The sequence below is a fragment of the Marmota marmota genome, unplaced genomic scaffold (assembly GCF_001458135.2).
Source record: "Marmota marmota marmota unplaced genomic scaffold, marMar, whole genome shotgun sequence".
Classification (NCBI taxonomy): Eukaryota; Metazoa; Chordata; class Mammalia; order Rodentia; family Sciuridae; genus Marmota; species Marmota marmota.
In genome coordinates, this window is record NW_025999960.1 from 19,931,204 (window position 1) to 19,996,469 (window position 65,266).

At 45.5% G+C, this 65,266-nt stretch overlaps 1 protein-coding gene across 1 annotated transcript; it reads right to left on the bottom strand.

The window, feature by feature from the left end:
* Nucleotides 1-18,098: 18,098 nt before the first annotated feature.
* LOC107148760 (glycosylation-dependent cell adhesion molecule 1-like) lies at nt 18,099-20,549 on the bottom strand. Its single transcript, XM_015493485.2, has 4 exons — nt 20,355-20,549; nt 19,633-19,677; nt 18,683-18,913; nt 18,099-18,442 (listed from the first exon to the last, which is right to left on the bottom strand). The coding sequence occupies exons 1-4, from the start codon at nt 20,416-20,418 to the stop codon at nt 18,312-18,314; spliced, it is 471 nt and encodes a 156-aa protein (XP_015348971.2). The 5' UTR covers nt 20,419-20,549; the 3' UTR covers nt 18,099-18,311.
* Between the last annotated feature and the right edge of the window lie 44,717 nt (nt 20,550-65,266).

Consider the following 65,266-nt stretch of genomic DNA (forward strand, 5'->3'; position numbering starts at 1 on the left):
TCTGGCCGCGCCGCGGGACGGGGGACGGCGGCGGACTCGGGCTGGGGCGGGCAGCTCCCTCTCCGCTGCGCTCCGGCCCGGCCCCAGCCGGCGCGCTCGGCTCCGGCTCCCGACTCAGCGCTCCCCGCTCGCCGCCCCGGGGACTCGGTGGCCGCCGATTGGCTCCGCACCCGCCCCTCCCGGCCCCCTCCCCTCCCCCAGCCCGGAGCCTTAACCCCGTCGTGGCTGCGCCAGCGGCTGCAGGGGTCACCGCCTCCGGGCGAGCGAGCCACTCCGTGGCCCGGTCACTGTCCTGGGCGACAGACAACCGGGGCGGATACCCAGGTATCTTCGGAGTTCAGAGCAGGCAGTGGGTGTTGGGAGCCGTTACCAAGAACTTTTTCAAGCTGGGGCAGGTTTGAGGGTCTGGGAAAGTGGAGAGGCGCGGCGGGGAGGGGAGGCTGCAAACGCGAGAGGAAGATTTCATTTCTAATCTAAAGGGAATGATCCCATGGAGAAAAGATGGAAAGGGAATTTAGGCTTGCAGCAGGAGGAATTAAGGTTAGACTTGGAGAGGAACTTTCCTCTGAGAGGAAAACCCTAGAGTGGAGGTGAACACTTGGAGGGGAAGTGTGTGTGTGGGGGTCTAGACCCCTGTCCAGTGCTCACTCAGCAACAGGGAGAAGGAGCTGAAGGCCCCAGAAGGTCTTAAAAGGGAGCCTCCCTTCAAGTGCCAAAGGGAGTGGGTGGAGGGCTTGGGGAGAGAGGACCATCTGGGGCTCGGCAGAAGGAGTAATGGGGGTGGGGAGCCGCTAATGCTTGTGAAATAGATTTCACTTTCGGCTTGCTGAATTATGGGGATCTTAAGTGGGTGAAAGGCTTGCAAAGGGAGAATGCTGAGGGATGGAAAGGAAGACTCCTTTGGTGGGTTGGCTTGTTTACAGACCGGGTTGGTTTCCAGTTTCATTATTGGCAGAATAATGAAAATCATCTGCTGTAACCGAAGGCATGGAAGTTAGACTATGTGAAGAACTTACTGGTTTGGTGTAGGACCAAGATGCCAATCAATACTAGCCAGTGAGGGAGATAGTATATTCATAGGAGCTGATGTGCCCTGTGCTAGGGAGGGACTGGGGATCATTGGACAGCTGGAGGGGAGGTGCTGGGGTTTGGGGAGGGAGGGAGAATGAAGTGGGAGAATTGGGGGGAGGAGGAGGGAGAGGGAGTGCTGGAGGAGGGGCAGCCTCCACCCGCTTTCCAGGAGATCTGTTTCTTTTTAAACTTAAGCCAAGCAACTGGCAGGTTCTTTACAGATTTACAGCTGGTTCTCCTGGGGCCGGCGGGGCCATCACTGGTCCTCCAAGGGGTCAGCTTCAGCTCTCAGTGGCCTCCTCTCCTGGTCGGGATTTCACGTGGCCCCTTCCCCTCTTACCTCCCAAATAACCTCTCCTGCCTCCTTCCCTAGCCGGATCTCTTTACACAGGCCGGTCTCACTTTTCTCACTGCCAGGCTGCGGGTGTGGGGACCCAGTGGGCCCTGAAGGCTGTGGCCAGCACTTGCATGTTAAGTGACCCCTTTCTGCTGTTGACAGGTAGAGAAGTGCCTCCCTCTACCTGGTGGCCACCTGCAGGGCCTCTTTGCTCTGTCAAGGTAGCAGGGTCTGCCCCCAAACATCTGGTTGGGCTTCCCAGTCCTCCAGGTCCCTAAGTCTGTGCACCCGCCCCCCACCCCCCACCACCAAGGACATGGAGGAGGGCTTGGGAAGCAGAGGGTGGCGGTGCTGCCCACCCAGGGGCCCATCACCTCCCCTCCTGCCACATACAGAGCAGGACCTGAAGCCAGGATCCCTACACACTTATCTTTGTGGACTCAGGCTCCTCTCACTGAGCCTGGATCTCTTTAGTTAAAAAAAAAAAAAATGGCAGAATGGTGTCTGCCTCATGGGGCAGGGGCAGATCATGTGAGGTGGCTACCTGGCCCCTGGAAGGTCCACGCTCACTGATAGCTGCAGGTTTTGCCCCCTGGTTCTCTCCTGGCAGGATGTCACCTTCCCAGGCTTTCAAGAAGACACCCCCCAACCTACAGCACCAGGTCACCCAGTGTGCCCAGCTCTCTTCCATGATCCCTTCCTTCCCTCAAACTTTGGTCTGGTCGTGGAGAGGCCTCCCAAAGTCTCAACTCATCTTTCCCTTCTCAAGCCCAGACCCTCAGAGCCCCTTGTCCTGAAAGCCACAGGTCGGGAGAGGGGCCCTGAGAGCTCAGGCCTTGGAGAGATGGCTGGCGAGGGGTTTCCTGGGAAGAGGGGGCTTTGGGAGCAGCTGGTGGGGGGTGGAGCAGAGGAGGAGAGAGTAGAGAGGGGGAGAGAGCTCCTGGGAGTGGGGAGGATGGGGGCGGGGCGGGGGGGGGGAGCAGCATCTGTGGGTGGCGTGGTGGCGGAGTGTGTCTGTCTGTGAAGGTGTGTGTGTCGCTTTGACCTTTATTCATGCCCAGAGCTGGGTGAGTAACTGAGGGTGCCTGTTGGGTGTGTGGGTGTCGGCAAGTGTGGGCTGCTCACACAGGCTGGGAGTGGCAGAGGGCCTGTCACTGCACTTGGAACCCATCTTAGCGTGAGTAAGAGTTCGAGGCCAGCCTTTGCAGCCCCCAGCGTTCACGTGTCTGAGTGTGCAAGTCCCCGATGCAGCCACAGCCTGGTGGCCGCAGAGCAGCAGCTGTTCTATGGTGCACTCTGGGGCCATGAATATTTAAGGTTACAGGGATGTGACTCGCTGATGCAGTCACTTAACGGCTCCCACTCTCCCTGCCCGCGTGCCCGGGCCCTGGGCTAATGGGGCCACTCTGGGTTGCTCTGGGTTTTTTGCTTCTGCTTATCTACCCCTCCTCACCCCACTAACCTCCCCACGCCTGAGTTCTCCAATTCTCACAACCAGCCTGGAGGGCGGGCAGGCGTTATTCGTATCTTTATTTTACTTTTTGAGGGCAGAGTGGAAGCGTGGGGCCTTGCTGAGATGGGCCACCTGGGCAGGGATTTGGGAGGCCAGGTTCAGCCTTGGCCTCTGCTACCAGGTCCTTGGGTGCCTCTGGGATCCCCCAACACCTCCCTCCTCTCGCTGGGCTCAGTTTCCTCATCTACAAAAGGGGGGGACCAGGTGACCTGCAGATGTCTTTGTATTTTTATGTCTGCCCTGAGTTAGGGATGTAACGGTCCCTTAGCCAGGAAGCCTCAAAACCAGGTTTAGAACCCTGGAGGCCGGTGTGGCCGAGGCAGACTCCCGTGTGCTGAACACAGGTGCGCAGACCCGTGTTCACACACTGTTCTTTGGAGGTGGTTAGACTCCAGCCTGCTTTGAAACCCCCAAAGGAGCAATGACCCCATCCAAGTGGTCCCCCCCGGGGAAGCCATATGCTGTACCAGGGTGCTGCTGTTTCTCCAACATTTCTGGAAACTCTTTTGGAATCATCTCAGAGCTTGTGGCATATGCTCTGAAAAGCCTCACTGGGGAGTGCATCTCTGTCCTTTAGGGTGGCTTTCCTCTTTTGAAAATGACTGAGGGTCTTTAAGGGCCAAATCTTGGGAAGAAGGAAGGAGGCCAGGTGGGGGGCAGGCCTGGCCAGGAAGAAGTGTGGATGCCCTGCGGAGAGACTGTACCCTACAGGGCCTCACAGGAGAAGTTTCCAGTGCTTCTTGTGGGCTCCAGGTGCACCAGAGGTGGATGTGTGGCCTCACCTGGGATGGGTTAGAAGGCCTGGTGCCCTCTGACTGTGGAAGGCCCCATTGGCCTGTGAAGAAGCCCACGGCTCCAGTTCTGCCGGGCGTGGGAGCTCACCACCCCTGCAGCTGGTGCTCTTGGGAATGGGGCCAGAGCTGCTGATTCAGACGGGCTGCTCATTTCCACAGGGCTTTGTCTCTTCACCACCACAGATACCGCTGGTAGAGGTGGAAGAGACCTCAGCCAACGCCACCCCCTAGAGCTACAGAGAAGCAGCTGCTCTCCCAAGGGCCAGGGCCAGGCCAGCACTTTTCCCAGTGAGACAGATTTGGTGGCTCTGGTGGGGCAATGGCTAGACCTGGAGCAGGGCATGGGCCAGGTGACTTTTTAAAAAAAATTTTATTTTTATTTTTTAGTGGTAGATGGACACAATATCTTTATCTTATTTACTTATTTTTATGTAGTGCTGAGGATGGAACCCAACGCCTCACATGTGCTAGGCAAGCGCTCCACCCCTGAGCCACAATATCTTTATTTTGTTTATTTTTATGTGGTGCTGACGATCGAACTCAGTGCCTCACACCTGTGAGGCAAGCACTCTGCCACTGAGCCACAACCCCAGCCCCCCCCAGAGGGCCTCTTGACATACATTTTAATCATATGATCATCAAGACTCTGGAAGACCCAGTCCCTAGACCCAGTCCCTCTAGCTAGCCCCTTCCCTTCCCAACTCTGTAACAGGTTCAGTTTTTTTCCCCAACAAATACCGATCAGGTATTCATATATGCCAGTCATTATGCTAAGTGCTAGGGATACCGTGAATACAGTGGAACACAGAATAGATACTGTTTCTATTCAGTGACAGTTTTCAGCCTAGTCAGAGCCAGGGGATCAGTGGGGTGGCCAAGTAATTTTCAGCCATGAGTATTACAAAAGTGAAAGCACGAGACGTTATGGACTAAGGGGCAGCAGGAAGGAGGAAGGAGGTCAACATGACCTCTGGCTGCTTAGATCCACTGCTCCTCCTCCACGCTCAGTTCCCTTCATTGTGGTGGTCTGCCTGTGTTCACGTCCCAACTCTGCCATTTAGTAGCTCTGTGATCTTAGATAAGTTGCTTAACGTCTCTGAGCCTCGATTTCCTCAACCTTAGAACTGGCTTAAACAACAGGCATCCCTACCATAAATGGTGAGAGATGGGATGAGGTCATGTCCCGAAGTGTCTGGCACCTATTAAGCACTTGCCATGCTTTCTTGCAGAAACAGGAACGAAGGAGGGGGTTTCAATGTACTCGTACTCGGGAGGGAGGGGAGGGAGGTGTCTGTAAGGAGAACACCTCTTCCTCTTCTCAGCCGGGTCCTGTTCTTCCTCACCTTTGTCGGATCAGCTGTTCTTGATGTCCAGCTGTGTCCTCATCAGCATGGAGGTGGACTGTGGATGATCACCCAGCCCTGCTAATTAACACCCACCCTGTTAATGATTAAATCTAATGACTTTGACTTGGGGGTGGGAGGATGGAAAATTCCCCTGCCACAGGACAGGACGAGGGGAGGTGGTAAGTGGTAGGAATGAGGGGAGGGAAGGGCCCCCTGGGCTGGGGCATGTTGTTGTAGGTGGCTGGGGAGCAGATGCCAGGTGTTCTGGGGCTGCTCAGCAGGGGAGTGTGGTGGGAGGGGGTCATTTGGAAGTTACAGCCCAGCACTCCTCCCAGGCTGCCTCTGGAGGGCGCGGGGCCTGGCCCCAGCCTTACGCTCCTCTTGCCAGGTGAGCCTTGGCGAGATGACTTCCTAGGACTGTGACAAAGTGCCACAACACTGGGTGGTTTAAAACAACAGGGGGTTATCCTCTCACAGTTCTAAGAGTGGGACGTCCAGAATCAAGGTGTCAGCAGCCATAGACTCTGGGAGGGACCCTTCTTTGCCTCTTCAGCTCTAATGACCCCAGGCATTCCTTGACTCATCCCAGCAGGACTTCAGTTTTTACTTTTATCCTTTTTTTTTTGGGTACTGGGGATTGAACCCAAGGGTGCTTAACTACTGAGCCACATCCCCAGCCCTTTTTTATATGTCATTTAGAGACAGGGTCTCGCTGAGTTGCTTAGAGCCTTGCTAAATTGAGGCTGGCCTGAACTCATGATCCTCCTGCCTCAGCCTCCCCAGCTGCTGGGATTACAGGTGCCACCACACCGGGCTTCACATCTGTCTTTTTATGGTGTCTCCCCTCTCTCAGGCTCTGTGTCCTCTCCTCTTATAGGGACACCATCATTAGATTTAGGGCCCACTCATAATCCAGGATAATTCTTCTTGAGATTCTTAACTAACTACATCAGCAAAGACCTCATTTTGTCTTCTGAAGTTCTGGGTGGACATGCATTTTCCTGAGACACTATTCATCCAGGATGAATGGTGCAAATACCCGACAGGGTAGGGAGAGGGAGGACCCTGGGATGCTCAGGGTCTGTGCTGGGACTGGCACAGGAGGTCAGTGGCACCAGAGCTCTCGCTTGTCCCCAAGAAGTGGAGGAAGAGCTGAGGGCCCTGGTTGAGGTTGGGCTGGGTCTCAGGAGATCTTGAAGGGGAGGCTACTAGGGGTGAAGGGGAGAGAGACGAGACCAGGGAGTTCTAGATGGCAGAAAAGAAGGCTGAGGGGCTTGGAGGGGAAACTCTTGTGTCCTTGTGATGCACAATGAGAACTTGTTATAATTAAAAAGTCGCACTTGATCACAGGACGCGAGGCACATTCTGTTTTCATGGTCTTGTTTCCCGCCATCCTTTGTGTAGTATTAGGGGGTGGGCAAGGGCAATTTTTTCCTTGCTCTTGGGTGAAAACCTAGGAAAGCCTCCTCCCTGAGCCTCAGGTAAGGCGTAGTCTCAATTCAGACATTAGGACAACTGGGCTCATGTATGATGCAAATCCTGGACCCACCTACTCCCCTTCTCTAGCCTGCAGGGGTCCCCGCTTTGGTGGCAGCCTGCAGTGGGAAAAGGCTGAGGACTGGCCTCCCTTATCTGTCTCGTTCTCTCTGCCCTCGGCCCCACCCAGCCCTTCTCCTCCTCTCATAGGTGCTGTACCAGAGTGTGCAGTAGTGCAAGGTGGCCGAGGTGGCCGTGGTGATGGTGGTATGGGGGGTGGGAGGGGTGCGGAGCAGACAGACAGCTGTGGATCAGGTTACTGTGGGTTTGCCAGTCGGTGCTCAACCTTCTTTTCCACCACCCAGTATGTCCTCAGAACTCTGTACTCTTTGGGGACCCTTCTCTGGTGGGGGGATCTCTTGGCTCCTCAGAGCTCCCCTACCAGCCCCTTCTTCACCTGCCATCTTTTGTTCTAGAAGCTTGAGATTCTTTCTTCAGCTACAAGGTCCTTTTGTCCCTTGAGGTGGTCCTATAGTCAGTCAGGTCCTGAGCTGGACCCATGACGGTGCACCTCCTCCCTCTCCAGGGCCCATAGCTTGTTCTCCCCCTTCCAGGTAAACTCTGGGAGCCAGGGTGTCTCAGCAGCAATCCCAAGGTGCCCACAGGGAGATTCCTCAATCCTCTCTCTTCTGAACTTCTGTTAGCACTCAGACTCCAGAACATTCTGCTGCCTACCTTAGGTGACACAATCACAGCTCTGGGGGTCGCCTCTGCCAGTGTCCCCACTAGGGCTGCTGTCAGGGTGGGTCGTGAGGAGATGGGGATGACAGCACCATTTTTTCCTCACAAAATCCCTCCTCCCTGCTTCCCCTCCATACCATAATTCCTTTTTCTGTCTTTAATCTGGCTGAAGGAGTCAGAAACTTGTTCTTAAAGATTTCCTTTGAAATTCTTTGTATGAGATATCTCACTTTGAAGTTTCACCTATTGTATTTTGGTGTCTAGTTGAAATTATAATTTTAATTTCTTTTTACAAAAATAATGGGGGTAGTTACCATTGTGCCCAGGGAGAGGGAGGTCAGCCTCCAAGTCTGTACCAGAAACTTCTCTTTGACCAGAGGAGCTAAGCTCTTAAACAAACTGCGATGAAGTGAAATGGCCACCAGAGGGCAGAAGATCCTACTTCAAATCCTGTTTCCTGGGACTCCTTGGAAAGAGATGGCTGTTATTCAATCTCTTAAGGTTAGGTCCCCGCAGGTGCTGAGGTCTCAGCTCTCTTGGTATTGTTACCCCGGTTACCAGTGACGAGTTCTGCTTCCTCACATGTTGAAGTTTGAAGATTAGAGAAGCATGACGATGCAAGCATATAAAGCAGGGTTTATTTAAAAAAGGGGTAACATAGACTTCCATAGATTTCTCCTGGGAGGGAGAAGGGGGCCATAGCTGGTATCCTGCTATTCCAAGAAGCGAGGTATTCTGCCCTTTTTATGTGTCCTAGGCTTCCTTTGTTCGCTTGCCCTCTTCCCCTTATCTTTCTCCATCCTGCATATGTGACTAGGCCTAGGAATGCTCATGGCATGGCTCAAAGGTGGGAAACAGGTGGGCTGAAGGGGGAAAGGCAGGATGGAACAGCCAAGGACACATTAACCACCTCATAGCTCCCTGTAGGGAGAGCAATTTCTGGGTTACCTTGGCAACAGGTTGGAGCAGGGGCAGGTTCTGATAAGGGTGGAGGATGGGCTCTGAAGGAATTAACAATCCTTCTGGGGACAGTCTCCAACTTCCTGGACTCACTCAGAATTGGCCTCCTTGATCTGATCTGACTCGATTTACCTATCTAGGCTGACTGCCTGTCTCATTCTGGCTTCAGTGTCACCTCTCGATTCCTGACATTGGCCTGCTTCTTGGATTTCTGCAGTCTGACCATTGTTCTTCCAGCTGAAGTATCAAAAAGAAATCTGTTTGCATTTGAAACTGATGGTCATTTACCGAGTACCTATATTGTCATGGGTGAAGAGATTAAAGCCATAGTTTCTGCCCAGGAGAAGCCCAACTGGGAGAGAGACCTGAGAGCAAACACTCAGAACTGCAAAACAAGAAATAAGAAATAAGGGCTTTGTAAGCATTTAGGAAAGAGCAATGGAAATAAATTGGGGAAGACTTTTTAGAGGAGGGCACATAGGAGTTAGCCTGCGGGTCTTTCTTCCCTCCCTCTCTTCCATCCTTCTCCCCTCCCTTACCTCCCTTCCTCTCCCCTTCCCCTTGCTTCCTCCCTCCCTCCCTCCCTTCCTTCCTTCCTTCCTTCCTTCCTTCCTCTTCCTTCCCTCCTTTCTCTGGATGAGCGGGACTTTGAGGAAGAAAAATGTGAGAATAAGGGAAAGGCAGATTGACAAATTCCTGGGGACAAGGGAGGTAAAATGTTCAAGGGGGACTGAGGGGACAGCAGAAAGTGGCAGTTTGCTGGGGCTGTGTTTGAGGACTGAGAGGAGATTGGGCCCTCTCTGTAGCAATAGAACTTTCCCCCTGCTCCCCGTTTCACGGAGGAGGGTATGAGGCTCTGGCTGCAAAGATTTCGTTGAACTTGAAGCTTATGGGGGAAAATGGGAGAGGATGGGAGCTTTAGCTTTTCAGAGAAGAAACTCTTGAAGGACTTGATGCTGTTCAGTGGGCAGAGAAGGAGGCTCAGTTTGCTGGGGTGCAGGGAGTGAGTGCAGCTCAACAGAGGGGCGAGGGTGTGAGCTTCAGTCTGGCCCTGGAACAATCCTGCTTCTTCCAGTATGCAAGTGACCTGGGGCTGGCTGGCCGCTTTGCTTCTCTGAGCTTACTGCCTTATCTATGGAATGGGAAGAATGATCTCTACATTCTAGGGATGTTGTAGATATCGAATAAGGTAATGTACATAAAATTTTCCACACAGTACCTAGTAAGAGTTTGTTAAATGGTAGCATTTATTAATGAAATGATAATTGTTTTCAGATATTTTTAAAGTTGTCACATGGATGGCACTTAACTGTGCCACTCATCAGGCTGAACTATGGATATGTGATGGAGAGAGTCTGGGGTTGGCTGGGAGGGAGAGTGCTCCATCCGAGGCCCAGAACCTGGAGGAGATCTCTGTTGCCGGAAGTGCCCAAGTGGAGGCTGTCCAGGGGCTTTTCCCAACAAAATGCTTTGGAATCCTGGGTCTTTCTGAAACTATCTATCCGAGTACATGGATGAAAGACTCTGAAAAAGGGCCCGGGGATCCAGAAAAAAGAGCCAGTAGTGGAATGAATCAGTGCTCTGCTAGTCTCGGGCCAGGTCATCTGAGGCCTCAGCTGTCCTGTCTCCTCGGGTCGGGGAAAGGCCTGCAGCAGGCTCAGTAGAGGTTGTCCTGTCCCTTCTGCAGATTCTGTGAAGGGAATCTGGGTGTGGTGAGGGATGTTCTGTTTTCCTAAGACTCTACCCTCAATAAGAGAAAGTAATCATCGAGGTTCCCCTGCCCCTGTGTGTGTCGAGAAGCCTTCCTGAAGTGGGACCTTGGCCTCCTCACTCTAGTGTCTGGATTTCTGATTCTGTGTCAAATTCCTGGGGCAGCCAGCCTCTCATCTCTCCAGGAATGCAGAGGCTGGGACCGGAGAGCTGAGCAGGATGCCTTCTCAGCCTTTCCCAGGGGTCTTCTCTTCCCAGACACTCTGAGAGAGGAAGGCCCTTATCTGCTCCCAGTCCCTGTGCCCACTTCCATCAGAAGAGAGGAACTGGCAAGTGCTGGACAGAACCCTCTCTTCCTTACTTATGTCTTTCTAACAAGGAAGCAGCTGATTTCACCATTCATTCATTGAACTCATGAGTTCAATTCAGATTCATTCATTGAACTCTCTTTTCCCGGTAATATTGTTCAAGGTCTTGGAGAGAAAAGAGTAAATAATAGCAACTGGTAAGTTCCCAGGTTTCATGGAGCATAGGTTTTGTGAGGCGAAAAGCCTAAGAACAAGTTAACAAATGTATACATGAGATCACTTCAGAGCATAGGAAATGCAAAGAGGGGATATCAAGGGGAGGTGACAGAAGGAACCGGGGAGAAGGTGCTAAACGGTGTGGCCGGGGCAGCTCTCTATGAAGGCAGTGTGTGAGCCAAGGAGAGGGGGCACCTGCGCGAACAGCAAGGGGAACCCAGGATAAGAGCTTCGAGCTGGGGAAGGATGCCCGTGTGTCCAGGACCAGGGAGGATGGCAGCGTGGCCATGATGTATCGGGCAGGAGAGCTGGATGGTGTGAGCTGGCGGGTATTTGGGAACCAGATTATGCAGGGCCTTGTAGGGCCTGGTGGAGTTGGATTTTATTTGAAGTGAAATTGGACACCTCCTAAGGGTTTTTGAGTAGACATCTAATTAACATGATCTGATACATTCTTTACAAATTTCACTTGCCAGAAACAAACAAATAAACAAAAGATCACTTGTCTAAATGCTGAATGGAGGATGGATCAGAAGAAGAAGAGTGGAAGAAATCAGTCAGGAAGTAACTGCAAAAGTCCAGGTGGTAAATAATGGTGGTGGAACTAGGAGATGGGGAGACAGGGAGGAAGTCGAGATATGTTTTGGAGATGGAGTCTGCAGACTTGTTTATGTATTGACTGGGGGCACTGAGGGAAAGACGGGAATCAAGATCAACTCCTAGGCTGGGTGCCGTGGTACACACTTGTAATCTCAGTGGCTCCGGAGGCTGAGGCAGGAGGATTGACTGTTCAAAGCCAGCCTCAGCAAAAGTGAGACCTCACTTTTGAAACCTCTCACAAAAGTAAGACCTCAGTGAGACCCTGTCTCTAAATAAAATACAAAATAGGGCTGGGGATGTGGCTCAGTGGTTGAATGCTCCTGAGTTCAATCCCTGTGCTGCCCACCCCAAAAATTGACTTCTAAATTTTGGCTTGGAAAATGGAACATAGGTGGTGATATTTAATCAGTTAGGAAGACGGGGTGGGCAAAGGTATTCAAGCATTTGTTTAGGTGCAGTACTTAGGTCATAATGACATGGTATGAAAAAAATGGAAGTTAAACGGGGTGACATGGTGGCTGCACAACACCTGGGACTTCCTATGCTGCTGCTTTGTTTCACGATATGGCTTCTCGTTGGTGGCTGCCCCAGCTTTAACCTCGGCATCTCATTCCAATCAGTGAGCAGGGTTTAGAAAGGAGACTGGGAGGACAGACTCCTCTTCTGTCAAGGACACCAGTCATAATTTGCCCTAACATTCGCTCACATCCTACTGACCAATATCTGGTTAGATGACGGCATCCAGCTGTAGGGAAGCTGGGGGTAGACATCAGGTACACGGAAAAAATGGCGGGGTCACTGAACTGGAGGTCAGGAACAGGTCAAGGATCCGTAACAAGGGGACTCTTGGAGTAATGGAGGTGGAAGGACAGGAGGTTGTGGCAAGAGGGTGGGTCCTTGAAATCAGGATTTTGGAGGTTCCTGTGGCACTGTGTGGGCTGAGGTGCAAAGATCAAGGACGGAGAAGCCAGAGTGTTGGTGAAGTGATTTTCATGAATGCTCAATGTCCTCAAGAATGAGGACAAGAGCAAGTGAGGGAAGAACAGGTGCTAAGGTCATCGATGAAGAGTGAGAGGGGCTGAGGGGCAGGGCAGCCTGATCCTGAGCTTCCAAGGAGGGAGCTTTTTAAGGAAAGAAAGGAGATATGATATGGTTTAGAAGCAGTGATACAAAATAAGGAGGCCACCCCTTTGCACCTTCTGGTTCTGAGGTGATTAGCAGCTAAGGGAGTAGACAGTTTCCACTTGAGAGCACTGTAGAGGCTGTGGGATTCTCAGGAAGTCTTAAAATGTTATCAAGTTTAGTTGACAGAAGTCAGGAGCAATGGAACACAAATGTAATCCCAGCAATTTAGGAGGCTGAGGAAGAAGGATTGCAAATTTGAGGCCAGCTTCGGCAATTTAGAGAGACCCTGTCTTAAAATAAAAAATAAAAAGGGCTGAGGTTATCGTTCAGTGGCAGAGTGCCCCTGGGTTCAATCCCCAATACTGGGAGAAAAAAAAAAGATTAAGTGGTAAAATATACAAAATAAGACATTGGGAATATCAAAGAATTGCTGATTACAGGTCAGGAGTTCCACAAGCCACAATGAAAGGGTTTGGGAGGGAGAGACTGGGTAGAGATTGGGTTGGACCAGGGGCTGGCAGAGCCAAGTGGAATTGGGGGTCTGGATAACAAGATCCCTAGAGGCTTTGACTTGGGTCCTTGAGGTCAACATTAAGAGGTGTGACATTAGGAACGTGGTAACTAGCCCTCTTTCCTCTGAGAGCAACCGGGTTAAAGTGTAGATCTCAGTATCTGCCTAGATGGTTTAGAGTATCTTCAGAGACTGATTCCTGTGACCTAAGGTGACGGCCAGTCCCATAGGAGCAGGAGATATGTGCAAACAGAATAAATTTCCCAAATGATGTCTACATCCTAATCCCCAGAACCTGTGAGTAAGTTCATTTCTGTCGTGAGTGGAGAAATTTGCAGATAGAATCGAGGTGGCTGATCCACTGGCCTTAAAATAGGGAGATTATCTAGATTATCTAGGTGGGCCCAAGGTAATAGGAAGGATCCTTTAATGTGGACAAGGGAGGAAGAAGAGAGAACCTGATTGATGGCGGGTGAGAAGCCTTGACCAGATGTTGCTGGAACAGAGGGAAGGGGCCATGGGCCAAAGAATGTTGGAAAGAGCGAGGAAGCAGATTCTCCTCGACAGCCTCCAGGGAAGGAATGTGGCTCTGTTGACACTCCTTGATTTTAGCCTAGTGAGACCCTTCTGGGACTTCTGAACTTCACAACTGCAAGATAATAAACCTGTGTTGTTTTAAACCAGCAAGATGGATCATGGTAATTTGTAATTAGAAAACCGATACCAGATGAAAGGTTCTCCTCTCCTGGTGACCGCTCCCTCCTGTAGGGTTGGATGCTATGACAGCTGGTGAGACAGAACTTTAGACCACGTTTCACAGAAGGGTGGAGTTAATGCATGAACAGGAATGTTCCTGAATAACTTGCCTTTCCCTCCTGCCCTCTCTCACAAGGGCACAGGCTTGGACACAGCTTCCCTTCCCCCCTCTTTCTCCTCTGCTAATTCCTTCTCTGTTTGGTGGCTCAGGCAGAAGGAAGGCAAAGTGGTCCCTTTTGGGCTGTGTCTCAATGACAGTCTCCAGTCCAGCTTTGCCAGCGAGGTCAGAGTGCTCTGGGTGGTGTGGCACTTGTCTGGCCGTTAATAAAATGGACACTTGGGTCTCCTTTTCTGTTCCTGTTCTCGTCCCCTTCTCCATTGACTGGGCTCAGAGGGATGGCATGCAGGTGGAGCTCCCTGGGGCCTTGAGGGTAAGCTTAAAGGGGATTCTATATAGTGGATTTTAATAGGCAAAAGCTCTGAAAGTAACTCTGACCAGCTGCTTTGTAAATGCAGCTGAGGCTGGAATGAAATTTCCCCAATTCCATGGAGTATAGACAACCAGACTGTGAAATTTTGGCTTCAGATTATGTGTGGCAGTCTTCAGTAGGTGATGCTAGGTTGACTGTCCCAGTTTCCTGTCACTTTGAGATTGCACTCAGGGCCACAGCAGGAATCATGGAGGGATTTAATTTATGATCTGATCACAGGCTTCTGGAATTATTTCCTGCCACATAATCTCCAGTTGGCTTGGAGTTGTACGTTTATTAAGCTCTGACTGGGGCTGGGGATTTCAGAGGCCCGCTGTGGGACTAACCACAGTTATAAAGGAATAGGACCCCTGTAGAGAGGAAATGTCATTGTAGGAGAAAGTGGAAAAAACCTCAGTGGAATGATTACCAACCTGAAAGAACAATGAATAAGTCCTGTACCTGGAATGCTCTGTCCTTATAGAACAGACTTATTCAGGGAGCCTGGGGTTCATGTCAGAAACAAGTCTTGGTCTTTTTCCTTTTTTTCTTTTGATGCCGGGGAGAAAACTCAGGGGGGTTTAACCACTGAACCACATCCCCAGACCTATTTTGTATTTTATTTAGAGACAGGGTCTGAGTTGCTAAGCACCTCACTGTTGCTGAAGCTGGCTTTGACCTTCCGATCTTCTGGCTTCAGCCTCCCAGGCTGCTAAGGATTACAGGCCCTCACCACAGTGCCTGGCTCAAGTCTTGGTCCTGTAGTGAGAAAAGTCAGAGAGAAAGGAAAAGAGAGAAGGTGTTTCTGTTGATTGAGCTGGGAGAAAGGATGAGATTTTTCTGGGAGAAACGTTGAGCTCTTAGTGTCCATGCTGAAGATGGATTAAAAGGAAAAATGAAGTGTTTATATGCTTAAGTACTTTTAAGGATAAAACTAGAGAAGAGTAGAAGATTCATTCCTTACTAGACCAGGAGGGTGAAGGAGGCCCCAAGAAATTTAACAAGGATGCAAAAGAGAAGGAGGCCACTAGAGGGAGCATGGACCCAGGAAATATTGTGGACAGTGGCTCAGACCTAGAGGTTTAGTGTAGAGATTGCAAACGCTACTAGGTAAGTTTCAGAGGGGCACAGTTGTTCATTTCTTTCTTTCTTTTTCTTTTTCATTTATTTATTTATTTTTTTGTGGGGATATTGCCCAGGCCTTGAAGAAACATGCCCAGGAGCCTTGCCTCACAGTTACTGAGAGGATGAAACTCGTGCACAAGAGAAATAGGTCTAGTTGAGTTAAATTGGGACTTCTGGGAACAATACTTTAAATCTCTAACTAGAACACGATAACCCAAAAGACAGTGCGCAGTACCACCCTCTAGTGGTAACTTCATGCCAGAATTAACCCTCCTTAGGAGAGTTCTCTGTTTGAGGTTCAAGTTTAAGTGGTGCAGACTGAGAGCATCCTCGCTGGTCTTTCTCAGAAGTCTCCAGGTTTCTGCCACGTGTGTTGCTGGCATTACAAGCCAATTCCTGCTGAGATCAAAGCTTCTGCCTGTCTTTTGGAATTTGAGGAGGAGGGAGAGACTGTCACTGAGATGCCTTGGCATCACCGCTTCCCTTCCAGCTGCATCTGTACCCTGTGCCACCATGAGCTGCCTGCTTGTTGACCCTCAGGAGGAACCCAGTGAGATATACACGGCTGGAGACCTTACAGCCACACCCACAGGAAGTGCTATGGCTGACTCTGGCCTTCCATCTCTTCCTCATGCCCCTTGAACCTGTGTTAAAGGGTTCTCCCCGACCCCCCTCCCACCCCAGCACCACCAAAAACCATGCACTAGGTAATGGACACAGAATTTCCCTGGGACCTGAGAATATGCTGAGTTCCTAAGTTTTGCAGCTGTGGAGCTGGTGCCATGGACTCCCATGTGTCCTAGTTACACTGATTTTGAAAAAGATGGATCCCTGAGCTGCTTGGGGATGGAGTAAGTGAACTTTGAAGAAGCTAGAGGAAGTACTACCACTTCAGGGGGAAAAAGACCAGGATGTAGCCAATGGCCAGATCTAGATTCCTTTGCAGTGAGTCCCCCTGGCTAATAAGGAGCAAAATAAGAAATGGGTACCCGGGGAGGGTGTGCTGACTTTTATTTCCTTTCATTTTAGTTTAAAAGAGAGTTTAATTTCAGTTTTATTATTTGCTCCTCTTGAAATTAGGAGGGAGTTTATGTTCAAATTAAGGGCATTTTATTGTTTGCTGGGGTTGAAGTGTTTGATATTTGACGCTGTCACTCAGTGCTTATTTGGTAAGCCTCAAGGGAGCTGTATTGAGCCATGGGACTGAGCTGACTGCAGAGAGGAAGTAGAGTCTAGGGCACGGTACAGTTTTGGAGTTAATTCCTGTCCTACTAGGACCCAATCCAGAGGTCTCTGGGGCCGACGGCAGCTTGGCCACCTCACTGATTCCAGGAGGATACAAAGAAGAGTGGGTGAGAACTTGTACCCCACTTTTTTCCCCCCTGGAAGTGTGATTAACAAATATTAAAGTCTTTTGCAAGGGTTGGGTGAGAAAATATGTGTAAAGCACTTGGAAATAGGGCCTGCCACATAATGAGAGCTTTATAAATCCGCGGGCCACATGGTCACGTGTTTGGTCACAAATGGCCAAATGTCTGCAAAATGGGTGGTCATCCTGGTGCACGGTTGGTCTTCTCCCTCCCACTCCCATTCCCGCCTGTGATTGATCACAGGCCCATCAGTTAAGCCTTCCACATTGAGAAAAGAGCAGGTGCTCATGTTGGAGGCTTTCTCCTTTATATGTTCCCTTCAGACAGAGGAGCAGGTTGGAGGGAGCCCACCTTTGCATTCCTTCCTCATTCCCTCCTGGGGGACAGGAGATGGCCTTGGGAGTGAAAGCCTGGCAGTGGCTCCCCCCACTCTGTCTCTGCTCACTTAGAGAGTGGGCTGGGGTGGGGAGAGTACGGGAGAGAGGAGAAGGCCCCTTTACTCTTTGGCCTCTTATCTAGTTTTAATAGGAAGCCCTGCATTTGGGCCTTATTGGCACAGCTGTCTAGTCATTAGTTAGGTGGACACTTTGATTGCCACTGGGCAATGGGCCTCATGTCATTTTCTGTAGTGGTCTGAACTGGAGAGTGTCTTTCCTCCAAGACACTTCAATTTTTCTAACTTAATCTTAGGAAACCTTCTTTCCAGTTTCTTCCTGAACTCCACAATCTTTGATATTTTGGCAAGAATTTTTTGCAGTGTCTCAAGCAATGGCTTGAGAAAAATTCTTAGTAGAAATTTTCGTCTGGTTTGGTGGCATTGTGGGAGTGGGTACTAAGCAAGGGAAAGTGGACAGGTGGCTACTTTCTACACCAGGAGAAAGCAAAGGAAGGAAGGAGATTTTTGTATCTGTCTTCGGCTCTGAACACACTTCTTGCAGATATTCCTGGGCCAGGATACTGCCAGTCCTGCACTGTGGTAGGTCAGCTGCTCTATTGGTATCCTGAGTGCCTTTCCTGTGTCCTTGGAATAGGGTGCCAGAGACCAGAGGTGTCTTCCTTCCTGCCATCCTACCTGCCCTTGAGCGGACAGCCTTCTCTTCCTTTGGAAAACACAGAGAGACTTTCATTCTCTCATGTTCTTTTTTACCCAACGAGTCCCGCATGCCCAGGGCCACAGGGAGATGGGCACATTCTAGGTAGATGGGTCTGGCACATGGTGGACACTGGTGGATGTTAGCGGAGTGAGTAAATCAAAGTGATCCACCTTGAGAAGTTCTGGCAGATGAGGGTGGAGAGGAAGGAGGGTGGAGAGGAAGGAGGGTGGAGAGAAGGCAAGAAGGTATGACATTGGACTCTGGAATCCACTAGGAAATGTACTAGAAAATAAACAGGGAGTTTGGAGAGTGCAGTGTCCTGGAAACTTTCGAGGGGAATTTTCTAGAAGGGATCCAGTCCTCCATTGACAATGCAGAGTCAGGACTGAGAGGGAGCTGTGAGACTTGTTGTTGTCAGTGATTTGGGGGGGAATAGTGGTAGGCTATGGGTGGGAAAGGGCAGACTGCAGGGAGGTGCCACTCTGATGACGTGGAGGGGCAGGGCGAGCAGTGTCAAGGCTTCGCCAAGGATGTTGTGGGATGCAGAGACTTGAACAGGTCTGTAAGCAGAGGAGAATGAGAGGTTTGAACTCAAGGGGGTTGGGGAGTTGAGGAAGAATAGTGGGGGCCTCCTGCCTCCTTTCCCACAAAGTCACCACAGAGCTGCGTTTGGGTTGAATGCTTTAATGCCTGGATTTGAGGGGCTGCGAGATGGTGGTTGGGAAGAGTGCAGTGTGGGTGATGTAGGCACCTCTCATGGCCCAGCCTGGGATGCAGAGTCCTTGTCCTCAGGGCCTCATGACATCATTGGCATCAGGTATCAGGCTTTTCAGATAGTCCAAGATTCCTTTGATTGCTTTCTTCAGATCCTTCCCCATTTTATTGCCAAACTTGTTCAGTTTTCCCTCCGAGGTGGTTGCTGGGAAATATGGAGAGAAAAATGTCAAGTTCAGGCTGGTTCTCTCCCAACCCTTCCCAGCATTCTGGCAACAACCTTCCACAGAACTAGGAATCAGTGGGGTCTTTTGATCTCACTTATATGTCATTCTCGTTCCCCCTCTTTCTAACCCCGCTTTATTCCCATCCAAGTGGCTCCCCCACCCCTGCCCTTTTCTTCTCAACACCTCCCCAGTCATTTCCTCTCTTCCCTGGCTCATACCAGCAGTAGGAGTGAATTCTGTTGTCTCTTCTATGGAACTTTTGGAACTGTCCCCTTGGAGTATGGGGTGAAGGATTTCAGGTTTTTGACTCATTGGTCTGGTGGATTTTACCACCACGTTCTCTTTGGAAATCAGCTCTTCACTGAAGATGAAAGGCTCCACGGTGAGGTCCTCACTGGAGATAGAGGCTTTCCTGGGATGGTTGTTAGAAGCAAACTGGGAAGCTGGGACTAAGGAGATGGAGGGAGTATGGGGCAGAGAAAGAGCTCCTGGTGAGAAGCAGTCAGCCATTGCCATATCCGTCCCTTAACGTGTTCAGGGCATCAGGGTGTATCCCACTTGTATGTTGCTGAACCAACATACAAGTGGGATAGATGTCCTGTGCCAAGCCAATTCTACGAGCACCGCTGAGGTACCTATTTGAGTTTGAATGACATTGATTAGGAATTACACTCTTCTCACCGAATCCACCTAACCAGTTAAAAGAAATTAACTCAGCTAACATTTGTCTGGTTCATAGGAGGAATTCATAAATATTGTTTTTTTTTCCTGTGAATTCTGGATATTATCACTTGAGATTAACCCATGTCTACAGATAATCTACAAAGTCAGACCTCCCCATGTGCATGGTTTTGGGATTATGGGGGTGAGGAGGCTGGAACTGGTGACCCTACGGCATCCTTGCCTTAGGTGAACTGAGGCCCTTTTCTGGCTAGCGTTTGGATGTGAGGTGTGGTCCCACTCCAGGCTCTGATGACTAGTCAGCATGAACGTTGTTCAAATGGTTCCTGTTCCCCAGATCTTGGCCAGTTATTGCAGCAGGAAGGATTAAGACCAACACCAAGAGGGACTGTCTTTACTCCACTTCTTCAGGTGAGGAATTTGTCATTTATCGAACAACTTTTTACCCCCACCATCTTATTCTAAAGGACACTAGTGTGAGACTTACAGTCACTGATGACTTGAGTCTTCGAAGGGATTTCATCTTCTGACTCTGAAAAAGAAGAGATTAAAGCCTCCAGGGGTCTCAAGACAGCTAACATGTGAGTCATTCCTCTATAACCAACCCCATATCCCAACATTCCCAATCTCCCTTGCTTTTCTAATGTTTTTTTTTCTCATTTCTAACCCTCTAGGTAATTTATTTAATGTTTATTATATTTTCTTTCTCCTTGAATATAATCTTATGAAGATTGAGGACTGTCTAGACTGTTAGTGGATCCCAAGTCCTTAGAGCTGTGTCTGACACAGAGTAAGTGCTACTAAATAGCTATTGAATGTGTGTGTGTTTGTGTGTGTGTGTGATCATACAGAGAGAGAAGGAGGTCCAGGGATGGTACTGACTCTGCTTGGGTAGTTCACCATTGCCAGAGGCTGAGATCCAATCTGAATCTCTGTTGACCCATATTCCACCCTGATTTGGGCCTAGCTTATCTCCCTTGGCCCCAGTCTCAAGCTTTCTGGGTTGCAGGATCCCGAGGGTCATATGCCTTGGTTCCCTACCTCCATCCCTTGGTCATCCCAAGTGTGGACTTTCTCTTCTGCATCTCCCCATCTCTCTGCATAGCACATTACAAGGATTTAGAAAGGGCCTCCCTTGTGCTGATTCTCCCAGATGACAACTCGATGACCTCTAGGGGACCGAGGGAATGAGAAGGAGGCTATACTCACCATGAAGGATGGCCAGAGAGGTGGAGGCCAGGCTGGCCAGCAGCAGGACAGCGAAGAGCTTCATGATGGAGCTGGAGCAGGAGCTGTTTGTCCTGGGGGAGGCTCTAGTGAGGAGGCAGTCTGGAAGGGGCCTTATTTATTTTGGGGGTAAGAATGGACTATGGGGAAACTGGCTTGGGATTGGAGCAAACCAGGTTTCCCCTTCTAAGTTCCCTGTTCTGAATATGTTTATTTTTGGGAACTGGAGATTCTGGGAAACTAGTTAACAGGAAAGTAAGGCTCCCCAGCCTTCCCCCTGGCCAGGGCCATGCCACAGGTGTGCCAGCCCCAGGCTCCATCGTGTATGCCTATGGAATAATTTCCTGGATCCGAGCTCCCCTCCTTCATGGTACTCATGACTGGTATTTTTTTTTTTTTTACTTTTATTCATGCAATCATTCAATTAATATCCATCTCCCACAGAAGAATGGATCTTCCATGACGACTGGAATTCTACCCATTTTGCTGGCATTGTTTTCCCAATACTTTTCAAGTAGCTGGTACAAAGTAGGAGCCTGGAAAATATTAATTGGGTGACTGAATCAAGGAGGGGTCAAATTGCCCTCTAGGGTGCAGATAAATCTCCCCAACAGTTCAGGAGTGAGGCTGTTACAGGAATTCCAAGAAACTGTCCAGAGTTTGTTCCCGTGGGATATTTCATTTAATTCGTGACAGGAGGTTATTTATTGGCATAGAAATTCATATTCACGGAGGTGAGGTGATTTGTATGAAGTCACATATTTGGGTGCATTTGAACCAGGTCAGACTAGTTCCACATCCAGAGTCTAGTGGGCAAGATGAAGCAGGAGGTTTCCTGAGGAGGGATCTGGAGAGGAGGTAGAAGGTGGGCCTAGGACTTGGGTTCTGGTCCTGGGCCTAGGGACTGAGTTAGTAGATCTCCTCTGTCCTCATGTAGCTGGAAGTTTTCATGACCCTCTGAAACCTCTGTTTCTGGATCATCTCCTGGCAGGAGAGGGCTGCCAACCCTGAGACGGAGCGTCCTGCCCTCAGCGGGGAGCATGCTGGCTGGGCATGTGGGGTCCCACGGAGCGCAGCATAGGCCTATAGACCACAGTGAGCGCTGGGCTGTGCCAGTTCATTAGAGTCCTTCCTTTCCTGGAGAGGAGAGCCCCAGGAGCTGGCAGTTGTCCTCCAATTGCTGCAGGACAGTCCTCTCCTTAGGCAAGATGGTGAGGTGAAGGAAGTTTGTCTTGGGCTACCTCTCCCCTCTCCTTCCTTCCTGATTTCCTCTCTTACCATCAATCTTCCCTCCCATACCTCAGGGGACGTAGGAGCCGGACATGGACAAATAAGGGCAGTCACAGTGTGTCCATGAGGACAGGATTTCAGTTCTGTAGGCTTATTTCCTGATACACCTAAAAACCCCCCATCACCGCTCTTCTGGCCTCCATTCTGTCTCCACCAAAATCCATCGTCCACACTAATGCTGGGGGGATCTCCTGAATTTCATGCAGCTTCCTACTTGACAGTCTTTAATGACTAGCCATTACCCAGGAGATCAAGCCCAGTCTTCTCAGCCTTCCCAACCTCACCTCTTACTTCTGTGAGTTATTCCCCAGTCAGTGACCTGTTAGACCTGGGTTCATGCTACTTCTCTTTCAGAATTGCTGTCGCCTCTCCTTCTTCTTGGTATGTTCCTGCATCATGATCGAGACCAGACCTCCCCACTGGAGGGAAGACAAGCACCTTGGTCAGTCATCTCACCTCGGTGGCTCCACAATGCATTGTTCATATTGTTATCTTTTTATTATCACATTCCAGTACTATTTGTTGAGGAATGACATGTGCAAGTTTTGGAGATGTAATGGCAAACAAAACCATCTGGTCCCTGGCCTTATGAGGTTGATTGTCTAGCACTTATCACATTCTATTGTGATTTGAAATCTGTTGGTTTTACTGGTCAATTGCCATGTCAAGGACAAGAGCCAGAGTTTGTTTATCTCTGCATCTCGATTTATTTAGCATAGATCTTAACATTTGCAGCATGCTCCAGTCTGGCTTTATTGAATGAGTCAATTTGTTTATTCAAAGATGGCCCCTAGGGACATGTTTGCCCAATGAAGTGTCTCCTGAGTGTGTTTGAGATCTTTCAGAGGCTTTCATCAACAAATAAATATTTCAAAAAGAATTCAATGAGTGCCTGCTGTCTACCAGGCATGATGCGGCTTTTAGAGCTCTAACAAAACAGATCTTGTCCCTGTTCTTCCAGCTCAAGGTACCGGTTAAAATAGAAGTCACTCAGCCAAATGTCGATTTAATATAAGGAATGGAAAAAAAATTCAGAATAAGTGTGTCTCAAATATTGCACAAGCCATAGTAAATATGTCTGAAAACATATTTAATGTGCTCTATATTTATTTGCTAGATTTGGCCTTCAAGACTCCAGGCCAGCATCAGACTAGCAGGAGAAGCAGGGAAGACTTCCCATATATACTCTTTCTGACCTGTCACTCTAAGGTCCTGGCCTCATCCTATGTGCTTGGTTCAGGTGTAGGGAAAGTTGCCTGCCATATCGTAACTTCCTCCTGAGAAAAGAGGTCACAGGGGTTTTTGCATATAAATGTCAGAGTGACCTTATTATCTTGATCATTCCTGTTTTGTGAGGAATCTGGACTTTATTCAGAGGCAACTCTCAATAGGGTGGATATAAGGAAGACCAGTAGCTTCTGAGGAGGCCAGGGTGAGAGAGCTGTCTTTTCTGGTGCTCCATATTGGATGGTTTCTAAGTCAACAAGGTCCTCCTCAGTGAATTTTGAGACAGAGATACAAAAATAAAGAGACATAAACACAGTAGAGGAAGGAAGGAGGAAGCAGAGAAACGGAGATAGAGTTGGGCATGATGGTACATGCCTGTAATTCCAGTGACTTGGGAGGCTGAGGCAGGAGGATCTCAAGTTCAAGGCCAGCCAGGGCAACTTAGTGGCATCCTGTCTCAAAATAAAAAAAGGGCTGAGGATGGAAGTGAATGGCAGAGTGCCCCTAGATACAATGCGCAGTATCATGAAAAAAAAAATATGGAGACAGAGGAGAAAACCCATGCCTAGAGGAGCTCTGGACCTGGCGTCAGATTTGCCAGAGCAGCTAGAGGGGCTTATGGCTCAGTTACGTTTGTACCCTGTACTCCAGGAGGCCTCCTGAAATGGTTCCTGTTCTTCCTTCCTTCTGTCACTGGTTGTCACCTGAGTGCATCTTATAAATGGGAAGAAAATCAATTTCATTTGACGATATTAACTCAGAACACATGCATCTAAGGTTCAGCTCTGCTACCCCTTCCACTATATGGCCTCTATCCAGCCATGCCCTTTCTCTGGGCCTCAGTCTCCTCCTCAGCAAGGAGAGGGAAGGTCCAGATGGCTTTCCAGGGCCATCTAGGGTTCTTGTTCCAATATCTGACAGCCCCTTGGGTCCAGGGTAAACTTCTTGGGAGGTTTTCATTTTAGAAGGAGAAGGGCATCAGGCTGGTTAGACTCAAACTTCAGTGCACATCAGAAACAGCTGAGGGAGTTTTTTTTGAATTTCTTTCCTCTTCATTTAGTAGGCCTGGGATGCAGCCCAGGAATATTCTTCTAAAACCAGAGTCCAGGGAAGTTCTGAAGTGGAGGTGTTGGGGACAACCCTATCTTAGGTTGACAGCATGGCTTCTAAGCAAAAGCTCAAACTTCTTCTGTGGCAAAGATTTGGGGAGTCAGAGAGTGTTATTGTGTGTGTGTGTGTGTGTGTGTGTGTGTGTGTATGAGAGAGAGAGAGAGAGAGAGAGAGAGAGATTCAATCATTCAATACCTATGTTATTAGCATTCTCAAGGCCCTGGTTAATCCCCAGCACTGCAAAACAAATAAATAAATACCTATGTTTTAAAGCCAGTACATCCTTAAACAAGGGCCCCTGTAATAACCCACACACATATCCCCTGGATAAATTAATAGAAATATGGGCATCCTTGACACATTGATGTGACCATAATGGGTCACAACCATATCTGTTTTAGGTTTTTCCTCAGTTCTCCTCAATAGCAACCTCCATCCCTCCCACTGTGCACTCAGCCATTTTTTATCATGGAGGACAGACATCCTGCCCCCAGGCTGCTTAACATCCAACCACGCTGAATTGTTATAGCCCTTCTCACAGCCCACAGTCCTCACACCAGGAGACAATCCCACAGACCAGAGTTCTGGACACAGAGCCTTCAATTTGGGAATTGCTTATGTAGCTTGAGGAGTCACTCCTAAGGGCTACAAGAGGATAGAAAGATGACAGCCCTGACCTTCGTAGGTTGGGGAGTGACCGAGAGATGTGTCCATAACTGCAGCTTCCAGTGTAGCTAGCCTGTCCAGTTCTCACACCCAGGGTCACTCACACACACCCGATCCAGCTCACTGAGCTCCATGGGGACATTGAGTGGCCAGCCCACATGGACAACGTTTTTCAGAACTCATTCTCTTTCATATGGAGAGTATTTTCACAGACTGCTCAGGCGGAGCCACGTCTGGCTCAGACCTTCCTGCAGAGACAGTGGCTATGGCTGTGACATATGATATGACACATCAGCCATTGGCTCTGAAGGAGGAACTGGAGGCTCACTCAGGAGGAACCATTCGAACGTGACTAGAAATAAGGCAAAAGCTGCTCTCTCCCTAGCTGCTCCAGTGTGCTGTGAAAGTGGGGTCTTCCTGTCTCTGAGCTCCCCTGAATGTCATTCAGAACACTCCGTTTCCTGGATAACCTCAGCCAGGACCCTCTTGCCTGTGAGTGATGGACATTCTAATTTGGCTAGCTCAAACAATAAAAAAAGGTGCTATCTCACCTAACAGGAATACTGAACGAGGCTTGGTTAATTCAGCAGCTCAATGAAATCATCAAGGACTTCAGATTCCTTTTCTTCCCATGGCTCTTCTCTGTCCGGGAGCCTGTCTTTCGGCCATTTATCTTCAGTAGCAAGCTGGCTGTTGCCACTCTTTGCAATATTCAGAGGCAGAAAAAGACTCTTCTGTTGTAATTATGTATTTTTTTGTCAGCAGAACCCACACATTTATTCTTTGGCTTATTGAGAACTGTTATGGTTAGAAAGGCCAAGTGGAAGTAGAAGTCTCTCAAACTGTTTGAGCCCATTGTTTGGCTAACACAGTCCATCAGAAGTAATCATGCACCAGATGGAATGGTAGAGAACAGTACTCTGTTCAGTTCTCTGGTATAACCCTTGCAAAAGCTGATTATGTCACAGCAGATGACAGTAGACTGTCCTAATTTAACCAAGTGGTAGCCTTAATTGCAGCTGCTGTGCCAGATGGAACATCTTTACTAAGATAGAACACTTGGTATGATGCTTTTGATCTTGCAAATGCCGTCTTTTCAGTGGCTACCAGGGAAAAGGCTCCAAGCAGACAGTGTTTATCCGTGATGGACAGCAGATGATGTTTATAGTCCTACCTCAGGGATAATTCTCCTGCTTTCTATCCCAATGTAGTCCTAAAGCCAGGAACGATGGCACATGCCTGCAGTTCCAGCTACTTGGGAGGCTGAGGCAGGAGGATTGCTTGAACCCAAGAGTTTGAGATCAGCCTGGGCAACAAAGTGAGATCTCATCTCAAAGGAGAAAAAGAAGAAAAAGAAAAGCAACAAATAGTAACAATATAGTCCTTAAAAACCTTGATTACGTCTGGGGATATAGCTCAGTGGTACAACACTTGCCAGGTTTACAGAAGATCCTGGGTTCAATCCCCAGCACAAAAACAAAGAAATAAACGATACCCAATCAGCTTGACACAGTGATCCTACTGTAAATCATTACCACCTTGAAGCTGGCTATCCTGACAGAATGTTAGAATTATCTTTGAAAGTCACAGTAGAGCCTGGTATATTGGCACACATCTATAATCCCAGCAAATAGGGAGGAGGCAGGAGGACTGCAAGTTCAAAGCCAGTCTCAGCATCTTGGCAAGGTCCTAAACAACTTAGCTAGACTCTGTTTCAAAATGAAAAAGACTGGGATGTGTCTCCAGTGGTTAAGCACCCCTAGGTTCAAATCCCAGTACCAAAAAAACCAAAACAACCAAAAAACAAAAAACAAAAACACGCCACAGAGGAGCTACAATCTGCGGCATCAAGTCTAAAGCTACTCCTTTACGCAAGGTTGTGGTTAATATTATAAATTGTTTCTGCTATCCTCTCCATGTTTATTTTGCCTTCTGCTGGGACTTTAGCAGGTTAGTGTTCTTTATCTGGTAGACTGACTCAAAATTTCATTTCCAAAGGATCTGAATTCTCAGTGGTCCTATTTGGTTGGAGTTGCTTAAATTCCTGTTAACATTTTGTTTTCTGCCATTAACTTTTACTAGTGAACATGGGAGTACTAAGAAGTACCATATAGAATCCTCTGGGTTCCAGATATCATTTTTCTGCCTCTGTAACAGCAATTCAAGTTGATAACTGGAGTGAATCATCACAGACAGTAACCTTTTTCTTCACCAACTGACAAGTGCAACGTGTCCAGATTTCAGTTTAATTGTGCCATAATTGTGTCCCCTAATACTATTTCTCCCTTGGGAACTAAGACCTTTCATGGGAGTTTGAAGCTGTTGGAATTTTCTCTTATTTTCTGACATATATATATATATATATATACACACACACACACACACACACACACACACACACACACACATACATACATATATATCCAGGGAGAGGGGCTGGAGATCAAATTGAAGCCCTCACATGTGCCTGGGCAAGCACTCTGGCACAGAGCTACATCCTGGTCCTTCATCATTGGCTACATATGATATTTATAGCATAGACCAAATTGTGTAAGAAAGATCCCATACTTTTATTAAGTGTTTTTTCCCCTCCATTGGGCATGAGAACAGAATCTCCAGTAAGCTGTTCCACCATTCATTTAAGCCAGCTGCTTCTCGGTGACAGGTTACATGCAATATTAGTACAATCATATGCACACATACTTGCTGCTACTATTTGTTTGCTGGGAAATTATTCCTTTCATCAGAAGCACTGTGGTATGGATTTCCATGAAAGTGCATTCAGTGTTCTAAGTCAGTGGATGGTGATGTTGGCTGGAACGATACATGGGGAAGGCAGATCCTATTCAGAATGCATGTATTTTCTAGCAAGGGCAAATGGTGGTCTCCTCTGTGATAGATGGGGTCCAACGTAATCAGCCTACCAACACAGGGCTGGCTTGTGCCCCAGGGATATGGTGGACCAGTTTAAAATTTTGATCTCTCGTCTAGTTCAGCACTCACGTTCTCCATTTCCTCCTTCCTCTTGCTGGTCCTCTCTTTCTCCCAGTGTCTTTGGGTCAGGAGGAGGGGCTGGATCAATAAAAAGAAATAAGAGTCCCTATCTGACTCACTGGCCCAGACCAGATGACCACATCCTCTGCCTGGGAAGAGCTGCCTCAAGGAAGGGGTGTTATTTGGAGATCTTGGGGGTTCTATGGGTTTTCCTCACGGTACAGTTTTACCTTCCAACCTCTCATAACAACTGTTTCTGGCAGTATTTCCTGGATCTTTTCTCATTGGGGTCCCTTGTCAATTAACCACCCTCTTTGGGTGGGATTGCCAACAAGGGGGCTCAAGTCACAGATCTACCGACCTGCAGGGGACGCTCGCCTCCTTTCCTCACCAGTCAGTGGATGGCAGCTGGCTTGCCCATCGCACTCTCCGCCCCTCCTGCCCTGCTGCACCTCTCCAATTACATGGTATTCTGTGTTCAAGTGGCACAGAGGGCAGATCAGCAAGTCTGCCGGGCAAGCAGGTGTTGAGTTTGGAATGAGACTTCAGTATTTTTTCCAGAAGGCCCTTGCTTCTTGGCTGGAGGGGAAAAAACGTGACAATTCACGATCCCGATAAAACTACATTTTTTTTTCTCACTTATGTTCTTTACTCATGCTGGGAAGTAAGGTGACGGTGATACAACCAATTTGGCGACTTCTGAATCAATCCTCTGGGATGTGTCTGGTGGTTCCTTGCTGGCTGTCTTTAGGTTATGGAGTGCTCCCTCTTTTTCACCTTGTAGCTCTAGTCTTAATGATCAAATAATGGGGATTTCTTATTCAGCATCTTATTTCAGGTACACACTTGAATATTTTTTGCCCTATGTGAAACACATTGCCTTTTCTGAAAGAAGACACCCCAGAGGTGCTCATCTATTTACTGAACCTCGTTGTAGATCTAGATCTCAAGTCTAGTTGTCACTCCTGATGTCTTATGGCTATGGTAAAAATTCCAATATGCAATAGCGGAGGAGGAAGAGAATAAAGAAAATCCCATTGCCATCAGCCAATGATTCACAGTGCTGTTAGAAAGAGCAATGGTACCCTAGCTACGATTGGAATGGAACCCTTGGTCAGCCAATCTGGCAACCTCCAGATCTGCTCTCCGGGAGGATTTTCCTTGTCTGTTGTCTTTTAGAACCTTTTCTAGGGTGGACATTGAACAGAGTGAATGCCTGCTATAGTTTAGATTTGGAATGTCCCCCAAGCCTTGGTACCCTGTTTGGTCTATTGGGAAGTGGTGGAAACTCTAGGAGGTAGGGCCACTTGGGAGGTTTTAGGTCAGTGGGGGCATGTCTTCAAAGAGGATTGTGGGACCCCAATCTCTTGCTTTCTCTCTCTCTCTCTTTTTTTTTTTTTTGCATCTGGTCGGTGGTTTTGTTATGTCACACACTTCCTCCATGATGTCCACACAGACTGAAAGCAACTGAGCCAACTGACCATGTTCTGCAACCTCCAGAAGTGTGAGCCAGAGTAAACCTTTTCTCTTTATAAATTAGATTATCTCAGGTATTTGTTACAGTAACAGAAAGTTAACTAAAACAACGACCCTTTTGGGGAACAGCTTGGTTCTTTGCTCAACTTCACTAACAGCCAAATCCATTTATTTTTTTTATTTTTTTTTTTATTGTGGGTTGTTCAAAACATTACAAATTTCTTGACATATCATATTCGACACTTTGATTCAAGTGGGTTATGAACTCCCACCTTCACCCCATACACAGATTGCAGAATCACATCAGTTACACATCCATTGATTTACAAATTGCCATTCTAGTGTCTGTTGTGCTCCGCTGCCTTTCCCATCCTCCAAAATTCTCTGTACTCATTTTCACCAATTTCTTCAAAACCCACTCTAAATCAGGCTTCTACCCACGCCACGCCCCCAAATTACTCTTGTCAAGAGAGTCCTGTTGGGGCTCAGTGTTACAGTGCTTGCCCAGCACACGTGAGGCACTGGGCTCAAACCTCAGCACCACATAAAAATAAATAAATAAAATAAATGTCTATCAACAACTAAAAAAAAAAAAAAGAAGAGAGAGAGAGAGAGAGAGTCCTGTTGTTGATTCTACTAGTCTCCCTGGATTGCTTTATCTTTCAGGAATATTTAACACATTTGATCACCTCATCCTCTTGGAAATTCATTTTTTTTTAAATTTTGGCTTCTAGGACACCACATTTTCCTGATCTTTTCTTATCTCACTGTCTCTGTTTCTTTGCCTTTTCCTCCTAGCTTTCTCCAACCTCTAAATATTGGAGGAGATATTTTTCCTTCTAATTTTGCTTTCTATTTATAGTTCTCTCCTTTGGTGGCTTTAAATCCCATCTATGGCCTATCTATGTACTTATTATTCTTAAAAATGTATTTCCAGTTCTGCTCAGTGGCAGATGCCTGTAATCCCAGTGGCTCAAGAGGCTGAGGCAGGAGGATTGAGAGTTCAAAGCCAGCTTCAGCAAAAGCCAGCACTAAGCAACTCAGTGAGACCCTGTCTCTAAATAAAATACAAAATAGGGCTGGGGATGTGGCTCAGTGGTTGAGTGTCCCTGAGTTCCATCCCTGGTACTAAAAAATAAAATAAAATAAAAATAAAAATAAAAAAATCTCCAGCCTAGACCTTTCCCTTTAACTCTGGCAGAGAGAGAGAGTGGAGAGAAAATGTTGGTGGGAAGAATTGGAGCTATGGGTATCTATATTTCTTCTCTAATGGGACAGGTACTTTATGCTTCTTTGTCCCTTTAATCTATTCCTCCATATCCTACCATGGTTGGTATTTTCCAGAAGTTTAGTTTTATATTGTAGATCTAGTTCTATGGTATTTCTTTTTTACTTGCTGTAGTCCTTTAGATAATTATTTAATTATTCTCATTTTCCATATCTCTCAAAGCATCTTTCTGGATCAGTTTGTTGGAATGTGTCTTCCGTGATGGTTTTCCAAGTGGATCTTTTGGTGGCAAACCTTCTGAATGTGGTTTTTGATTAACAGTATCATTTAAATGAGAACATCACCTTAAAACATATGAATGTTGAAGCGTCAAATTACATTGCAGCACCTTTGGAATATAAACCTATGCTTTTTCTTTGTTGATCTTTGGTGCGTGTGATATTCACACATTTCCTAATTCTTTCACTGCTGGTATGGATTCACTCACAGCTGGATTCTGTTGCTCATACCTCATTTAGAATTTTGCCTCAATGTTTATAAGTGAGAAAAATTGATCTACTTTTAATGTTTTGGTGGGCACTCTTTGGCATTTTAAAATCAATATCCTGCTGGCTTTGCTTAAATATTTGGAATGCTTCCTCCTCACTTTGTTCTGGAGAAGTTTAAATGAAATTGGGTTGTATTAAGAAATAGAAGGATTCACTTGTGAAATTCTGTGGGTCTGGGGCTTTTTTTGTGTGGGATAGTTCTTGATATTTTCTATTTCTCCTATGTGTTTAGGGAGTTTATCTCTACTGGGACAAGTTTTCTTGGATATGTTTATAGAAAATTTATTTCACCCATGTTTTAAAAATTGATTGCACAGATATAAGCAACATAATATTCTAATTGATCAAGTTTCCTTTTTACCTTTATTATGTTCTAATTTCAAATGTCTATTTTTTTTTATGCCCATGCTCTTGCTCTCAGTTTTGTTAGGTTAGATAATGGTTTATCTATTTTATCCCTAAATAATTAGCTCTTGGATATTTTAAGTTTAGGTCCTATAATTTTCTGTTTAACTAATTTCTGTTTATATTAAATTTAATTTGTTATTAAGGCTTTTTTTGGGTGTTAATTTTTAAAAGAATTTTTATTTGTTCTTTTTAGTTATACATGACAGTAGAATGTATTTTGATGTGTTATACATACACAGAGGGTGCTTATTTAGTTTTTAAAACCTCTTCTTTAATAAAAATGTTTAAGATTTTGATTTTTTTATGCTGTTTTAGCTGTACCTCATAGATTTTGATATTCAGTATTTTTATTGTTATCATGTTCTAGCTCTTCATTAATTTTGGTTTTGTTTTCCTATTTTAATCAAGAGTTGTTTAAGAGGATTATAAATCCTCATATGAAATAAATAAGATTTTTTCGATTTTTCTAGTTCTGTTTTTAATTTCTAGTTTTATGACCTTATGATCAGAGAAGGTCCATTTGCATTATTACTACATTTTAGAGTTTATTAAAGTATTGGTAAACAGTGTAGACTCAGATCCAGACTGCTTAGGTATACTTATAACCCTGAAAGAAATTGGCTGATATTAAGATCAATGTTCTCTTTTTCAAAATTGGTGTAAAGGGCTTCTGCTGATCTTTCAACTTTCAACCAAAAGTTAAAAACTTTCAAGTTACATGATCCTATTTCTATTGAATTTTTTGTTTAATTTCTACAAACAAGGACATCCTTATTGTCATCTCAAGGCACTGGTTAATATCAGGAGACTGTTCTATTGCTTTTCCCAACCATCTTCAGCTGCTTTGGTGCAAGTGGGTGTAGCCTATCCCCATGATTTGTTGTAACAAGTATTGAGCTTGACCAGGAGAAAGTCAAGGAAGTTCCAATTCTTTGTAAGTGATGACATGTGGGGTCATTAAATCCAAGTGTATTAAGGAAGGAACCAAGGAGGAAGGCCTGGTGATAGAATGAAAAAGTGGGTGTGCATAGACTAGGGGTCTTCAGGAAAAGAATTGCTGAGTGGGAATCAGCCCATGATTTAAAAGTGGGACTCAGAGACAAATGCTGCAGTCAGGAAGTGACACCGCTAATGGGGACAACAAGCTCAAGGGTGATGCCAGATGCCAGGTGAGGTGGGGGCACCTGTGGCCCCAGATACCTGGAAGCTGGGGCAGGAGGATCACTTGATCTCAGGAGTTTAAGACCTGCTTGGGCTCAAAGAGAAAAAAGAGTGATGCTTAAGTGATTTGGGGGCAGATATTTGTGGGTCTTTGATGGTTCATCCAGGTGGATATGGCATTGGATGAGAATTTCAGGGATGTTGTTAGGGCCCCAAATGGTTGTAAGAAATGTATTTTGGGGGGCTGGGGTTGTGGCTCAGTGGCAGAGTGCTTGCCTAGCACGTGTGAGGCACTGGGTTCGGTTCTCAGCACTGTACATAAATAAATAAAATAAAGACCTGTTGACAACTCAAAAAATTTAAAAAAAAAAGGAAATTTATTTTTTGGGTGTCATTAATTTTCATTGAGATAATTTTTATATTGCTAAGTTCTCTCTTCACTCTCCACATTCCCATACCCTTTCTTTTTCTTCTTCTATAGTTAAAAATTTTGCTCTGTGGGCTGGCAGTGCAGCTCAGTGGTAGAGCACTTGCCCAGCATGAGCAATGCCCTGGATTTGATCCCCAGTTGTTGGGAGCCGCTCTGAACAGAAGCTATGTACACAACTGTAAGCCCTGAGTAAAGGGGTGCTGAATAGTTATTGCACCCCTCAATACATTGGGCTTTACCTCTGCTCAGCTAAGGAAGGTGTGCTCCATCAGTGGGCGTCACACTATGGGGTTGAATTACACCCATCTGTTCCTTTGTCATCCTGCTACTTTGCCCTTTTTGGGATAGAATGTTCCATGGAAACTCCCCTTGTGTGTCCCCTATATAAAAATAAAGAATTCCAGTGGCCCTCTGTCTTTCAACGAACCCCTAAGGTCACAGAGCCGTCCCCCCGTATTTTAAAAAGGTACTTCTGTGTGTTTGCATGCTTTCTTCACTGTTTTCTTAAGTTATTAGAATAAGATTTTGTGAACCCAGCATAGGTCGCCAGCTTGGATAAATGACGGTATCCAGTGCCACAAAAATAAATTTGCTTTGTTACCATTAAAAAAAAAAATAAAACTTGTCAGTTGTCCCAATAATATCTCTGTGACAAAAACATCCAGTTCACCCTTATGTATAGCATTTAGCTGCCACACTTCCTCAGTGTTTCTTTGACTTTCATGACATTGCCACTTTTGAAGATGAGAGGCCATTTATTCTATAGGACATCTCCCAATTTGGGTTCATCTGAGGTTCCTCATGATTAGACTCAGGTTGTACACTTTTGGCAGATATATCAAGAGGTCACACTAGGTTCCTCACATTAATTTCTATCAGGTGATACATGATTTCAATTTATCCCAGTATTGTAATGTTAACTTTGAGCACTGATTAAGGTGATGTCTGCCAGGTTTCTCCACTGTGAAGTTATTCTTTTTCCCTTGTAATTAATAAAATTATTTGTGGGAAGTTACTTCAAGATTATGTAGATATTCATTTCTCATCATAATTGAATCAATTAGTTTTAGCACTCATTGATGCTTCTTGGCTTAATTGATTATTACTGTGGTTGCCAAATAGTGATTTCTAGTCCAATCACTCCTTCTATATTCATTAGCTGCCATTTTGCTATAAGAAAAACCTTCTTCACATCTCCATTTATTCATTTGTTTATATCAATATGGACTCATGGCTTCCTATTCATTCAATGAATTATATTTATTATTATAACCTTTTACGATTTTTTCTCTTTTCCACTGAACTTACTTTGCCTGGGACAATTCATTCAATTGGGATTAAGCTAACCTTCTTGTTAACTTCTGTATTCTTTGGATCTATCTCTATCGTTCTCTAAGCACTACCTTACTTTCCAATACTAGAGGTATTCTGGGCTCCTCATGTGCCTTTCTCTGCCCTATCCCTGGTATCGGCCATTTATCCAAGGATCCCTGTTCTCTTAATAGTTATTTGAAATTGAGAATATAGGCTGTATGGGTTCTTATTGTTCTCAGATGTCAGTGCTTCCAGGCCCTCCCAAGGGTCAAGCTAGGAAAAGGATATACGTATTTATATACCTGTGTGTGTGTGTACTTATGTATATATGTGCATTCCTACAAATAAATAATATGTATTTATACCAAAATGCCTATATCTAGTGTATACATATTCATGGAGAGGTAGTCACTTATGGATGTATATTGAAGACCATAATTTCTCCTTGTTATCTCCAATTCCAGTCCAACATAACAGGGTAATGCACCATGCACTATGTAGACCCCCTTACCCTATTTGAGCTTCAGCACTCCAAATCAGGCTGCATGGGTGTTCTCCCCATTCTCCTTGGGCTCACACCCCATGCCCTGTCACCCCTAGCAGACACTCTACTCATCTTCAGTTCCAACACTCGCTCCAGCTTTCAAGAAACCCCCCACAGCCTTCCCAAGCAGAGGCCCAGCTTCCTTGGCTCTACCTGTTGGCTTCTGCACTGAATTATGCGGGGAGGCAGGCGGGAACACAGCAGGCAGGAGGGGAGACAGCAGAAAGCATTGACTTTGTTCTTGATGAGGCTTTTAATCCATTTTTTATGGTTAGGTTTTGTGATATTATCCAATATGAGGATCATCTGCTTTTAAGACATGAGTTTGTGCTATTTTTATTTGTCATTTGAAAGGTGTGTTTGGAATGAGCTTTATCGTCTTACTACTCTCCTTCTGTTTTTTCAGTTTTAAATTATTTATATGTTGCTATGTGATCTGTGTTTCTTTTTTTCTTTTTTGTGTGTAATTATGATAATTAAAAGAATTATTTTTCTTTAAAGTCCTATTGATGTCCACAACTTCAAATGATGCTCTCAATTCCTTATTTATTTAGAGTTGGATTCCCTCTACTAATAATGATTAAAATAGTGTACTTTCCTTTCTTCCTCTTCACCAGCTCATTTTCATGGATTATATTATTATTGTTACTTCTTCTACTGATTTACTTTATACTTTTATTACTTGATTTAGCAGATTAAAATATTTTTTGATCCTCCAACTATAAAAGTTGCATAAGTCTGCCTACTTACATTGACTCCCTTTCTCTTCCATCCCCGTTCTGATCTTTTGTTAAATTCTTCTGGTTTATAACATTAGCTCTCTGCTCTGTAATCATAATTTCAATAGCAGTTTGAGCTTTGTCTTGTGCTCAAGTGGATTTATCACCCACAACTAATCCTTTTACTTCATTTTCTCCATTTATCTTTTAACAGGCTGAAGTTTATCTTCTTACTCTTTTCTTTTTGAGAAAGATGTTCATAGGAACGAATTCCTTGATTTCTGGTGTGCTTGAGAATATTTGTCTGTTTATTTAATCTAGTAAAATAGTTTAAATACAAAATACTTGTCTATCACTTTTCTTCCCTCAGAGGAGTTGTAGGAATTTCTCCACTGTCTTTTGGTGTCAAAATCTGGAGCCAGACTGATCCCTACCCCCTTAGTACGTGTGTTGGTATTTTGCCTAAATACCCCAAAGTTCATTTTTTTCTTATTTGTTTTTAAAATAATTCGTTTTTAATTGACATAGTAGTTGTAATTATTTACTGAGTATAATGTGATGTTTAAGTACATGTATACAATGTGTAATGATTAGAGCAGGGTAATTGGTGTATTTATTACTTCAAACAAATTTATCATTTGTGTTGAGAATAGTCAAATCCTCTCTAATAAGCTATTTTGAAATACACAATTAACTGTAGCCAATCATAGTCGCCCCTCTGTGATTAGAACATCAGAAGTGATTCCTCATACTAGTGTCTGTTGTATTCTGCTGCCTTTCCTATCCTCTACTATAGCAATATGTAAATCAATGGATGTGTAACTGATGTGATTCTGCAATTTGTATACGGGGTAAAAATGGGAGTTCATAACCCACTTGAATCAAAGTGTGAAATATGATATATCAAGAACTATGTAATGTTTTGAACAACCAACAATAAAAAATTAAAAAAAAAAAAGAAGTGATTCCTCTTGTCTGACTCTACCCGTGCCCATTGCCATCCTCTCTCCATCCTTTCTCTGACCCATCACTCTACAAAGGATTTTTTCTTTGTCTTTGAAAATAAGAAATTTTGTTAGTCCAGTTCTCAAATTTGGTCTTTTGGAATCAGTTTTTGCTCTCAATCTGTAGATTCAAGTTTTTTTTTTTAAGTTAAAAGTCTTACTTTTGGTAAGATATGCCTAAAATCGACCATCGTAATTGCTTTTGAATACACAGCTCAACAGTGTGTTAAGTATATTCAGTGCTGTGGAACCAAACTCCAGAACTTTTTCATCTTGTAAGGCTGAAACTTTACACCCATTAAACAACTCCCTGACTCCCTCCTCTATCCAGATTCAAGTTTTCTTTTATTTTTAAGGAACATTTCCTTCAGTTATGTCTTCCTCTTCCACGTATTCTTTTCCAGGAGTGTTATTATACACATGTTCGGTCTGGTTACAAACAAGCCGTCCTTGTTCTTGCCTTCTGGATGTCTTCTGTGCTTTAGAGAAGTCCATGCCTGTCTGCTCCATCCATGACCCGTCCATATGGGACACTGCCTTAGCACTCTGCCATTTCCACTGGACCTGGCAGAACTTTTCATAGAAAGTGTTACTTGGAATTATAAGATGACATTTATATATCTGTCTTTATTTTTCTTATTGTAATCCTTTCAATTGGTTTTAGAGTTAAGAACTTGGTTGATCTGTCTTTACTCTTCTTCCTTACACTTGGAATTATGTTGTTGAGTGCTTTCCCCATATCTGTATCATTTGCATTTGCATCTGAACTTCTAACCCCAGGAAACAGGGAAACAACTGCAAAGCCAGAAATAGGCCTGTTTTTCTATAACAAAGTGTTTTTGCTCATTTTGTGAGATTTGGAGTAGAAGCGGAGGAGAAGGCTATCTGGTACGGACAGTTTGCTCCTACCTTGAGTAGTTCCTTCCACACAGTCCACCATCCCTCCCAATAAAGGCACATGTTAGAGTCTGCAGACCCACCCTGCAGCAGGGAGCTGACTGCCTCTTGTTTATCACAGGTCCTGCTCTTGCCACTGTAGGTTGAATGAGATTTCATCAGGGCTGAGAGAAGCTATTTTTCCCTCCATCTGGTTTCATTGTCATCGCTGTGTAAACAAAGTCACTGATCTGTGGGTGTGAGATGGTTGAAGTTTTCTCTCTTTGAGGGGAGTAGATCTGGAGTATGTTGGGGTGCTGCAGGCAGATAACCCCAGAGCCTGGGTGGGGAGGACAGAAGTGTCATGTGCAGCTGTGGCCTGAATGGACTGTGCCCTTATGACTCTCTTTCGGCACAGACAACTTGCTCACCACCTGTCACCTGATGAGCATTCGCCCTCCTGACTGCATTCTGCACAGACTTGCTTCTCAAGAGTTGCCTATGGTGAAGAGTTAGCAGACATGCAAAAACCTCTTCTGAGAACAGAACAGAGACATTAATTTCATAGAAAGGAACGGGGAGGTGGGTGGAAAGGGGAATTCACTCAGCATTCAGTTTCTGCTTCTTGAGTACCTGCTGTGTTCCAGGTGCTGAGGTCACAGAAGTAAAAAAGACAGGTATCCTTACCTGTCTGTATTTACATTTGAGTGAAGAAAACAGACAATGAATAAATAAATTATGTGGAATATAGATAGTGAGGAATGCTAAGGACAAAAATAAAGCAGGGAATTCATGGGGGAGCATTGCAATTTTTATAAAGGCTGACCAGGAAAGGACTCACTGAGGGGGTAGCTGAAGGAAATGGAGGAGTGAGGCACCCAGTTACCTGAAGGAAGAGTGTTCTAGGAAGAAGAAAAAACAAAGTCTTTGAGGCAGGAACATGATTGGTGTTTGAGGAACAACAAGGAAGTCAGGTACAGATGGAACAGAATGAAAGGGAGTCAGTACTGGAGATGAGGCCAGAGAAGAAATGGCGGCTAGGTCTTGGGGCATTAGAAAGACTTTTACTTTGAATGACATGGAAAGTTTCGGAGCATCACAGCAGTAAGGTGGCATGAAGTAACACAAACTGCCATTGAGAATGGCTGCTGTGTTGAGAATAGCCTAGGAGATGGCCAAGCATGGACTCAGGCAGACTGGTTAAGAGAAAATTAAAGCACTTCAGGCCAAAGATGATGGCAGCTTGGATGTGTTGGTAACAGTAAAAAGAATAAGAGGGAGGGTGGACTTCAGAGAGGAAGAAAGGAAAAGAGGTGGAAGGGTTATTCTGGGGCAGGAAAGATGTGGGCACTAACCAGGAGAAGGAACATTGGTAGATTGGAAGAATTTCCGTGTGGCTCATGAAGAGGGTGCATGAAGAGGAATAGAAGAAACAAGTTCAGAAAGACGATGGGAGCTGGGTCATGGGCCGCTTTGCTTGGTAGGACTACCACAGGTTGCCTGAATCAGCCCATGAGGTCTTGATGTGCATGAGATATGATGAGAACTTCCTGACTGACTTCTCTGTTCATCGTACTCAGTATGAACCTTCTCATCACCATTATTATTGCTTCTTTCCTTGTAGTCCTGGCATTTAGCCATGGGAACACTCTTCATTTCTTCCTCTGGTGCTGCCCTGCCCACTCCTTACTTCCCATTTGGAAGCCCTGAATACCTCTTTTCCTATACAAGTTGTATTTTTACACCCTTCCTCTATTCCAACCTCAGCAACAAAATTGTCCCCTTGTGCGTTCACGCAGGACTGCGTGAGGGGAAGCCTGGACCGTAGGCTCCTGGGCAGGAGCAACCTCTGTGGGATCACAGAAACTATTTTCTGCAAAGGAGAAAACTGACTATGAGTCATCAGGTGGGAGCAGAGATGAACTGAGTTCATCCAGGACTCCTCAGAAGGTGTCCCAATTCAAGACCTCAGCTTAGGATGAGCCAACCAGAGCTGCAGGTGGCAGTGGTCCCCCGACTGGCCTCCAGGCATTCACTCCTTCACATCCCTCCCTGGTCCAAGGATTGTCCATTCTGTCTAACTTCAGGATGGTCCTGACGTGAGGCAGAGTGAGAGCACTGTAATCTTTAGATGGCTTTCTTGATCTGCATGGATCTCAGGTCCTGAGGTTAACATGTCCATCCCTCTGACTTGGAACAGGTCCTATGTCAGCTGGATTGATTTGAGGGCACTTTCCCAGAGTGACCTGAGCCCACCCCAGGAAACCGCTCATGAGACACGAAGTGTTCTTATTCTTTGCAGTGGAGTTACTCTCTTAGAAATATCTGGTCCAGGTTAGGGATAAAGGGAGTTCAAATTCTTGAGCTTATGTGAATTGGGGATTAGGAGGAACTAAAAGTTTGCCAAAGGATGAGTTTGGGAGTGAGAACATTTACTGATTTCCCAGGGCTACCATAGCAAAGTGCTAACTACTGAGTGGCTTAAAACACATAAATTTATTGTCTCATAGTTTTGGAAACTAGATGTCCAAAATCCAGGTGTCAGTAGGGCCATGCTCTCTCTGAAATCTGTAGAGGAGAATGTCAGGTCAGGTGAGGTGGGCAGTGACCAAAGGAGGCAGATTTAAAAGGCCGTTGAAGGAGGCTTTATTGAGATATCACTCCGGGGCGGAACTCCATCAGACCCACAGAGAGGACAGGGGAAGGGTCTGAGGAGAAACTGCGTGGAAGCTCGACCGAACTGGACTTTTATGGGGCTTACAGCAGGAAGAGAAGGGCTTGGGTCAGGAAAAGGTGTTTTTAGGGTCCCTTGTCCCTTTGGAGTTGGTCAGGGGAATTGGCTGAACTCCAGGATTGGCAAGGGGGTCCTGTTGATTGACAGGCATTAGTCAGGAGATCTGGCTGATTGATAGGCATTTTGGCATCTGATTGATGTTCTTTTCCAGCATGGGCTGCTTTGTTCTAGCCACTAAGTCACCATCACCGACCTAACAGAGAATCCTTCCTTGCTTCTTGTAGCTTCTGGGGTTTTCTAGAAAGCCTTAGCTTCTCTTGTCCTGTACATGTGTCATTTTAGCCTGCCTCCATTGTCACATCACCATCTACTTTCGTTTGTGTGTCTTTACATTGGCTTCTCGGCTTCTCTCTGTGTCCAAATTTCCCTCTTCTCTCTTTTTCTTTCTTTCTTTCTTTCTTTTTTTTTTTTTTTAGTGGTGCTGGGGATTGAACCCAGGGCCTTGTGCATGCGAGGCAAGCACTCTACCAACTGAGCTATATCCTCAGCCCTCTCCCTCTTCTCATAACGATATAAGTCCTATTGAATGAGGGTTCCACCCTACTTCAGTATGATCTCAATTAATCACATCTGTAATGACCTCATTTCCAAATAAGGTCACATTCCGAGGACTGAGTGCTAGGACTTCAACATGTCTCTTGGGGAGATAAAATTCAGCTTGTAACAGGGCAGAGTCTACTCAACGTGAATGCTGTGTGTGCTCAGTGATGACTATGATCTATGAGCAGAGGGGTTCTTTCCCCAACGTACCCCCACCCCTGCCTTGTGTCTTTGGCATTGCTTTCAGAAATGGAGGATATGTGTGGAGGTGAAAAGGGGGATGTGTTTCTTCATTTATTTAAAACAGTGTCTAGGCTGGAAGCTGTCCACACCCCGCACAGAAGGGGAGGGAAGAGATGGGGTAGGAGGGGGAGCTGTAGAATCAAGGACTCCCTAGGGATGTTAAAGGGCCAGGAGGCCACACACCTGCCTTGGGGAGGGGGCTGGCAGGAGAGCCGATTGTTCTTCCCTGGTTCATCAGTGTGCAAGGTGAAGTCCTGAACTATGATGGAGAAAAAAAAAAAAAAGAAGAAGAATTCAGGGGGAAGAGGTCACCAAAGCCCCTTTGAGAGATTTTAGGAGAAAATAATTCACATGGGATGTGTAACCGATGTGATTCTGCAATCTGTATTTGGGGTAAAATTGGGAGTTCATAACCAACTTGAATCTAATGTATGAAATATGATATGTCAAGAGCTTTATAATGTTTTGAACAACCAATAAAAAAAAAAAAAGAAAATAATTCACATGTCTAAAATACAGTCATAAACAGATTCTACACACTACCTGACAAGGATGATTTTAATGGATTCAGTTGGTCTTTTTTTTTATCAAGTGCCAATCACCTCTACCTCCTGTCTGACCTCATTAGCCATTGCCATTCACTTTGGTCCAGTGTAGACTGTAGGAAAAGAAGGCAGGATGGAAGAGTTTCTAATAAAAATACTAGACAGCAGCTTTCATAGAAATGGCCCTGACTTTGACTATTTTCAAGAGGATGAATCCTGGTTCTTTGGAGGTTGATTTAATTTTTAGAAGTGCTCAAATGTCACCTAGAGCCACGTGTGAGGAATAGGAGGCGGATGAGAACTCGAGTGGCATTTGGACTAGGAGACTCAGTGTGTGGACACGTGGCTGGGTGTGAATAAAAGGGCCCATTTTCTGCCCTGTGGGCAGCCTGGGACTGGCTGTGGGTTTGGGTTTGTTGGGTTTGGACCAGGACACCTTGGGTCAGCGCTCTTCTCCTCACAGCCCACTCCACAGAGCACAGGCACACAGTGAGTTGGATGCTCTCAGTTTAATGGCTTTAGGGCACAAGGGTGTTAGGCTTTGAATCCAGTGACCTCATTCTTTTCATTGTTTAGATAGAAAACGGGATTTACCAAACCGTTCTTTCAGTCCTTTTATAAATTCATTTGCATCTGAAAGGAAAGTGGAGATGAGAATGAGTCTTCAAGGGCCCCAGGCACTACCTCCACCCCCTCCATTCCTCCTCATCTCCATCTCTGTCCCCCAAACTCACTGAGCCCCTGGAGGGGCCACACAAAAGCTGGGGGGATGGAGGTTCAATACACCAGGGGTTGAAGAACCTTGGGAGGGGCAAGAGGAATAGGAAAAGGCTGGGATTAGATCTCAGGGAGAATCAGTAGCAGAGGACAGTGGAGAGAAGTTAGGGACATTTGAAAACACAAAGGGAAGGAGGCATCGGTGGCAGGGGCTGTGGCCATCCTGGGTTTCACACGTCAGAGAGAGTCTGGGGGGTACATTCTCTCCCAACTCCCACCTCTGGATGGTGGGTGGTGAGTATTATCGTTCCCATAAAGCCTTGCCTTGGGATGCACTCACCTTCAAAGACTTTGTTTCCACCTTCGGCCCCAGTTTGTATTCCTGTTTTTGCTTTACTAGCGCCAGTTTTTGCTGCAGCGACACCTTTCACTAGGAGGAGTTCTAATTTGGGGGCAGAAGAAGAATCACATCAGCGGAAAGGCCACATCATTTAAAGACACCTCCTCCCAGACATCATCACTATACAAATTCCTAACATGGAGGTGTTTTGCTGAGGGGCCACGTATGGTGCAGGCAGCAAAAATCCACCATTGCAGAAACCCTGTGTGTGGGTGCAGCCTGTGCCCCCTTGTGTGCCTTTGTGTGCAGGTGTATGAGTCTGTCTGACTCTCCCAGGCTTGCCTCTGTGGGTGGAGATGTCACATGGGCCTGCTGTGAGAGACTTCTCTAGCTTGTTGATCTGGCATAGGGACAGAGACTTACTGAGGAAGTTGAGTTCATCAGGTAGATCTGGGAATTCTTCAGAGTACTCAAGGTCAGCAGAGTTTTTTTGAGCTGTGTTATCATCAGTAGCTACAAACACACAAATTTATTGATTTTTAACAAAATCAAAGTGTTTTCTTTCTTTTTTTAAAAAAATATTTATTCTTTAGTTGTAATTGTACACAATATCTTTATTTACTTATTTATTTTTATGTGGTGCTGAGGATCGAACCCAGGGCCTCGCACATAAGCACTTTGCCACTGAGCTATAGCCTCAGCTCAAAATCAAAGTGTTTTCTTTTCCCTTTGGAATGGGTGGAAGGACCCCGAGATACCTAATGTGTGATAGGTGCCGAATTCAGAAGTGATATGGCATAAACCCTGCCCATTCAAGGGAGATAGGATTTCTATGTACCATGTGCCTCCTAAGATGTGCTGGGTATTGTTGGGCACTTAGAGTGGGTAGGGTTGGGAAAGGACTTGGTTGAGGTATGGTGAAAATCAGGGAGCACCTGACAGAGAAACTGGGTCTTGGAAAGGGGATCCCAGGGGGGCAGGAAGTGAGTCAGCAAGAGTTTGAGGGGAGGCAGGTGTGGGCCAGATGTAGGCCAGGTGTGGGGGATGGAAACAAGTTCAGCTGAGGGGGTGTGGTGGTACATGAAGGAGGGTCATGGAAAATGAACCTGATGCAAGAGACCATGGATACCATGGTAGAGAGCTGGGAGACATGGAAGGTGTTTGCTGGTGAAGGTGTTAATACCATGTGGGATTGTTTGCCTACCTGGTTATCATTTAACCTGATGGTCCTCTCCCTTTTATTCAGAGCAGAACTTCCCCTCCTGCTCCCCACTGGCCTTACCTGCCTTGGTATCCTCTTTTATCCTAAGCCTTTCCCACCGTAACCCCAGCACCCCTCTTGACTGCATGATCTGCTCTTTCAAGAGCAGGGGCTCAACCCCTTCCTGCTGGTTTCTTCTTCCATCCTCTTCTCACATCCCCAATTATTAAACCCTCCCACCAAGGGCAGGGTTGGAGGGAGAGGAGGACTCACAGGACGCAGAGTCAGGAACAGAGTCGGGAACAGAGTCGGAGGTGGCAACTTCTGTAATGGAGGAAACAGATGTGAGATTTGAGTGAGGACGGACCCAGGCCTACCTGGGCCACCTTCTTCTTCCCTTTCTCCAAACACAGCTCTCAGAAATGTTTGGAGACAGAGAGGAATCAAGTTCCTTTTTGGTTGAATGTGTTTTTTTTGCCACATTAGTAGGTCCACCAGGGCATCTCTTTGAGGTTTACAATTTAATTCCTTCTACATTTTTTAAAAAATGGATTCTCTGCTAGGAAGTATGGTATCTCTGAGAATACTGCCCTCTTTTGACTTGCTCTGAATCATGAAACTTCCCTGAGATTGTGGACAAGGGACCAGACATGGTCAGAGGGGCTCAAGCTCCTTCAAAGTAGGAGAGGATGGTGTGGGTACCAAAGGTCATGCCCGGTAATTTCTGAGATTGGAACCCTAGCTCTTATTTCCTCTATTTTTAAAAAAATCATAACATTTAACAAAGCTCTCTGCCAATGGTTGGAGATACAGTGCTGTAGAAGACAAACAAGATCCCTACCCTGATGAACCTCATGTTGTATTACAAAATTATTTAATTACAGTTGTGATGGCACCAGAGGGAAATAAACAGCATGGTGTGATGAGGGCAAACCGAATCCGATTTGTTCTGCATGTTAATGGAGGGCTTTCCCCAGCAATCATATCTAAACTGAGATTGGATAGATGAAAAATTATTGGCTAGGTGACATTAAGAATTGGTTGGTTTGCAGGAATCAACAAATGGGATGGATTCAAACTAAAAAGTTTTTTTCTCAGCAAAAGAAATAATCTGTGAGGTGACAGGGAGCCTACATCCTGGGAACAAATTTTTTACCCCTCACATATCAGATAGAGCTCTAATCTCTAGGGCATGTAAAGAGCTCAACAAGATAAACACCAAAAAAACCAAATAATCCAATCAATAAATGGGCCAAAGACCTGAACAGACACTTCTTAGAAGAGGATATGCAATCAATCAACAAATATACGGAAAAAATGCTCATCATCTCTAGCAATCAGAGAAATGCAAATTAAAACTACTCTAAGATACTATCTCACTCCAGTAAGAATGGCAGCCATTATGAAGACAAACAACAAGTGTTGGTGAGGATGTGGGGAAAAAGGTACACTCATACATTGATGGTGGGACTGCAAATTGGTGCAGCCAATTTGGAAAGCAGTATGGAGATTCCTTGGAAAGCTGGGAATGGAACCACCATTTGACCCAGCTATTCCTCTTCTCGGACTATACCCAGAGGACCTTAAAACAGCTTACTACAGGGACACAGCCACATCAATGTTTATAGCAGCACAATTCACAATAGCTAAACTGTGGAGCCAACCTAGATGTCCTTCAGTGGATGAATGGATAAAAAAAAATGTGGCATTTATACACAATGGAATATTACTCAGCATGAAAAAAGAATAAGATCATGGCACCTGCAGGAAAATGGATGGCATTAGAGAAGATTATGCTAAATGAAATTAGCCAATTCCCCCCAAATCAAATACTGAATGCCTTCTCTGATATAAGGGGGGGTGTCTCAAAATGGGGTTGGGAGGGAGAGTAAGGGAGGAAGATTAACTCTAGATAGGGAATAGGAGTGGGAGGGAAAGGGAGGGAGAATGGGAATAGCATGGATGGTGGAAGGAGACCCTCATCATTACACAAAATACATGTATGAAGATGTGAATTTGGTGTCAACATACCTTATACACAAACAGAGATATGATAAATTGTGGTATAAAGGTGTATTAAGAATTGTAATGCAAAAGAAAAAGAAGAGAGCTTATGTATAATGGCATATTTTGGTGTGAACATACTTTATACACAGAGTTACGAAAAATTGTGCTGTGAATGGATAACTATGATTGTAATGCATTCCACTATTGTCATGTATGTAAGAAAAAAAAGTAAAAAATTTTAAGGACCAAAGGATCTTTAACTGATAAATGAAAACCAAAAATTGTCCAAAAAATAGGATACCAAGAGATGTGTGTAAGAAAGAAATGGCAAATGTTTTAGGAGACAGGTATATATTCCAAAATATACAGTGTTTTAGAATATACACCTATCTCCTAAAACATTTGCCATTTCTTTCTTAATTGGTATATATTAATTATACTAAATAGTTGGTATTCTTGTGGCATATTCATACATGCATACAACACATCACTATCCAAAGTACATGTATAAAGACATGAATTGATGTGAATATACTTTGTATACAACCAGAGATATGCATTCCATTGTCATATATAAATTTTTAAAAATTAATAAAAAATTAATCATGCATTGGGTTTAAAAAAAAAACAGAAGAATTGATTGGTTTGTTGGACAGGGAGAGGAGAAACATTCCAAGCAGAGGGAATAGCAAGAAGGAAGGTCCCAGTGTTTAAGGAGCAACAAGGTAGTGCTGGCTCAAATGGTGCTTTTGGTGATTAGAATAGATGTCCCTTCCTCTTGAGAGATAGTCCTAGCAGGGCACACTGCTTGGCAAATGGAATGTGGGCTAGATTTAACTCCAGTCACCCCTCACCTTGACACCCCTGTGTAGGGGCCACCTGCCTAACTATTTGCAGTGCCCCAGAGGCAGTGGAAGAAGGTTGGTATGGCTGGAGCATCACAGGCAAAGGATGGTGTGTGGGGAGCTCTGTGGGAGCAGGCTGGGGTCAGAGAGCTCCTGGTTCCCTGCCCAGGATGGTAGAGAGGCCATGTGTGGAAAACTGGGAGCAGGAGTCACTTGAAGAAGCAGGGGATCCAGGATAGCATGGGAGGGGAGGAAGGCAGGAGCTAAGGCTTCCCTGGATTATGAGGTCTCCAGTGGGGAGCCATACTTACGGACACAGTCCAGGGCCCCTGCCAGAGCTGTCACCAAGAGCAGAGTGGTGAATTTCATGCTTTGGGATAAGGACTGAGTGTAATCTCAGAATCTCCTGAAGATCTAGGGAGTGAGGACTAAACTATTGGGCCCTTTTAAGGATATCAAGGGCCAATGGGAATCAAGCTTGGAGGGGTGTGACTTCTGCATCCTCCTGTCTTTTCTAGAATGTCACCTGCTAAGTCAATAAGGGCTAGCAGGTGTCCTGCGGGCAGATTCTGGATAAGAGCCCTTCCCTACTAGCTTCCAGCCATCCCTTTCCTTCTCCCTCCTTCCTTCTTCACCCTACCTGTGTGGGCTCACAGTCCTGGAATCTCTAGGGCTGGAGGAAGATCATTTCATTTGGGGCTATTCCTGAACTTGCCTCTTGAGGGCGCTGGTGTAGGACTCAGTTATCTTTCTAGGAGGAGGTCAAGGGCTCAGGAGATCACATTGTGTATGTCCTGCCTCAGTCCCCACAGGACTCAATGTGGGCATGAAGGTTCCCCAGACTAAGTGAGCCTCTTTCCCCAGGAGGCTGCATCCAGGACTTTTGAGGACTGAGTATGTGGCTGCTTTCTCCTTTGTTCTGGAAGTTGCTTGATCCCCATGAGGGAATCTTCAGCCCCATATGGGCCCCTGGGAACCCACATTTCTGGGAGTGTCTCCTAGTCAGAGGATGATGGGTAGTCACTGAAACTGGAGCTTGTTTCTCCCTTCAAAAGCCAAACTGGCCCATGGTGTGAATGATCCAGAAAGACAGATGATTCTCAAAGAAGTTTTCTCTGACTTAGGATTTCTTCTTTCCCTGATCTGGGATCCATGAGGATTAAGTTCTGAATTCTGGCTTTGTCACACACATATGACGATATACTACCGTATCTTAAAATATGTTGGGATTTTCATTTATCACCTATGATTTATGGCTCCTACTTACAAGGTCGTTGAGATTTGAAGTGAGATAATCTACACAGGAAGCATTTGCGGGGACAGAAAGCTGCTTCCTGGCAAAGGGGCCTTGGCTGGGACAAGGGGTTTCCAGTCTAGAGTTCAAAAACATGCACTTCCCCCTTCCATTCTTACACAACTGTGCGTGGGTGAACCTCAGGATATCTTGGAACCAGGGTTCTCGTTTTGACATTAATCGACACTTGCTCTCTGACCTCTTGGAAGTTTTTTTTTTTTTCTTTTCAGCCTTAAATTCTCTCTCTCTCTGAAGAATAGGAATTATCTTCCTGCCACCCCAATCTCCCAGGGCACCTGTGAAATGGACTAAGATGCTGTCAACAGACATTTCTTTCTTTCTTTCTTTTTTTTTTGGGTGGGGGTACTGGGGATTGAACTCAGGGGCACTCAACCTCTCAGCCACATCCCCAGCCCTATTTTGTATTTTATTTAGAGACAGGGTCTCACTGAGTTGCTTAGCACCTTGCTGAGTTGCTGAGGCTGGCTTTGAACTCATGATCCTTCTGCCTCAGCCTCCCTAGCTGCTGGGAATAGAGGCGTGCGCCACTGTGCCCGGCCTCAACAGGCATTTCTTGAGTTCTTATTCTGTTCTTTACAGCTTGGCTCAGGAAACTCAAAGAAATATTGTCTTGGCCCTTGTTTCCCCTGTGACAAAAGCTTGGACAAGCAGAGAAAAAAAAATATCAAGAGACAAGTTTATAATCCCTTTTTGGAAGTTTTGGGGTCAGATGTGTTTTAGAATGCTTCATTTTTCTAATTTTAGAAAGTATTAGGGAGCACATATTGTATATTCTAAGGTCACCTCATTGCCAAACTCATCACTATTTCAGTGACAGAACCTATGACTATTCATATAAAGTGACTAGAGAAGGACTATAAATAACATGTCAGTTTGAGTCAATCTTTTTTTTTTTTTTTACCAAATGAACAAATCATCGGTCAGATTTTTCCACCAAATGATTTGTGAAAAGGCTTTTGGTTGTCAGAGCTTTCTGGATCTCAGAACTGTTTATAAACTGTGGGCCTGTACAACAGGGTAATATTTAGAGAATGGAGGGAACAGGCATTCTCAAGTCCAAGGACCTGGAGATGAACTTTTGTGTCATCGTTTGGGGTAGGTGGAGTGATTTTGGGAAACATCAATCACTTATCTCTCAGTTCTTGCATCTGAAACATGTGAATGGTAATTCAGAGCTATTAAGAAAATGGAAGGAACAAACATGCATGAATGTGCCTCCTCAGCTCTCTAAGGCTGATTGGCAGCTTTCCTTTCAGAGGAAGCTGGGCCTCATTTTTTGGGGGAGATATATATATGTTTTTTTTTGGCAGACACTGGGAACAGAGGATTGTTCATAGCACATCCTTATCCTTAAGGAACTCAAAGTTTACCTTGAGATTAAAGTTGGGCTATAGGTTTGATATTTGATATTTATTTGACATTTAATGGTGGGCAGTGGGTGAGGAGTTGAGCAAAGAATAAAGGGCTTGGCAATCACTCACTGCCTGAGGGTCTGGGCCTGGGAACCTCAAAGGCTGTCTCATGTAGGAGGGGAAGACTAAGGGACAGGAGAGAGTGCCCTGGATGTGTGAGCATGTGTGAGTGTACGTGTGTCTACGCTGCAGGGGAGAAACCCTGACTCCAGGTCCCAAGCAATCTCCACAGCCCATCTCAAGAGTCAACAGAAGCAAACTATGCTATTTGCACAAGCTTTTTCTAAGAGGAAATCAGAACTTTGGCATCAACACTAAAACTGTCACAGATCAGGGTCTTTCCAAATGTCAGCGCTTGGCCTCCCCCCGCCCTGCTTTAATCCTCCTCCTGGCCTTAGGAATTAAAGAGGCAGAAATTCACATAAATAGGGATAAGGCGGAAGGTAGTGACATTCATTTTATATAAAAATTTTATTACTTTATAGCAATGCCAAGTTGCGTGTTATCCCAAATTTTATGGCCTGGGAAAGGCCTTAAAAAGAGAAGAAAAGAGATACACCCACATGTTTTGGGTTGGGGGACTCTCCTGTTTGCTGTCTTGTCTTCAAGGGTATTTGACTTTCAAGATATTAGTTTGCTGATACATTTCCTTCACATTGTGCTGCTTGTTCTCTGTTGTAAGCTTCACTCCACATCTGCCCATCTCTGCCCTCAGTCTGCAAGGATGACCTCTGTGGGCTGCATAACTTGGGCTTTTTTAATCTTTTGGCTTCTAGGTGAGTTTGGCTAATGGGAAACACTGATGGGAGATGAGAGGATGGGAAAGAGGAATAGATCCAGGAGTCTGTACCTCCGGTCCCCTGCTGTGCCGTGTGTGTGTGTGTGTGTGTGTGTGTGTGTGTGTGTATGTGTGCGCGCGCTTCTAATATAGTTTCCAGTGATGCCCCCTTCCTGGCATTCATGCCCTTTTGTGGTTCTGTCTGCTTAAGCATGGGCTGGACCCAGTGTTTGTTTCTAACAAATAAAAGATAGCAGAAGTGATGGGATAATTACTTTTGGGATTATTGTTATCAGATACTATGACTTTGATTTTGCTTACATTCCCTCTGGATTTTCTCAGCTTGCGTGTTCTGTACAGTCAGCCGCTATGGTGTGAGCTGCCCTATAGAGAGGGCCAGGTGGCAGGGAACTAAGGGCCTCTAGACCATAGCCAGTGAGGAATGAAGGACCTCGGTGCAACAGTCTGTGATAATACAGAAGGTAAATTAGATTACAAGAGCTGTAACCTAATCAGTGGGTTAATCCAGTTGGTGGATTAATAATTTTAATGAACTAACTGGGTGGTAACTGTAGGCAGGTGGATCGAGGCTCGAGGAAGTAGGTCACTGGAGTAGGCCACATGCTTTAGGGGTTATATATTTTGTCCCTGGAACCTCATTTGCTCTTTCTGCTTCCTGACCACCACGAACTTAGTAGTTTTCCTGTGCCACATGCTTCTTCCATGATGTTTTGCCTCAAAACAAAACAAAACAAACAAGAGCAAAAAGAATGGACCTTGATAGCAATCTTGACAGACTCTGAATCAGAGGGCACAGTAAAGTTGCACCTGTACCCGACTCACAACCATGGTGAGGTAAGAAATAATAGTGTTCAAAGCCACCAATTTTGCAATAAATTGTTTTGCAGAACAGGTGATTATGAAGCATGGTGTGGCAATGACCATATTTCTCTATGACTATAGCTTGTGACTGGCGACCCCCACAACTTGATCTCTCAACTGGTTTTAAGTAACATCATTTTCTTTCCCTTGTTGTTTCAGTTTCAAAGATGGTAATTCCTTTGTGCTATTGCTAGTCCTTATTTGCATCTTTGTAATTTTTTTTTTAAATTAAAGAGTCTCTTAAAAAAACCCTTCTGAGTCAGATGCAGCGGCACACGCCTCGAATTCCCGCTACACATGAGGCTGAAGCAGGAAGATCGCAAGTTGGAAGCCAGCCTGGACAACTTAGCAAGACCTTGTCTCAAAAATAAAAATCAGAAAAGGGACTGGGATGTAGTTCAGTGGTAGAGTGCTCACCTAGCATGTGGGAGACCCTGGGTCCAGTTCCTGGCACTGCAACAACAGAAAAGGGCCCTTTTTTTAGTGTGCTGTCTGTTTTCTTCTAGGACCCTTCTCCTCTACTGATATACCCCTCCCCATATTATCTGTGCAGAAAGTCTTTTCCTTATTCCTCTCTTTGTGTGTTTGCACCCTATTTGGGGGAGTCAGAGGGGTAGCAGAGACTCCAACAGGTGGGCATGAGCTAGACTCTTTGGGCAAACAGCTCATACATTCTGCACATAGACAGGAGTTGTCTCTGAGAGCCATTGTACTGTATTCCTGTGGCTGACATGGTTTGCCTTCTCTGCCAATCTCTCATGGGCTTGCCCAAGGGCTGCCTCCCTCCCCTAATGAACTTGCTCTTCCACCTTGGCCAACCCAGGAGATGCGAAGACACGGCAATGGAGGGGAGTTTTTGTTTGTAGTTTTTGGAACTACAATTCTGTTTCCTTAACACACACACAACAGCTGTACATGCCCAGCACTGTTCTCAGAGTTTTACAAATTTTAATCTCATTTAATTCTCTTAACAACCTAGTGAGATAGGTACTATTAATACCCTCACTTTGCAGATGAGGAAACAAAGGCAAAGGCAGGTTAAGGAACCAGCCTGTGATGACAGCTGGTAAGTGGCAGAGCTGAATTTCAAACTCAAGGCTTCTGGCTCCAGAATGTATACATTCAACCAGGACTCCCTGTTGGAATGGTAAATTCCATTTTTATAATATATGTTGGCCTCTGTAACATTGTTTCTCTAGTCTTAACTAATTGGTATCTGTTTTAGTCATGCTTCTTCAGGGAAACCACCAACAGTGTGTGTGTGTGTGTGTGCGTGTGTGTGTATGTGCGTGTGTGTGTATGTGTGTGTGTGTGTGTGTGTGTGAGAGAGAGAGAGAGAGAGAGAGAGAGAGAGAGAGAGAGAGAGAGAAGACACACAGAGAGATATAGAGAGTTGTTAAGAAATTGGCTTACATGATATCATGGAGGTTTGCAAGTTGAAAATCTCAGTGGAGTCCGAAGGCCATTTGCTGACAGAAATCCTACTTGCCTGGGGAGGGTTGATCTTTTGGTCTAGTCAGGCCTTCAGCTGATTAAGCGAGGTCTACCTAAAGCTTGAGGGCAATGGGCTTTACTCAAAGTCCACCAATTTAAATGTTAATCTCATCCCAAAACACCCTCACAGAAACATTCAGAATAATGTGTGATCACTTATTTGGGCATTGTGGCCCAGCCAGCTGGGCGCATAAAATTAACCACCACAGCACCCTTTGAGATTTTGATTCTGGAAGATTTAATGGACACCAAGTGGGGCCCAGAGAGGAAAAACAGATGTTATGTGCAGCTTTAGAAAGTGTTTTCTAGATCACAGGTGAAGGACTCTTTTTTTATATTCCTAGTTTCATAGGTGAAGGGTGAGTTCCAGGGAGCCACAGAAAAGTTTATGAAGAGAACCAAGGAGCTGGCTCTCCTTCTTCCTGTGGTCTAAGCAGAAAGAATTCTCATGGCTCCTGTGGCCCAGTTACTTCACTTGGCAGAGTCCAGATGGGGACTTGGGGTCAAAGGTCAACATTAGAATTGCAACTTTCAATGGCTTTTGGAGTCAATAGGTAACATAAATGAGCCAGGCAGCCCAGGTGTGAGTCAGGCAAGAGCATAGGTGCAATGAGGAGTGACAAAGGGCCTTCCAATTTCAGGTCAGGTAGAGCTGGAGCAACCTGGAGTGTGCCCGCCCCATCTGGAGTGTCCAGCCATACCTCTCTTGAGCTGATTGCTGTCAGGCATTCTCTTTCTTCAAGAAAAGTTGGAAATCCAGATTTTCATGTGAAATCTCCTGATTTCTTTTTATTTTAAATACATTTAACGTAAAATTTTCCTTTTTATTATTTTTTAAAAATTAACTTTTTAAATTGACATAAATTGTGTTTATCACACATAACACGATGTTTTGAAATATGTATGCATTGTGGAATAGCTAACTAAAGAAATTATAATGTGTATTACCTACTTTTCACTTTGAAATTACTGCAGAGAATTTGCAAAAATATTTACAAAGAATTTCTACATACTCTTCCCAGGTCCACTGGAGACTAGAGTTTCCAGATGTTAACATTTAATTATGCTTGCTTTATCATTCTCTTTTTCTTTCTCTCTTCTTTTTTTTTTTTTGGTACTGGGATTGAACCCTGGGCACTTAACCACTGAGCTACATTGCCAGCCCTTTTAATTTTTTGTTTTGAGTCAGGATCTTGCTAAGTTGCTGAGGCTGGCCTTGAATTTGTGATCCTCCTGCCTTAGCCTCCCCAGTTGCTGAGATCATAGGCACGCACTGCCATGCCCAGTTATCCTTCCTGTCATGGACAGTCATAGAAGAAAGAGGAGATGAGATTGGAAAAGAAGAGGAAAGAGAAGAAGTCAGAGAGGGAGTTGGGGAAGGAGAGGAGGAGGAATGAGAATGAGGCTTCAAGGGCTCCAGGAGTCAGCTCCACTCTTTTCAATCCCTCAAGTTTCCTGATGCTCCAACCCCCCATCCCCCTTTTCATCCCTTCTGCCAGCACCCCAGGGATTCTTTCTCTGCATCCCTCTGCTACTCCTCTCTGCCTTCCCAATCATTAACCCTCTCACCCAGCGCTGGGGCAGGAGGGAGAAGAAGGACTCACAACTCATGGATCCTGGGGCACAGGCAACCTCAGGGTCACCTGCAAAGCAGGGAACAGAGACCATGTCAAGTATGGTGCAGCAGATGAGCCAATACCCAACGGGCTGCCCAGAGTTCCCAGACCTAACCTCAGGATGCGACCATGGGCAGACAGAGAGCAATCTCTGCTGCACAGGGATCCACCAGAAATGCTATTTGATATCTAAACCAAACCCCGATTTCTCTTGCCCTCCCAGGGACCTAGGCTATGAGTAACAGCCCCACAAAAACGGAAGCATCCCCTCTTTTCCATAGCTTGTTAGATGTCCAAGCCTCATAATTAAAATTGAAGGAGCATGATCTGGTTGTTGTGATGGGGCTGGATTAGTTTGGCTTGTCACCTGATATGAGGACACTCTGTCTTTGTTCTGCAACAGTATGAATGAGGCCACGATACGCACCTGATAGTGTTCTAGAAGCCAGGGATATAGCTATGAGGAAGACAGGTCTTTGCTTGGGGAAGCTGGTAGTCAACCTGGGGATCTGGAAGCATTAACATAATTACATTAGTAATTATTAATGATATTTGTGATAATGCAAGGAAGAGAAAATACAGGAAGCGATAAAATAAAAAAACCAGAAATCCCAACTATTCTGGGGCTTCAGGAAGGCTGAAGTAAGGCTGCTTGGAGCAAATGCATTGACACAGTGAAGAAAAATTTAAAAATTGGATAGGAGGGATGTAGACCGTGGGTGAATGAAAGAATGGGGCAGGGAAGAGGCAAAATTGGCTCACTGAAGGAAAAAAAAAAAGAGGCCAGAATGTCTGGAGTTGAGTGGGCAAACCTGAGACAGGGAGGAGACACAGCTGCGGAGCCAGGCAGGGGCCAGAGGACTCTTCATTCCCTCTGATGGGGGGAACAGGGTCTTTGTGAGGAGGACCCAGCGGGAAGCAGGAGTGGGCTGCAGAGACAGATAGGGGAGAACTGCTTCTGCTGCTGAGAGGAAGAAGGGAATGAAAGTTACAAGGGTGGGTGCAGGGGAAGGGCCATATCACTGCCACAGACCAGGGTCCCTGACAAAGCTGCTAGAAAGAGGAGAGTCGTGAATCTTGTGCCTCTGTGTGCTGGAGCCCATATGCTACAGAATCCTTGGAGACCATTGGAACTAGGATGTCAGTGCTCTCTGTCTGGGCTTCTTTTAATCATGACAGGGGCCAATGGGAGTCAGTCTCCCAGTGGTGTGTTTTCTGCTTTGCTTTCTCTCCCACCTCAGTGACCTGCTAAGTCAGCAAGGACTCGCTGGGGCTGGCTAGTGCCTACCTTCCCTGCAGGTAGGTTCTGGTCAGGAGTTCTGGAGCTGCCGCCATCTTGAATGGCATTCTTTGCCTCTTTCTCCCCCTTCTCATCCCACCTATCACCTGGGCTTCCATCTTTGAGGACATCTGGGGTCTTGAGCGAGACTGTGAGGGGTTTCTGGAGAGATCTGTGGTAGGAAGACTGTGACCAGAAATCTCTTCCTCCGTTTGGAAACAGGAGGGTGGCTCGGGACCTCAGGCTCAGCCTTCTTAGGGTAGAGTCCCAGTGGCTGGGGCTTCTCCAGAGTGGGCCAACCACTTCCCAGAAGGCTGCAGCTGCTAAGGTCCAGGGATGTTGGGGTTCTCTCTTGGGGTCTCCGTACTGTAACCAGGGTTTCTCAGTCACTGTAGACTCCAGTAAGGTGTCTGCAATCCAGGGTAACAATCTTCAACTCTGGAAAAATTCTCCTGGTAAAGTAATAAGAGTATGAAGTCAGTTCCCAGCTTATCCTTCAGATAGGGGAGGACAGCAGGCAGTGTGGATCATCCACATTGTGGGGGGCGGGTATAAAGGTGCTTCTCTCTGCCTCAGAATTCCTTCTTATTTTACTTGTGTTTGCTCTGGGATGGTGGAAACATCCCTGGAGATACAGGCTTATGACTTGATTTTGTGTTTACCAGCTGTGTGGTCTTGAGAGGCAACTTCTATGCCCTCCTTTGTTTTATTTATAGTTCTTAAGCTACAGGTTTACTGTGAGGGGTACATATATAAAGACTGGTCATCTCCCTCTTCCATCTATTCTCAGCAGCTGAAGACAACATGATCCCAACAAAACCAGTTACTTCCTGAGATGTCTTCTTTTTATGGAGTAGGTCCTGGGGGTGAGTCTTTGTCCATTTCCTGGGGCTGTGGTGAAATGGACTAAGATTTGTTCTACAAGATACGTTCTCTGTGCCAGTGTAAGGAGGGCCTTAGGCCTTACCTTAAGCAACTCCATTTTAACACTCCAGTTTGAAACCTGCAGTCTCACCAGGCTATGGAGCCCTCCAGTATGGCTCTCAGGCACAAACAAGTCACTTCTCCCCACCCTGACAAGCTCAGAGTGTAGGCTCTGTCATGTTGTCCTCCCCAGATGAGGGGAAAAGGCAAGAAAATCAGGGTGGGGGCCACCAGACCAGATGCTTTAACCCCAGGGCAAATGACATCCCTGAGAAATCCGGTGGCAGCTGATAGGGAGTGAAAGGGTTGTCAGAAGACCCCAAATTTAGTATCAATAATGGAACAAATGAACAGACATTCAGTCAGCTGACACTGATGTACATAAGCCTGAGAACCTGATGAGGACCTAAACTGACATCCCAACTCTTCTCATCTGCCTGATCCTCTGCGTTGTTCTCACTACTCTCAAACTCTACAGCAGCCTGTTGACTCTGGTGAGAAAAGGACTTCTTCCTATGACCCTCATATCAACTGGCCATCATCTCCACCCCAGGAGAAGCCTGCCTTGGTTCCTGACCTGATCACTGTGGTCTGAATGAGTGTGCATCTGCTGGACTTAAAGCCTAAGGCTTGAGACTTCTGATCTGACACTTGAGCTTAGCATGCAGAGGGAATGTCTGTCATGAGCCTGTCACAGTTTAGTGTGTCTGCAGTGCTTAGAATTAATCTAGAATTGTTTGCTGTGAATTGATTATGTCTATTGCAGTTCCTAGCATTAAGAATTGTCATTTTCTTGCTTAAGAACCTATAGGGGCTGGGGTTGTGGCTCAGCGGTAGAGTGCCTGCCTAGCATGTTCGAGGCACTGTGTTCCATACTCAGCATCACATAAAATAAATAAATAAATAAATAAATAAATAAAATAAAGGTATTGTGTCCAACTACAACTAAAAAAATAAAAAAATAAAAAAAATAAAAAGAGAACCTATAGAGTGAAATTGTATTGAGTGAATAAAGTATTGAAAAGGGCAGAAACGTGTGGACATTCTTTATTTCTCCCCCTCGACTGCATAAGTTACGACTTTTGCCCATTGCAACAGCCAGGCACTGTGCTGGGCCCAGGCAGACATAGAATAGGTTGTGTCTTGCCTGGACCACGGCCCCAGACAGGTGAAGAGACTACTGGGATGAGTGGTGGTAGCAGGAGACTGATGTCCTGAAAGAAGCACATGCCCTTCCTCATCCAAAAGGTTGGAATCTGCCCCACCATTTGGTAGCCGGGTGATTAGGAGGGTGTCCCGTAATCTCTCTGACTCTCTGTCTTTGCAATGTGCAGAATAATCCAGGGTATTTGTGAAATTCAAATGGGAGAAGCTCAATTGGAAAGCCTTCTCAGGCTCTCCCTGTGCCCTGGGTGTCTGTCCCCTCACCTCTGCAGAGCACTATTCTTCTCTCTCCTGTGTGACAAATTGTGAGCCTCTCTTGGATTTTTTTTTTTTTTTACACTTCAACATGTGGATATTGTAGGTAGAAACAAACAAAATGTTCCCTTTACAATATCCCTTTCTGTCTTCTTCCCAGTCCTTTAACAACATTGCTTTTGAAAACAATTATATTTTTGCCTCAACCTCCTTGTTTTCCTTCATGTTCTCATCTGGAGTATTTCTACCACCCTCCCTGGAACAGAGAAAAGTCCTTGCCAAGGTACACAAATATAATTGCCACTTTTCATCTTTATGTTATTTGATTTCTATGGGCTTGTGACACTGTTAACCACTCATCCCTTGAAATTGTGGGATTCTTCCTCTTCCTCCCCCTCCCCCAATCACCTTTCCTGCCCCTTCAGTATTACCCAGTGTTCTATTCTTAGCCCTTTTCTTCTCTCTCCTCTTACACACTCTGGTGTATAATTTATTCTTGGAGTCACATTTGTGACTCTCGAACCTTCATTCCAGCCCAGACCCCTCTTATGAACATTAATATCCACCAGCTTGTGGGCAATGACAGGATGTACCAAGCCCGTACAAACCCTGTGGGTTGTACCAGTCTCATCTATTTCTCCCGTCATATTTCCCACCACCTGCTCACCCCTTTCCACTGTTTTTGTTTCTGATTAACAGTACCAGCATTCACCCAGTAATCTAGATAGAGATCAGAGAGCAAATTTACAATCTTCCTTACTCCCACATGGCAGGGATGTGGGTTCTACCAAGTCTTCCTCTTCACATGCTGCCTTGTTATCAACCCCAGGGCCTCTGGCTTAGAAACCACTGTCTCTGGCTCTTGCCATTTCTTATCTTCTCTAAACAAACAGCCCAACCACTGATCACTTCACTTTCCGTCTACCTGCCATCTGAGTGATTCCTGGTAAATTGTGGTGGAGCACACATTGCCCCTGGTGAGCTGGCTCCTGGCTGCCCTTCTTATCCTCCTTCCTCTTCCTAGATTGGGTGAGGATTCTGGGTGAGATGCTCCTGTAGGATCCCTGCTCTTCTATCTCTTTCTGTGCTTCAGCCAGCTTGTCCTGGATGACCTATTCATGGGTGGTCTCTCACACCAGACAAGCTGTGCAGTGTACATGCTTGGTTTGTTTGTGTTATGCTAGCCTCATTAAGATGACTTTCATGCAGTAGCTTTTGGTGAAGTGAAATCAAATGAGTGGTGCAAGAAACCCTTAGAATTGGGGCTAAAGGGATGTGAAGCTGCTGGATGGATCTTAGGTAAAACCAATAATATTAATCTGTTGGAAACTTGGAATTTCACTTACATGCCCAGATCTTGTTTTTTTTTTTTTTCAAAATAAGATTCAGTATTGGCTCATACTTTTAAAAAATGAGGTAGAATTAATATACAATGAAAGCACATATTAACAATATGTTGGAGTTTTGACAAACCCATCTACTGACTCTAAACAAGTTATAAACATTACCAGCAACTCAGAAAGTTCTCTAATGGCCCTTCTTAAGAAATTCCTGTCCAGGCCCCTAAAGATAAATGCAGCTGCTTTTTAAATGTACTGTTCACTGGAATATTTGTAGGCTTTGCTTTAGGAACCTAATCTGACAGCCTCCCCTTCTGTCTTGCTGGGTGGGCTTGTGTTTATAGAAATCTGGCAATTCAGGCCATAGGTTTCCTTGAGTCAGAAGAGAGCTTTGCATGTCCTCAAAGCTTGGAGAGCCTCTTTGGGGTTCCATGGTGAACAGGGCTAACAGTGGCCCTTGACTTTCTGTGTAGCTCGTGGTGGGGTTCCCCAGAAGGTTCCAGAGGAGTGGCAGGGAGGGGGCAGAGGTTTGTATGAAAAAGACCCTTTACCCTTTACCAGATACTTTTTGTGAATTTAGAATAGGTCTGTAATGATCCATTGCCAAGCTGAACCTGCTGTCCAATATGGAGATGAAGGCACCAGATGGGAATAGGGGCAGATGATGCCTGGGAGAGTAATACCTTTTTCCCTGGATGTGGTTAAAGAAAAACATACCCAAGTTCTCCATATTCCCTTAGAAGGGAGCTGTCCCTGGATGCCTGGTTGAAGATCCTGGTTATTGTTGGGGTGTGGATTTGACTCTCCTCCTCTCTTCTGTGAGTTCTTTTCTTGTTCATTCCTACCTGGAGAGAGTCCTATCCCAGACATTAGGGTAGGAAATGTAGAATACTAAAGGAGAAGGTTACCCTACTTTTAAAAGGATGGGAGTGATACTTCCTGCATCTAAGACATAACGTTCCCATACCTGTCCATCTCACACTGAACATGTCTCCTGAACTCGCTGTTCTTTCTGTTCAGCACCCATCAGCCTGCAGTGATGAGCTGCTTCTCCAAACTGGTAGAAGCTCACCAATCATCTTAGTTGAGTGCTCTAGGTATGACCAGGTAAACAGGCTGAATTTTACACGGACAGAAAAGTATCCTCAGAATCATTATCCCAGATTTAAATAATCTCAAGGTGACACATAATGTACCTCTAAAATTGAGTTACTATTTGAATCTGATCAATATCAGTAAGAGCTAAGGGTGAGGAATAAGGTGGAGACAGGAGTGGGTTAAAAATTCGACTTGGTTATTTCAACATGAGGTTCTCTTTCTTGTCTGGCTCCTAAATTGGTTCTGAAAGTCATTCCAAAAGGGAAGATAATTTTAGAAGCCCATATAGGATTCGTGTGACTTCCCAAGACTAGTTTAAAGAACTAGTCTCATGGAGTTGTGGAAGTTCTAGTTATTTATGACATAGCTCCTCTCTCCTTATTACCACCAAGTTCATACTTTGCTTCTGGAGTTCTTTAGCCCATTTAGTATATTCTGGTTTCTTCTATGCTGAGGGAGTAGAGGGTTGAGGAATCATCAGACCTTGAGATATTACTGGAGAGAATCAGTCTGGGGAGACTCTGTAGGTAGAGGCCTGTGGCAAGGAGATGGGAGAGTGAGCCTTCAGTGCTGGGGACTTGTTAGTGTGAATCTTGGATGCAGAATCAGGGCACATCAACTATGTGGAATTGACTTTGAAGACCCTTAAAGTGAGGGCATAACAGAGCTGAAGGCAACAGCTGTTAAAAAATAAAGATAAATGATTACAATGGAGTTTTGAACAGGAGGAAGGGGATGCTATCTTGGTCACCTGCCATCCTTTGTTTCTGGATAACTGGACCCAGTTCTAAAGGATTAATAGGGCCTGAGGACTAATAGGATCCAAGTCTTCCCCAATTTCTAGGCCTTGTGATCTATCTCTGTAATTCCCAAGAGTACTAGGGGATCAGATGTGGATGCACAGAAAGCCAATTTCTTCATGGAAATAATCTGAACAAATAGGATTCTTATGTTCTTTTTCATTCACATGTGAGCCTGGGGCATTGTGAGCTGGGGGCTCAGGAACTGAGTTGCCACTGAGGTTTATAGGAGGGAACTGGTCTTGTTTTCTGTTCGGATTCTAGGAATTCTAGAAGGCTGCTCTCCTAAAATGCTCCCAATTGGCCACAAACCCTGGCTTCCTCTAGTCCTCTGGCTCTCTCCTGGATAGAGCCAGGCTCTTTCTCTTCCCTGCTTCCTATTCTGAGTTAATGACAAGGAAGGGACCAGCTATATAAGTGGGAACATATAACCCCTTCAGAGGTCTAAGGACACTTAGAAGGGCAGATTGTGACGAGAAGTTGTTCCATCCATCTCCATGAGACTGGCAGAGAGGTGAGAAGCAAACCGGCCAGGTTGAGGGTTTAAAGGAGAGAGTGAGTCATTCCTTTTATCCAGAGGATACCAAACTCTGCAGGTGCTCAAGACCTCTACATAAAATGGTATAGTATTCACATATAACCTGCACACATTCTCCCATATACTTAAAGGAATCTCTACGTTACTTATAATACATAATACAACGTAAATACTATATAAATAGTTGCAAATCCGTACTGTTTAGGAAATAATGACAAGAAAAAAAATCTGTATATGTTCAGTACAGATGCAACTTAAAAATATTTTCAATCCCTGTTTGATTGAATCCTGAGGCTGCAGATGAACGCCTACACTTGTTTTCAAAACGCAATAAATAGACCTGACTCTTCTTCCCACTGGGAGAAATAGAACATACTCATCAACATCTGTTTGGGTTCCCAAGAGCTCTGGTGGTCACTGTTTCCATGACTTCCTCTTCCTGATGAAGCATCCGTTTCTTTTGCATCTTGATTCTTTCAGCTGTTCTCTGTGTCCTGAATCCCTACAGACATGGCGCACAGCCCCTTCCTCTGATTTCACTGAACACACCGAGACAAGGTTTTTGTCTTTGCTAAAAATTGGGGTTTAAATTCCAGACGTACGGCACTTTGTCAGTGACTATTAGTAATACACACCCAAATTTCAATGCTCCTGGGGAAGTTGGACCCTTGCAATTCCCTGCAGTAGGGACTTTCATACAGTCCCCTTTAGAACCTCTGTCTACCCTGGCTGTTGTCCTTCTAGCCCGACCCACCCACTTACTTAACTTTATTCTTTATTTGTTCATCCATGCATGTTTATTCAGTGCCTGCCACGTGTCAAGCACTGTTCTAGTCTCTAATTAGTTTAAATTGTTTAGTTCTTTTTGTCTCCCACCACCCAGGGGAACTTTACCTTTCTCCACTGAGAACTCAAAACTGACAGTTGTCTATGCTGACATTTTAATCAAGCATGTGTGTCACACAACTCAGAAAAAACTTTATATTGTTTATGTTGTTGATAAACCACAACAAACCAGAACTCCAAACAGAGACTTGACCTCCATTCTGTGAGTTGTTGGCTGCCTGGTGGAAAGAACTTACTTCTATTACAATACCAATGTCTGCAGATGAGGCCATGACCTGGTGGGTACAGCAATCATGTGAAGAACTGCTATTTTTCTGCTAGTGAAATAAGAAACAGATCAATTGTTATTTTGCTGTTTCTCTTTACTGCTGTGTATCTTATTCAAAAGGCACAGTTCTTCTAAATGAATTCCTTGTAAACCCTGCAAATAAAAATCCTTTATTTTAAATATTCAAATTTACCTCTGAGTTTTTTTTTCTTTTAATCTTATTACTCAAAGCTCACTGAAATATTTTCGTAAGCACAAAACCATGTACGTCTGGATAAATTATGCCATTATTTGGGGGGTGGGTAGGAGGTCTACAGCCAGTCATTTCCGTTATAAATATGATAATAAGAATGATACAGTTTGGTTTGTATGTATGAGGCAGGCCTTGGGAGAAGGCGAAAAGGCACCACCTGAAGGGTGAGGTAACTCCCTGGGCCATGGTTGTCCCTCAAGTCCCTGCTGGTCTGATGTACTAAGTCTCTGGCACAGACTCTCCTCTCCTCTGTGCCCCCAGCCCCCTTCACCACCATCAGCAACTTGGTGTGCACTCCCTAGATTTCTGGATGATGCCACAGGAAACTAGAACTGGCTAGCCAGTCCTAGGAGAACTCATGAGCTTATGGAAGGCCATTATCATCATTAAGTTTCTGGGTGGGAGGAGGCAGAGACATCTTTGGCAGGAACAAGAACCAGGGGTCAGAGAGGATCAGAACCCAGGCAGAGTATCTGTAGGTTTCTGTTAGCTATCAGGAAACCAGGAAGCATCCTTGTGAGTTATAAGACAGCCTATGAGCCCTGGCAGGTAGCACTCCTGGGTAGGGGTAGGATTCTGTTGATCGGCCTGTGTGAATCCAGGCTTTATTTTTTGTTTCTTTTAATTAATTAATTAATTCTAATTTGTTATATATGACAGCAGAACGCATTTCAATTCATATTTCATGCTCTGGTTGTACACAAAGTAGAACCACACCATTCATTTCTTCATACATGTACTGAGGGTAATGATGTCCATCTCATTCCACCATCTTTCAGGGTTTTGTTTCTTAATTCCCTGTATATTCTTCATAAATAAAGGAGTGCTCAACATTCCAGAGCACTCCTGCTGGGCCAGATGAGTTAAAGAAAGCATGAGCTGGGAGGACTCCAGGGGCATTATGTGCTGGCATGGTAGCAATATTCTCCAGAATGACTCATGGGGACAGATTCTGGCTGCCTGGTCTGGCTCTCTCCCCTCTCTCTTCCATCCCCAAACTCTTAGCATCTCTGAGTTTAGAACTAAGGAAAGAGGACAGTTCCTACATCCAGGACTCATTTCTTAGTTTTCACAGGGGATCAGGGACTTGGGGAACGACATGAAAATTCTCCTTGTCTGGGCACAGCATCTGGGCGAAACACAGGATCACGTGATAAGACAGTGTTAGTCAGACTGTGGAAAATTCTCAGTGTGGGTTGGAGCTGTCTTAGGGATATGCAGCCGTCTGGGCTAAGTCATTAAGCAAAGCCACCCCTTACTACTGCTCTGCCATTATCTTAGAATGTTTTCCAAGTCTGTTGTAGCTAGTGTTTACAAGCTGTGCATTTCTGACTACAGGTATTTCCATGGGAAATATCCTGCCATGTGTATGGTTCACTTCTGGTTTACAAATAACATTTCCAGGGAACATATTTGCTAAGTGTCTGAGAGAAACTGCCTTCCCACTGACTCACTGGGTCTTCCTGGAAAGCCACTTTGGCCTCTGTCCTCTCCTGTGATTAAACAAGTGGCTCCATCAGATCCTTCTAAGGCCTTCGCCAGTTCCAACAGTCCCAGTGTGTGGGTTGGACCCTCCCAGGTCTCCCAGTGCTCCCTGGCTGATGCAGGACTTCCTGAAGCTTAAGGCTTGAGCCCTGCCTGGGTAGATGGTCCACTCCTCCAGAGAGCATTCTGAGTCATGTCCTGGACTGGCCGTCTTCACCCACCTCACACCCCAGCTCCAGCACACTTCTGCTTTAGAAAAATTTACTTCCCTCCCCCTCCCCCTGCAGTTTTGTGTGTCTTCTGCGTCTCCAGGTTTGAAGATCTATTCTCAAGATGTGGAGGCTCTTCCTTGAGTGAATGAGGACAAAAGTGCATGTGGAAGGCAATGCCTAGCCTCTTCCCCAGGCTCCCCCAGAATTAAGAGCTCTGTCTTAGCAGGCCTAGGAAATCTAGACCAGCAGATATCCTATTGGAACAACCTGATGGCCCTGGAGGCCCTGTTGCCATCAGAGGTATCTCAGACAACCCTTGCCTTTAAGCCACTCTCCTTCCCATAGCCCAGTTTAGCCCCTGCTCTTTCCATTTCTGTGATTTCCGTGGTGTACACAGAAGGTGTGTACTTGGTGCATATTTGTCAAATGAATGAATAGATGCAAGAAACAAAAATCACTTATTAGTTTCTACCTTGTATGGGCAAGGAGAGACACACTTCTCTCATCCATGTTTTACACTGAGGCCTGCCTGTTGCTTCAGAGTGACTGGAGACCATGGGCACAGGAAGGTCCAGACCCGAGCAGCAGTGTTGGGTCAATGCCCTGGTTGTGTTTGGGTTCTACTCTTTATTTGTCTAAATTCTGGAGAGCTTCATCCAAATTTAAGAATATTTCTGAGGGAGAGAGGGAGAGAGGGAGAGAGGGAGA

What these genes read in the sequence shown, in the direction of transcription:
- LOC107148760 (XM_015493485.2), bottom strand. Translation starts at nt 20,418, where the DNA reads ATGAAGCTCTTCGCTGTCCTGCTGCTGGCCAGCCTGGCCTCCACCTCT. An exon ending in GACTCAAGTCATCAGTGACT is followed by an intron (nt 18,914 to 19,632) that starts GTAAGTCTCACA and finishes CCATCTCCTTAG; the next exon opens with TCCCAGCTTCCCAGTTTGCT. An exon ending in AGAATTCACTCCTACTGCTG is followed by an intron (nt 18,443 to 18,682) that starts GTATGAGCCAGG and finishes CATATTTCCCAG; the next exon opens with CAACCACCTCGGAGGGAAAA.